Source organism: Canis lupus, chromosome 6 (assembly GCF_011100685.1).
Source record: "Canis lupus familiaris isolate Mischka breed German Shepherd chromosome 6, alternate assembly UU_Cfam_GSD_1.0, whole genome shotgun sequence".
In the NCBI taxonomy this organism is placed as follows: Eukaryota; Metazoa; Chordata; class Mammalia; order Carnivora; family Canidae; genus Canis; species Canis lupus.
In genome coordinates, this window is record NC_049227.1 from 22,679,478 (window position 1) to 22,750,861 (window position 71,384).

At 50.8% G+C, this 71,384-nt stretch overlaps 1 protein-coding gene and 1 long non-coding RNA gene across 2 annotated transcripts; one reads left to right on the forward strand and one right to left on the reverse strand.

The window, feature by feature from the left end:
• Nucleotides 1–2,352: 2,352 nt before the first annotated feature.
• Nucleotides 2,353–44,067, reverse strand: SCNN1B (sodium channel epithelial 1 subunit beta). Its single transcript, NM_001313864.1, is given in 13 exon segments — nt 2,353–3,270; nt 3,507–3,582; nt 4,606–4,667; nt 5,296–5,353; nt 5,713–5,788; nt 6,760–6,877; nt 8,979–9,086; nt 9,346–9,509; nt 11,788–11,891; nt 19,871–20,061; nt 22,580–22,856; nt 25,542–25,860; nt 44,049–44,067. Coding segments are annotated over 12 exon segments (1,926 nt in total). The 5' UTR covers nt 25,853–25,860; nt 44,049–44,067; the 3' UTR covers nt 2,353–2,889.
• LOC102152642 lies at nt 25,529–28,075 on the forward strand. Its single transcript, XR_005360802.1, has 3 exons — nt 25,529–25,883; nt 26,387–26,540; nt 27,498–28,075. It is a non-coding gene; the product is annotated as an uncharacterized LOC102152642 (long non-coding RNA).
• Nucleotides 44,068–71,384: the final 27,317 nt, after the last annotated feature.

Sequence of the window (71,384 nt, forward strand, 5' to 3'; positions counted from 1 at the left end):
GATGGCCCTACGGTCGGAACAGGACAGAGCTCTTCTCCATATCTGTCTGACTCAGAGCCTGCTTTCAGAGAGCTTCACATGCTCTGAAATGTTCCCCTGAGAGCAGGGAGGGCAGCCGATGCCTACTGTTGGCCTGGAACCGGTCTCACACATCCACACACAGCTCTGGCAGCAGGGAGCACCCTTCCCACTCCTGCTTCAAAATGTCTCTGACCAGAAGCTCTCAGAGCTCAGGATGACTATGTGGCCCAGGCTGATTCAGTGACCCTCATTCTCGGGGCTGATTCAGTGACCCTCATTCTCGGGGCTCCCCTCATTCGCGGGGACACTATGAGGGAGGAGCTTCCTTCCTGCTATTTAGTTGCTGAGCTGAGGAGATAGAGCCTGGAACGGTGCAGGGAAGAGCAGCACAGGAGAGAACTTATTTGAGGGGGACAGCAACGTGGAAGAAAAGAAAGCCGGGGAGATGGAGAAATCACCATATCTAGGTGAACCCCTGGATAAAGCCATACATGAAATCCTTTGACTCTTATTACAAGGACCAATGGATTCCCTTTTCTTAGTTTAAGTCAGCTTGAATTAGTGTGACCGAAGAGCTGGTAAAGGGAGCTCAATAATAATCATTGCTTTGCCTGCCCCACAGCGTCAGATGAGACTGCAAATACGAAAGCTCTGGGCTCCTATAAGGGACTAGTGTTCTCATGACTACTGGCCGCGAGGGGCTGAGGCTGGAATTTTGCCTTCGCCTCTTACTGGAAGAGCGATCTGGGGCATCCGACTTCACCCCTCGGAGTCTCCATCTACGTATGCATACGATGGGATGGCAATACTTCTCAGTCATGAGAATTAATTGGAAAAAGACCTACTAAGTACTTGGCCTGGCGCCTTGCCTGTGGTAAGTGTCTGATACAATGTTGCCATTGTTTGATAACGACAACAAATAATAGTGTGATGACAACTATCACTCATATAAAAGTAGTAGTCATGGGAGTCAGCGTGGTAACCACCAAGAGCTGGCCTCCAGCCTGCAGACCCGCCTGGCCCCAAGCTGGGAAACACTCTTCCTCCAGGCCCTCCCCACACCGTCGCTCACAGCGCTGCCTTTGGCTGGAGTGGCTCCAAGTCTGTGGCACCACCTTCCCCCACAGGTGCCACTGTGGGCACTTAATGGGAGGCCTGCCTGTTTGCCTTCCCTGCCAAGGACACAGGTGTTTGGGACCAGCAGGGTTGGGCCCTCTGATGCCCAGGCTCTAAAGCCAGAGCTCCTCATTACTGGGGCTGGCACTGGTCAGCTGTGCCAGACCCCGTTCTTCTTTGGCAATGGCTCCCTGATCTCTCTTTGGAGAGCCATCCGGGTTCCCTTCTTGAACAGTTAAAAATACAGGACACTCAGTTAAATCTGAATTTCAGAAAAACAACAAATGATTTTATTTGATTTTTAATATGTCCGAAATATCTTTTTTTTTTAATTTTTAAAACATTTTTATTAAAACAGCAAGAAAGCAAGTGTGTGTGCACATGCACGAGTGGGGGAGGGGCAGATGGAGGAGAGAGAATCTGAAGCAGGCCCCACACTGAGCACAGAGCCTCACATGGGGCTCTATCTCACCACCCTGAGATCATGACCTAAGCAGAAATCGAGTCAGAGGCCAAACCTACTGACTTCCCAGGCACCCCTGTCCCAAATATTACATGGATGTATTTATACTAAGAAATCAATTCGTTGTTTATCTGAAATTCAGATTTACCTTGGGGGTCTGTATTTTATCTGGCAATCCTTGGAGCCATGTCCCCACCATCCGGGACCACATTATTCTGCTGGGGACCACCTGGCCTCAGGTATGGGCAGGGTCTGCCCACCCCAAGCAGCCTATCCAGCCAGTCACACAGATTGTTCAGAGATGAGCATGTGACCCAGTCAGTTACCAACGACAGTCAGCCTGAGACCTTGCTGAGACAATTGAGAACGAGGTATTCTCCTAGCTGTTGGCTGAGCTGGAGAGAGGGTGAGTTTGGACTTGCCCATGGGCTTTCAATGTGAGGGGAGCCCGCCTGGGACAGACTGGGTGACCGGGAGACATCATTTGAGCTGGTTGAGGTTCTTTCACTTGAAAGAATCTTGGGTATTACTCTCTTTCTCTCTTTCCTTGCAACCCAAAGAAGTATGGTGGATGGCATTAAGTCCTAAGACCACTGCTTTGGGGACAACTCGAAAGGGACTTTAAAAATCACCTGCTTGGGAGCCTTTCCTTGGCCAGGCCCTGGCTTTCAAGCCAGTAGGAATGCTGTCCCACCCCTGGAGATGCATCAGGGCACTCCAGCTGCCCAGTCCGACAAAGAACAAAGCTCAGCTGCATGTTTTCTACTTTTATTTTCTAGAACAAAATATATGCCACCTGGTAGCAGCCCCCTCCTCCACCCCACCCCTGGGCCTCATGCTCTTTCTGCTTTCCACAATTGCTGCCCTTACCAAACCCATTCACAGAGGTCAGCCAAGGCCAGGACAGAAAAGATTCTGGGGACAGGCAGCACAGCATGTCTGCCTGTTTGTCCCTGGAGCAGATGGTGGTGGCACTGGGAAGAAACTAGCCAGCCTGCAGGTGAGGGTATTCTAGGGTCTCTGGAGCCTGGCTGCGGACATCCCGGCCAAGGATTGGGTCAGGTTGGAGGTGTGGGCAGGAAACCAAAGGAGTATGCACTTCCCACATCTATACCAGCACCATGACCCTACTGAGCCCTCTACCTGGGACTGGCCAGGAGCTGCTGGTCTCTCTGTAGAGGGAAACAAGACTCTGGCCTCAGATCCTGGCTGTTTGGAGAGAGCACCCAGAAGGGAAGCCTTCGGGCAATGATCTCAGCTTCTCGGGTTTGAGTTCTGAGCTCCCTCGTCTAGATGGCATCGCCCTCACTGTCAGACTCGATGACATCCAGTGGCTGCAGACGGAGGGAGTCATAGTTGGGGGGTGGGGTGCCTGGGATGGGCAGGGTCTGCTCATCAGGGTAGGTCCCAGGATCGGGGCCAGGCCTGGCCACATCAGGCTGGAAGCCAAAGTTGGTGTGAGCCTCCACCAGCTCAGCCACGGTGGGCGGTGGGCCAGCATAGCGAGCCTGGGCTTGCTTCTGCCGCAGACTCTTGGCGAAGGCCACCAGCTTGATGATGGTGATCCACACAAAGTCGATGAGAATCTCTCCAAATTCAATGAGGCACAGCACTGAGCCTCCCATCCAGAAGCCAAACTGGCCACCCAGGTTTGAGAGCAACCAAACGATCTGTAGGGAGCAGGGGTTTGACAGCCTGGTGGGGTTAGGGGTCAGGCTGCACATTCCTGCCCTAAGCCTCCCCTTACAGCTTCCTGTGAGGTGGGCTATTGGCCAGGAAGGGGGATGGGGTGACCATCTCGGCACAGGGAAACCAGTTGGGACTCCTTTAGGGACTCCCCACCCTCAGGATGCAGGGGGGAGGGGCAGCAGAACAGGGTTGAAGCGTTGGGAGCCCCCAGACTCACATTATTGGCTGCCGACTCCTCAATGGTGCGATAGTTGAATTCTTGGAAGTAGATGTTGAGCTTGACAACTCCCTTCCTGTAGGGGCAGCAAGAAGGGCTGGTGCCCCCTCTCCAAGACACACAAACACACATATACAAGCACCCACACTCACAGGAAAGGCAGCCAAGGGGCTGCCCCAGTCCTCTGGCTGGGCTTCTTGCATGTCCACAACCAGGGGCGGTGAGGTCCAAGCAAGAACCCAAAGTGCTGCCCCTCCTGGGCCCTCTGGACCTTGGAGGGCCACAAAGAGCATCTCTGCCCAGCATCCTTCCTGTGGGCCCCAAGGAACAGCTCTGAGCTCCCCTCTCCCACCTCAGAGGGCCCCAGCCTGTACTCAGTAGGCTCTGCATAGAGTCCTAAGCCTTGCTCTTTATCAGGGGACAAATAGCTCCTTCCCTGCTGTGCTCCCCAAGGAAGGGTCTTCTGCAGACTCTCATCACTGCTGGCATACTCCTGTCCTCTACACTGGAGCTTCCCGAGGGAATGAACCTGTGTCTTTCCTGTGCTCAATTTGTGTTTGTGTTTGATGGATGAAAAGATGGAGAAATGGGTGAAGGATAAGTGGGTGGATGGATGAGTGGAAGAATGGATGACTGGATGATGGGGGGATGAATGGCTGGATAGATGAATGGGAGAAAGATTAGATGGATGAATGAGTGATGGATGGGTGGAAGACTGGAAGGATAGGTGGATGGGGGAATGAGTAGGATAGATAGGTGGGTAGAGGAGCAAATGGATAGATGGATGGATGGATAATGGAGGGATGAATGGATGGGTGGGTGGATGGATGTATGAGTGGGTGGATGGATGGATGGATGGATGGGTGGATGAACAGGTGACCTAAGGAGGAACAGCCTCTCCTTTGGGAGGTGGTAGACCCTGAATTCCATTGGCTGGCTTCTCTCTCATTCCCCAGTCCTCCTCCTCCAGGGTTCCTCCTGGATCTGACCAGTTTGAGAAGGTGTCTGAGTAGCTGCCCTATATCCCAACCCCTCCCCTGAGGCTCAGGTTCCTCCCATTTTCTGCATTTCCCCAGCCCCACCCAGACTCTAGGCTCACCTGCTCAAGGTGATATTGGTGCTTTGGTCCCGCTCCTGAGACAGGACGTGGAAAATCCAATCCTGGGATCCAAGAGGGCAGCTGAAAACTATGGCACCTGCAGCATCCCCTCCCAACCAGGGGCCCTGCTGTGGGTCAGGGGCCTGTAGACCACAGCCCCGAAGCTTCCGAAGGCCCCCTGGGACCATGTGTTGGCACCAAGAGGAGGAAGGTAAGAATGCACGCTGGCTGCTGTTACAGGGAGGAAGCTCTCTGGGTTCCAGAAGCTTTCCCCAGAGGCCTTGCCATCCTGCACCGGCTCTTTCCCACCTGGGGCCCTGGCATGGGCTGTTCCTCTGCCCAGGCTGCCTCAGCCCCTCTAGCTTTAACTCAAATGCCACCTTTGCAGGGAGGTCTTCCCCGACCCCTCTGTCTAAAGCGCTTTCCCCTGGTTACTCCGCACGCATCCTCTTTACCTGCTCCCATGATCACACTTGGAAATGGTCTGATTTCCGTACGTTGTCTATCTCCCCCACTAGAACGCAAGCTCCCTAAGAGCAAAGGACTGTGCCCTTCTCGTTCAGTGCTGTGTCCCCGGCACAGTGCCTTGGGGGACCCTGGTGGAAGGACCAATAGCCTACAGACCTAGGCCCAGACCTGTCCCCAGCCCAAAGATGGGTGGCCAGGAGCCGGGCCACCCCAGTGCCTCACCTCAGAGGCCTCAGAAGGCCAGTCGGCCATGGAGATGGTCATCTTGTACTGGGTGTCACTGGAAGAGAGAAGGCAGCTCCGTGGCTGTCGCTGTCCCTGCCAGCACCACCCCTCCCCCAGGCTCCCCAATCTCCGTGCCCCCACCCCTAGCCCCTGGTCTCTGTGCCCCCCACCCCCGCCCCCCTAGTCTCTGTACCCCTATCCCTGTCCCCCAGTCTTTGCACCCCCATCCCTGCCCCCCGAGTCTCTGTGTCCTCCCCCTGGTCTCCATGCCTCCCACCCCTGCCTGCCCTGGTCTCTATACCCCCAACCCTGCCCTCCAAGTCTCCACGGCGCCTATCGCTGCCCCCTGAGTCTCTGCACCCCTCACCCTTGCCCCGCCATGCCTTCCCCTCAGGTCTCTGCACCCACACTTACTTGCAGGACTCCTTGCACATGTTGATGCACGTCTCCCTCTGGGCCACGCTCATGCGCAGGTGTGAGTAACAATAGGCTGAGCAGGACGGGGTGGGGGGTGAGAGACTTAGAGGAGGGTTTCTAGAGGTCTTCCTCTCTCCCTTTGAGCCTCTGGTTCCCCCTGCCCTCCTGGCCATGGCCCCCAAGGCCCATGATTTGGTGGTGGGGGGGAGCTGTCTGTCCAAGTTCTCCTGCCATAGAGGGTCAGCCCTTCCCTCCCTGTCTCCATGTCCAGCTGTTTCACCCCAGTCTGGCCTGGAGGAGCCTCTCCCCAAACATCCCAGACTCAGCCCAGCAGGGTGTGAGCAGCTTCCCCTCTGCCGGGGGGCTGGATGCTGGGGTCCTGCACCTTGTGCATGAAGAGATGGGAGGTTGAAACGGAGAGGCTCCCCCTCTTGGCTGCATATTTCATTGGTTTTAAGCGGGGCTGGGCCTCTCTCTGCCTCTGACAACATCCATTATATTTGGACAACACCAGGGCTCCTGCTTCTGTGGCTTAGGGCCTCAAACTCTTGGGGGCCACTTCAGTCTCCCTTCCCACCCAGCACCCCACGGAGAGACCCGGTGAGCCCACAAAGACACAGACAGCATGCTGTGGCCATGTGGGTGCATGCACGCACACATCTATGTGGGCACACGAACCAGCATACACAGATGCAAACGCTGGAAACAATCCATACACGAGCATGAACACACGTACAAATGCATTGCAGTCCTGAGTGCTCCTGTGCATTAAGACTCAAACATACAGATGCCCTCTCCTGTGTGCATGAGGAAATGTCAACACACACACGTGCCCTCGCCAGCAGCTGCACACCCATCTCACGTGTGTGTAGGCATTTACGTGGCACACATAAAGCAGGAGGGAGGGGGGCTGCGGGCCATGGAGGCTCAGGCCTGGCCACACCCCTGGCCCCGCTGAGGACACACAGCTCTGTCCCCTGCTCTGTGGTCACAGCCCAGGCAAGCAGGGGCACAGCTGGCCAGCTGCCCTGGCCCCCAACTCACCCCAGTCTGGAAACTCCCGGTTGTTGCAGTATCTCTCCCCACGGGGCAGCGGGTATAGGTAGTGGGCACAGCTGCAGTTCTGGATCATGTGGTCTTGGAAGCAGGAGCGAATACAGGCCTGTGGTGGGAGGGCGGGAGAGCACGGATGTGACTGTGATGTCCCCAACCTAGCCCCAGGGGGAGGGCGTCCCTGGAGCCAAGGAGCCAGGGGAGGGGTCCCTCTGGCTGAGGAGCTGCACCACCTGACCCTCCCACCCTCAGGATGTCGCTGTCCCTCTCATTCCCTGGTCCCCGCAGAGGGACTCAGGCCAGACCCAGCTCTCAGAGGATGGCCCCGCCACCTTTCAGAGCTGGGGTCTGCACGTGACATGGAGAGGGGCAGCTTGTTCCAAATCCTACAGCCAACACTCTGATGGTTCTTATTAACAGGGCTGCCAGCCTTGATGGGAGAGGAAGTGAGCAGAATGTCCCCTGGTGGGGATAGGGGGAGGAAGAGTGGGGATGGCACCCTGGGGACTTTGTGGGCCGAGTCTCTACTCGTGCTGGGATTTCAGGTCACCCCGACCTGGTTCCAGTGCACTCAGAGCCCAACTATGTGTCCTGCGGTCCCTTGTGGGTGGAGCAGGGTGACAGTTGCACCTGTGGGCTAAGCCAGAGGGTCCTGGCGCCGCCTGGGGATGGAAGTGGCTGTTACTCATGTGTCTCTGCTTGTCCAGTTTCCCAGGTCCTGCATGTGGTGGATCCCTCGCCCCAACCCTTGATATCTCCTGCTCCTGGCTCTGCTTCGGGCTTTTCCCCTCGCAGCCCAGCACATCTGCTGCGGGCTTCTTCCTTCGCAGCCCAGAACAGCCCACAGGTCTGTTCTCCCCAACAGACCTGTGGCCTCCCTGCGGGCACAGCCAGGAGGAACAGAGCTGGGGCGAGGGGGCCAGTGGGGTCGGACAGGGAGCTCTGACTTTGGGCAAGGGTCTTGCATTCTTCCAGACTTCACTGTCTCGCCTGGAAAGGAGGAGTCCTCTCCAGGCCCCATGACAGAGGCTGGTGGAGGGGCTGGGGGTAGGGGTGAGGGATGCAAGCAGAGCACGTGACCAGGGTCTGGGTCTTTCCCAAGGTCTCTGGCCAGAGGGGTGGCTGCCCTGGATAAAGCAAGAGCTGAGCTTTTTCTGGAATGAGGTCTCTATAAGGCTGGGCCTGCTTGATGCCTCTGTGGCCTCCCTCTGTGCTGCCTGTCTGTCTATCCCTTCATTATCCCTTGGAAGCTTCCCCCAAGTTCCCCATTGCAGGCAGAAGCCCCTCCAGATAGAAGGCTGCCACACTGGCTGGGTCAGGGTGTGGGGCGCACAGGTCAGCTGGACAGGGTGGGCAGGAGGGTAGGCGGGTGGGGGGCGCGTGGATTTCCAGGGCCCACTGGCAGAGAGGCAGGCCTCAGTTTTCTTATCTGCAAAGGCAGCCTGGGCTGGGAGAGAAGTATACACCAGTGATCGCATTCATCACCTGTGCAGAGATTTTAGATTGTCCTTTCCACTGGGGTTGGGTCTTGGGACAGGCCTCTCGGTGGAAGGAGAAGGGATGGAGGCCGGATACCAAGAGGGACTTCCCAGGTAAGTTGATGAGGCCTTTGTACTGGAGCCTATACACCCTAATTTCCTCATTCCTAATAATATTATCTACATCTTAGCATCATTGTGAGGATTAAGTAAATCTATGTATGTAAAGCACCCAGAACAGTGCCCGCCTAGCACATGATGAGCCTGCTACTCTCTGTATATTAATACTTACATCAAATAAATTATATATATATATAAAATAAATGCCATTACTAGTATGTTAATAAATGCTATTACTCCCCTGTGGGGCAGAGAAAGGACCAAAGGATGACATAACACATGTGAGCCCCTTAGCACAGCATCTCTCCCACACCAGAGTTCTTCCAGGGAGACCCCAGAGTGAGATCCCTGTGTTCTGGGCATCCCCAAGGGCACAGAGGGGTGGGGACGAGCAGTGGCCAGCAGCCCTGGGCCCTGGTGAGCACCCAGGGATGGGACTGGTTCCATAACCCCAAAGGCCACAATACCCGCCAAACCACCCTGTGGTCACCAACAAAAATCTAGTAGAGCCAGCCCTGCCAGGACCAGCTCCCCCAGAGCCCTGAGGCCTCGGGCCTGGTCGATGTGGACGACCATGGTCCCAGGGTCCTGAGGCCTGCCCTGTCTTCCCACCTGGATTGAGTAGGTCGTGTTGTAGTCACTGTAGAGGTTTCGCACAGGGACGTCGGAGCCGTTCACGGTGCACTGGCTGTAGGGCTCCCCTTTGCGCTCCAGCCTGTCCTGTGTCCAGAGAGGTTGCCTGGAGGTCTCAGTCACCCCTAGGAAGCCCCCATTGTACCTCCCTCCCATCAAGCATGGGGGTCAGTGGGGATGCCAAAAGGGGATGGAGAGCCACAGGCCCTGGGAGGTGCCAGAGGATGCCCATCTTCCCCCCAGCATGGCTGCCCTGGCAGGGGGGCTCCAGCCAGAAGACAAGGCAAGAACAGACCCCAAGGGAGGTGGGCTTCCACCCTTAGCTCCCCTAGGGCTGCGGCCATACCACCAGCACTCCGATGGATGTCTCTGTCCCCGACATGGCATAGATGCCCTCATCTTTGATGAAGGGGTACGATCTCTGCTCATGGAGCATCAGCCGGGCACCGGCCGTGGACGTGAGGAAGGGCACATAGTCTTCCTGGCCTATGTCCAGGATCAGCTTCAGGCCTGTGGGAAGGGGCTACTGAATTCGCATCCCAAGGCTGAAGGGAGACCCACCATCCACCTGTCCAGGTCCCCTCCCCACCCAGCCAAGGCGACCTCCAGGGTCCACCTAGGAAGCTAGCTCTATCTTGAGAAATTGAGACTTCTTGCCTTCTCCGAGGCCCCCATCCTAGCTCAAGCTACTATGTCTCTTCCCAGCCCCATAATCTCTTTTCCATATGGCAGGTAAGTCTGGGGGTGCAGCACTGTACCACCCTACCTCAGATCACATGGGTCCTTGCTCTCCTCCCTCAATCTCTATTGGCTTCCAAGCTCCTTCTTGCTGCTGGGACTTCACAAATGCTGTTCCCTCAAGAATGCTCTTCCCTTACTCTGGAATTATGTCCCTGCCTTCACCCTTCACCCTTCACCTAGAAACCCCTGCTCTTCCTTTGGATCTCAGCCGAAGTGTCACTTCCTCCAGAAGCCTTCCCTGATTACTAAGACTAGATCTCCTAGCTCTGGAAATTTCCTCCCAAGTACGTGCCTCAATTATATGATTCTTTTACTGTTTGTTTTCCCCACTGGATGGTTCCCTTCTTGAGGGCAAAGATTAGACTGCATATTTGATGCACCACAGGGCTGTGTTGAGTGGGTAGGACAACAGGCTAGCATGTATCGAGCACTTGCTAGGTGCTGAGTGCTGGGCCAAGTGATTTACCATACATCACTGGTGCTCACAAGAGCAAAGGTATTATCATAATCCCGATTTTACGGGGAGCAAATGGAGACACAGAGAGGTGAAAGGACTTGTCCCGGGTCACCCAGCAAGGAAGGGGAGTGGTTGGGGCTCTAACATAGGCAGCTGAGCTCCTTGGTCTTAATCATCTGCCCCCATGAAGTGAGTTGACCGATGTTTCTGATACATGGTGATCTTAGGGACATGCGGCTGGATGAAGGGAGGTCAGCACCCCCACCCACGTGCCCTCTTGACCAACAGCCTTGATCCTGAGAATAACAACCTGCCTCCTGGAAGCCCGAGAAGTTAGAAGCTGATGGGGTAGGGGAGGGAGGATCACTCCCACTTGTGCTTCGCTCACAGCCAGGCTGCCAAAGCCATCCTGAGGCCACCGTGAGTCTTTTCCCAGAGACAGGCCAACGGTGTGGCCTCTGTCATCAGCCATTTCCTGCTTCCCTGCTTCTCTTTACTCCGTCACCCTTTCTCTGTCTCACTTAAGAACCACGTAGCAATGAGGCTAAGAGTGTGGGCTCTGCCAAGTGTCCACTGTGTGCTGCTGGGCAAGTTCCTTAAGCCTTCAAAGAATATCCTGCATGTACTGAGCACTTCCTACTTTGCCAGGCACCGTGCGAGGCGAGTGACTGCCTTATGCCGCAATGACACAGGGAGGTGTATGTGATAGGCTTTCCTGTGCTACCTGTCTTTGAATGGGGAAACCAAGACTTCAAGATGTTCAGTCCTGAGCTCAGGATCACCTGGGGGGGTGGGGAATCAGTGGTGGAACCGCAGTTCCCCCCAGGTACAGGAGCTTGAGCTCTGATCCCTGAGCTATACTGCTTCTGAATCCTCACCTTCCTCATCAGCAAAATGGGAGCACTGGTCCCTACCCCGGACGTTTAGAGGAGTTCTGTGAGGCTGATAAAGAAAATTTGCAACTTTTAATATTTGTGAGCCCTGCTCCTAGGCTCCCAGGGAAACTATAACATTTACCAAGGTCAACTGACTTCGTCAAAACCTCAAAGCATGGGCCCTATTTCTGCCCCCAACAGCACACATTGTATATCTACTTTGTTAAAACAACCAAAAAGGAGCATTCCAAACATAAAAAGAAAAAGAAAAAAGCCCTGGTTCCCATAAGGTAAAAGCCATACAGCCTCGCACATACTAGATATAAGATAAAGTCTGTAACTTTCTAGAATGTCCTGATTATGATTATTTGCAACCCTTTAGGTAAAAAACATATGTAATGCTGCTCCAAACGTTCCCTTCCCAGGCACTCTCCTCCTTGTGAAGACTGTATCCTAGGCAGCTCTCCTAACTTGGGCTCAATTTAAACCCTTCCTTTGTTTTTTAAATTTGTAAAACGTTTTGTTCATTTTGCATGGACAAGGGAACGGCTCCCTGCACACAGAAGAGGCCCAACCATGACCACTTCCCCTTGTGCCGCCTCCTGCCTGACCCAGGCCCTCCCCCTCCGCAGCTTGTGGTCACTTGGTCTTTTAGGCCCACTTGGTGGGGATGCCAAGCCCCACGGCTCCGGCTCCAGGATGAACCAAGACTCACCGAACTCAGCTCCAGGGTTGGCCGAAGGGAGCGCCTTTTCCGTCATGCCCCAGTTGAAGATGTAACAGTTGCCATAATCAGGGTGGAAGATGGACGTGAAGTTCCTAAAAGAAACACCATCAGCCAGAGAGCGGGGCTCACCCTAGCAGGTGTCTCCTTGATGGTCTGCTGCTCAGGACTCACGACCTGCAGGGAGCCACAGCATCCAGCCAGATGCGATGGGCAAACTGGAAACTCTCGCACGGAGGGAAGTGCTGACGTGGTGGGTCAGAGAGGGGATGAATCAGGAGAGGGCCCAACAGAGCTCAGGAAAGACTGAGCTTTACCACGAGGTGTGCGGGACCCTATACAGGGTCCTCTCCTATGTCCCAGGAATGTTTCCTCAGGAAATAAGTCAACAGCAACAAGAAATGTTTCCATAAATTAGCTCACGGCAGTAGCAATGGTATAACATGTTTCAAAGAATTCAGTTTAAAAAAGACTTTTTGGGATACGGAACATTTCAAACACAAAAAAGTCTAGACCGTGAAGACCAGCTTCAAGAATCATCACAGCATAGCTACTAATGCTTCATCTCCACCCCCATCACCCTTCCATATTATTTTCAAGCAAATCTCAGACAGCATGATTTTATTTGTAAACATTTCCAGATGTATCTTGGAAAGTAAGAACTCTTTAAATTTTTAAAAAATATTTTTAAAATTTATTTGACAGAGAGAAAGAGAGCACAAGCAGGGGGAGCTGCACCCAAAGGGAGAGGAAGAAGCAGCCTCCCCACAGAGCAGGGAGCCTGATGCGGGTCTTTTTTTTTTTTTTAAGATTTTATTTATTTATTCATGAGAGATAGGAAGAGAGAGGCAGAGACACAGGCAGAGGGAGGAGCAGGCTCCACGCAGGGAGCCCAATGTGGGACTCGATCCCAGGTCCCCAGGATCACGCCCAGAAGGCAGCGCTAAACCGCTAAACCGCCAAGCCACCCAAGCTGCCCCTGATGCGGGTCTTAACCCCAGGACTTTGGGATCATGACCTCAGTTGAAGGCAGATGCTTAACCCACTGAGCCACATAGGTGTCCCAGTAAGAACTCTTATAAAAATACTGCTATTACCAATGTTAAACGTAACTAACAAAAAGTCCTTAATATTATTAAATATTTAGTTCAAACTTCTAATCATCTCATACATGTTGATTTTGTTTTTACAATTTATTTGTTTAAACTGGGATCTAAATGAAGCTAATATGTGATTGGTTGATGTCTTTCAAGTTTCTTCTAATCTAAAGCTCCTTCCATCTGACTTTTTTTTTTTTCTTTTAATATAGCTATTAAAACAGTTCTGGTTTGACCCAGCTAATGCTTGGAGAGGCAGTGAATTGATCACTGTTTCACAGCCCGGATAAATCCCGGATAAATGAATGGCCTTGGGGAATGCACACTGGTGGTGGCCAGTGCTGCCCGTCTCCTGATGGAAGTGCAAAGGCTGCCAAAGAGTTGGTATTGCTAGTAAAACATAAAAATCTTCCCCGGACAGGACCGAGCATCTGTCTTGAACCACCATTTACAGGAAGTACTGGAGACAGAGGAACACGTTCAAAGACACCAAAGAAAGTCAACCTGCAAAATCCAGACCTTGGGGAATGCAACAGGAGAAATAACCCAATTGTGAGGGAAGAAAAGAGAGACAACCTACTAAAGAATAGAAACTTTAAAGATCTGGGTCGCAATCACAATGTGCTGTCTTTAATTGGATCCTGATTCGCACACACCAACAAGCAAAAAGATATGACATTTGTGAGTGAACATGACCGGATAGCTAAGGGTACTGAGGAATTATTGTTTTCTTTTCAGGTGGGATAATGGCTTGGCGGTTTGGTTGGGGGGAAAACAGTCTTTCTCTTTGGCAGATATGTTCTGAGCTCTTTACAGGTGAAAAGACCCTGGAGTCTGGGCTTTGCTGCAGAACGGACAGGAGGGGAAGTGAGTCGTGGCTGTGGGATGTGGATGGCGCATCGCGCTCTCTGCTGTCTGTAGGTGTGTCCTCGAGGCTCTGTAAGGAAGAGCTTTAAAAAGTCTTTGCATATTTTTTTTTCTTGCAGAAATAGCCACTGAAATGTGATATTGTCTTCTAAGCCCCATATTTTGAAATACTGCCTGCCACTTTTAGGAGCCAGCCCCATCCGTGCTGCACAGTTCTGCATACATCCTCTCATTCAATCCTCAGAGTAACCCTGTGAGGTCAGCTGTTATTTGCTGCATGCTGAGATTAGGAAGCCATGCCCTGCACCTTTGGCGCCCCTGCCCCCCCTTCGCTGGCAGAACAAGATGGGTCCCACGCCGGCTGGGACATCTAAGCCGCGAACTGACCCTGGGCAGGTATGAGCAGCTTACTCCACCTCTGGGCTCCGGTGTCCTCAGGAGTGAAAGGGAAATCAGGAAGAAACCACATTTCTCCATTCAGCAAGTGTTTCCTGAGGCAGGTGCTGGGTTGGGGACAGCTGAGGTGAACCAGAGAGTCCTGCCCTGGAAGTTCACCGTGTGGCCAGAGGGGAGGGGACCCAGCAGGGCGGGGGACTCGAGCAGGTTCTGTCAATGCTCCCCTTCCAGAATGTGCCTCTGGCTTGTCCTCCTCTCTCCATCGCAGGCTCCCTCTGCAACCACAAGCCACCAGCACCCGGTCCTGTGTTCCTCCTGCAGGAGCCTCTGCTTCCCCTCTTGTTCTCAATGTTCCTCTGCGCAGTGGTCAGGGCGGTTGTTTGAACTGTGAATTGGACCAGGGTGCACCCCTGCTTGGGACCCTCTGGAGGCCCCTTGTTGCTCGCAGAAGGAAATGCAAACGCCCTACGTTGGTTCTTCTCTCCCTTGTGTGTTACACTTCAGCAAGATTCTGAGATATTTCCAAATTCAGGGTCCCTGTGGCCACTGCCCCATGTGCCCAGAATATTCTCTGGCCAGCTGGCCAAATAAGCGGCTTCTCCTTATCCTTCAGGATTCAGCTGCTCTGAGCGAGACACCCCCACCCCCACCCTCCTGCCAGCTCCTGCAATCCCCATGCAAAGCCACTTCCCTACCCAGTTACTTGATCATTTCTACCTGCTTATTCCCTGATGGCATGTGTCAAAATGTCAGAACTGGAAATTATGTTCTTTAGTTAACTGCTTGCTTGTCAGCTGCCTCATGCTTTGGAAGGTAGGCCCAGGGAGGCCAGTTGTCTTGTCTTGAGGGAGGAAGCATTTAGAGGCCAAGATCCCAGGCCTGGGGGCCTCCCTGCCAGGATTCAAATTTTGGCTTTGTCACTGAGTAGCTGGTGAGCTTGGGCTCTCTGAGCCTCGCCTGCCCCACCTGTAACGCCGCCAGGACAGTAATAGTATGTACCCGAAAGGACGAAGGCGAGGGTTGGATGGCGAGTACGCTGAAATGCTCAGCGAGCGCTGGCTGCCGCTCCCCGCTCTGTCTGCAGAGCCTGGCCCACGGTAGACCGACGCTCAGTAAATATTTGTTGGGTAAATTATAATATGTGATAAGTGGATCGCCAGAGATAAGCACGGAGGAGTGATACTCATTCTCCCTGGGGTGTGTGGGGAGTGTGTGGGTCATGGAAGGGTTCTTGGGGGAGGGGAGGCCTGAGCTGAGACTTTTAAGGATGGGGAAGAGGTAGCCGAGCCACCCAGGGAGCACAGGGGAGAAAGGGCACATCAGGCAAAGGCCCAGAGGGAAGCAATAGCTTTGGGAGGGTGGAGCACACATCTGTGTGGGATCAGGGCTGTGGCCACAGGAGGAACAGAGCAGGGCAAACCAGCTGAAGCCGGGCACTGTTCTGGAGGGAGAGCCCCCGCCCCAGGGGCGTGAGGACACAGTGTTCCCGAGAAACCGTCTCAGACATCTGCAGCCCAAGAGCAGGAGGCCGCTCCGGGTGTGGCCGGATCCCCTCCTGCCCAGGCTGTGCTCTCCATCCCCGATGCTGTCTGTGCCAACTATTTGCTTGTTGATAATGCTCTTTGCCTGGAGAGGCTGCTCCCAGCACCGGGCGACTCTTGTTCCAGGGCCGGGCACGTTCCCAAAAACACCTTGCCCGGGCCAGGCGTAAGGCGTGCAGATCCAGACGGGTGCAAACCTCCAGAAAAGTCTGGAAGCAGTGGAACAGCAGTGGTACCATGTGGTGGGCATCAGGAAAGGCTTCCCAGGGCAGAAGCCAGGGAGCCGATCCCTGAAGCAGAATAATAAGCTGCTGCTGCTGCTTCTCTATGCCTAGATCTTGGCTTCTAAATACCATCCTCCAATGAAAGGAAGCAGAGCTCCCCGGAGCAATGGTTGAGTCTCGAGCTGGGGTGTCTTGCAGTGCCAGAATGTAGGGAAGCACCCACCAAATAAAAGAGAGATGGGGACGTGTCAGAGAGACACAGGAGCCCAACACGAGGAGCTGCTACTGGTCAGAGCTGGAAGGATTTGAGTAGAATAAAGAATGTGGTATGGATCACAACGCAAATACACACGAAGTCCCTCCTGGTATAAATGACGGGATGACATGAACGAGCGGTGGAGAGGGAAACCTTCCCCACGGAGGAATTCCAAATAGTCTATATTCCCATCTCCAGGAGGCCAGGAGCTGAGACCCCCCTGTCTCCCTGCCACGCTGTCCCCCTCTCAGAGTGTGGGCTCAACTTAGTGACTAGTTGCACATGGACATGGAAGGGAAAGTGGTCACCTGGGGCCCTGTCCATGCTTTGACCACATGAGGAAGGTCAACATCCTAGGCGGTGTCATGTGGCCAATGTGTCCCTCCCGGCGCATGATGTGATGAGGGGGGCACTTTACTCTGTGCTCTTCTTCCCCCAAAGCCATATTTTTTAAATATTTTATTTATTTATTTGAGACAGACAGAGAGAGAGAGAGAGAGAGCAAGTCCAAGCAGAGGGAGGGGCAGAGGGAGAAGCAGACTGAACAGGGAGCCCGATGTGGGACTTGATCCCAGGACCCCGGGATCATGACCTGAGCCGATGGCAGGTGCTTAACCAACTGAGCCACCCAGGGACCCTTGACCAAACCTGTCTTATCTGTATAAACCCAGGTCAAGGACCTGCTGTAATGCAGCTGACCAGTACTTTGAAACAGTCCTGGTCACCCGAAACAAGGAAGTCTGAGCAATTGTCACAGTTTCTAAACGAAATGTGGTCTCCTAGATGGAATTCTGGAATCCCAGAGCAGGAAAAGGTCACCGGGAAGCACTGTGGGAATCTCAGTAATGTGTTACATTTAGTTAATAGCAACAGGCTGATTATTGGTTTCTTAGTTTTGACAAATTACCGTGATGACACAGGATGTTAACAACGGGGGTTACAAGGGAATTGTGTGTGATGTCTTTGCAACATTTCTGTATATCTAAGGCTATTCCACAATAAAAAGTTTATTTAAAAAAATGCTCAGTGGCAGCCCGGGTGGCTCAGCGGTTTAGCACCTGCCTTCGGCCCAGGGCGTGGTCCTAGAGACCCAGGATCGAGTCCCACATCGGGCTCCCTGTGTGGAGCCTGTTTCTCCCTCTGCCTGTGTCTCTGCCTCTCTCTCTCTATGTCTCTCATGAATGGGTAAGATCTTTAAAAAAATAAAATAAAATAATGCTCATATAGGGGCGCCTAGCACACAGGCTAGCATTCACATCCAGGCAGTTTGGCATCAGAGTCGACCTGGATGCGAACGTGGCTCCTTTTGTCCTAATTACAGCTGCTGCTTCTTGAGCATTTGCCACGTTCGAGGGAGAGAGGTCGGAGTCAGAAGGACAGTGAGGCAGCAGGGACATAGCGTTTGGAGCCCAGCGTCGGGAGGACAGAGAGAGGCACGTGTCCTCTGGCACCGCGTCTGAGGCTGACTCAGGAAGGCAGGTGACAAAGCACAGGCTTGGGAGAGGTGGGTGGGGAGGGAAGATGATGCTCTGGTTTTCTGATGGGCGAGTACGGTGATGCGGGGCGGCCCAGGCTGCCAGCTCTGCCACTCACCGGCTGTGTGACCTCGGAGACGTTGCTTAACCTCTCTGGGCCATGGTTGCATCATACAAAATGGGGTGACATAATAGCACCTTTCTCATGGGCTTGTGGCCAGGGTTAAAATAAGTTTATACCTGTGAAGTGCTAAGAATAGCATCTGGCACATCAGAAGTGCTCCATGAACTTTAGCATCATTACTGAATAATGAGTTCTTTGTCAAATGTGGGTTTAATGACAATAATAACTATTACGTATCGGGGCCAGCCCTACTGTCGGCATATTAACTTTAATGCTCAAAATAACCCCCCAGAGTAGGCATGTTATTACCCCACGTTACGGAAGAGGAAAACTGAGGCCCATCACGGTGAACCTTGTTTAAGCTTGTAAGATGGAGCGAGGATGTGAACCCAGGGCTCTGACCGCCCAGCCCGGCCTTGACCCCTTCACCAGAGTCCCTCCCCAGCCGCAGCCACACCACACAAGTTGCGTGGCCGATGCTGGCTGCTTTGCCTGCCCCGAAGCTATCCGTTCCTCCGTCTCTGGGAACAGCTCAGCTTCTCTTTGGGGGACCACCTGTTGCTCAGTCTCAGTCCCCGTAACCCAATGGGACCTGCTTTGCTTTTTGGAGGGTGCCACGTTGGCAGCAAGTGTGCATCCCCAGTGCTGGGGCTGCCCGCAACGGAGCCATGCCGTAGGCACAATGGGTATCTTCCCACACCGAGACCCCCCGGTGGCAGGGGTGCACACTCCAGGCATCGGGGACCTGAGAGTAGATCCCTGGAGACCCTAGCGGACCCACTTCCGCACCTCGCCCCCAGGCCAGGGCCACTCTCCCTGGGCAGGTGGGCCATATACTTGGAGTCAGAGCCTGACATCTCTCACTCACTGAGAGGGCAAAGGTGACCGTGCGGATGTGACACACCAGTCCACTCAGGACTGCCGCCCGATGGGAGGGTTGCCAGGAGCCGCCGGGCAGGGGTGCGCTGAGCAAAGGCCACCGGCTGAGAGCGAGGGGTTGGAACCCAGCCAGCGAGGAGCCAGCCAAGCTGCCGCCGTGGGCACGCCACGTCCTGTCGGCAGGGACAGTGTGCCATACTTTTCCGCCCGCCGGTCACACCTTTCCAGTTCACACCATGCGGCCAGGGCTGCAGCTCTGCGGGCTCCACAGCCCTGGGGTCCTTGGCACTGCCTGCACAATGCCTGCTCCTGTGCGCTTGCGGGAACCGAGGGTCCCCCAGCGATCAGCAGACGCTCATTAGAGCTTCCTGGGGGCTGGTGGGTGGAGAGAGCTGGGCTCAGGCACAGTCCCTGGAGGGTGACACCAGAAGTGGCAGGACTCTGTGGACTTCTCCAGAGGCCTGGAGCGCGAGACCATGAAGCCCCAGACCACCTGGGCCCCGCACACCTGGGCCCCACACACCTGGAGGTCTGGCCTGAGGCCTGGGGGGCCCTGCGGCCACAGCAGCTGTGCCCGGGCCCAGGCTCCAGGCCTGATCCTGCTCTGGAGATGCCGGGGCGCAGGGGAGGCAAAGGACGCGGGGGCCTGGGGACCCACTCTACGAGCCGCAGGCTTTTGGGGTGAATGCTGTTTTCACTCTGCCATCCTCTCAACCTTGGGGGCTGCCAGGGATGACCGCGAAGGCTCCCAGGGCCCTGTTCTAATGCTGACCTGGGCCCACTCCGCTGTCCTCCTGGGGGGCTTCAGAGGTGGACGGTCAGGGATGGGACTCAGGGCTGTAGGTGCCAGGGGGCCCACCCAGACCCCTCAGCCGCCGGGTGCTGGAGGCTAGGCCCCTACAGCTGCCCCCTCTGCAGCCCTCCAGCCTGGGAATTTAGGGGGCCCCACCCCATCCTCCTGGGGTGGCACATGGCCCGTGAGGGACCGACGCAAGGGGGACAAAAGGCTGGCCCCTCAGGAGTTCAATCCCGTGGTGCAGCTCATGCTCCAGATGCCCCACGGATGGAGCCGACGGCCCCTGAGCCCATGGCCGCACTTAGCTCTTTCCCCCTTCCTCCTCCTTTCCTTCCAGATGTGTCCTGAAGCGATTCCCTCGTCCTCACGGGCCTCCCCCGTCCCCGCCTCATCGCCCGGGCTGTGGGGGCAGCTCTCACCTGTAGCTGCAGGGCTCGGCCCCGAACAGGCAGGCCAGGATCAGCCGCTCGGCGGGGTAGCTCATCTCCACCAGCTCGCGCTGTGGCACCTGCGAGAAGATGTTGGTGGCCTGCAGGAGGTACCACTCCGTCACGGCCTGGGTGGCGCTGGTGAAGTTCCGGAAGGTGCACACAGTCCCGTTGAGGCTGCACTGCAGAAGTCAACGGGGGTCCTTGTGGGTGCAGGGTCCCCCCCACCCTGGCTCTGCCCCTAAGGCCAGGTCCCCCAGCTGTCCTTCCCCAGGCTGCACAGCTGTGAGCCGGTGGGCAGTGTGCTCACACTCACGCTCGCAGTGCTTGGGGCTGTCCCCTCCCGCGGGGTCGCCGGGGACCCCCACACGTAGCTGTATGCATGAGCGATGACACGCATGCACACATGCACATGCGCACACATGTACACGCAGACAGATGCCCATGTCCTGATAACCACAGCCACGTGATCTCATGGCCACAGCTACACATGCCCATATCCAAACTTTCTCCCGGCCCACACCTAGATGATCCCCATTCATGCTCCTGTGGGCACAGAGACAGACGCACCCGGGCCCTCCTCCTTCCCTGACTCCTTTCCTGGCCTCCTCGAGACTTCCAGAGGCAGCTCTCTGGAGGCCGTGTGGCCCATGAAGGACTCGAGGCTCCAGGCTCCCTCTCTCTCACTGGGGGAAGGACATGGGTCTTGTGCAGGACCCCCCCTCCCTGTCACCACAGCTGGCCCACCATGATGCCCAGGTCGCTGTGCAGATGCAGCACGGACACAGGCCCAGGACTCTGGCCTCAACTACTCTGCCTCTATCTGCCCTCACAGTAGGCCTTCCTTCTGGAACCCAGGAGGCTGGGAGGAGCTTCTCAATGTTCTGAGATGACTGCCCTCCCCAGGGCCAGCCAGGGTCACCACCCTCAGGCCCGCTCTTGGAGGTCTCCTTGTCTCTCCTTAGGGAGATGACCATAATACTTTTAAATTTTTTTAAAATTGTTATTTATTTATGATAGTCAGAGAGAGAGAGCAAGAGAGAGAGGCAGAGACACAGGCAGAGGGAGAAGCAGGCTCCATGCACCGTGAGCCCGATGTGGGATTCGATCCCGGGTCTCCAGGATTGCGCCCTGGGCCAAAGGCAGGTGCCAAACCGCTGCGCCACCCAGGGATCCCTGACCATAATACTTAGTACTCACTATCCCAGGCTCTGTGCTGAGGGCTTGCTTGTTTTTTTGTTTTTTTTTCTTAGATTTATTTATTTATTTATTTATTTATTTATTTATTTATTTATGACAGAGAGAGAGAGAGAGAGAGAGAGAGAGAGAGAGAGGCAGAGACATAGGCAGAGGGAGAAGCAGGGATCCCGATGCAGGACTCAAACCCAGGACCCCAGGACCATGACCTGAGCCAAAGGCAGATGCTCAACCACTGAGCCACCCAGGTGCCCCTGCTGAGAGCTTTCTATTACCGCATTTGATTTGTACAGCAACCCTACTCCATCATCATGAGGGAACAAGGCCAGCAGACCCCCCTCCCCGCTACACATGCATACGCATGCACACACCGCATGCACCCCGCGTGCACACACACAGAGCCTGACCCTGACAGCTGGTGCGGCCAGCGGGAACAAGCCTGCTTCACAGGTGAGGAGCCAGACACAGAAAGCCAAGTAACTGCACCAAAAAAATAGCAGAATGCTGGGTCAGAGCTGGCATGGGGACTCTGGAGTCTTGCACTGTCTGCTGGTTTTAGGGGGACGCAGGTGGAGTCCCATCCCAGTGGAGGTCAGGAGCCTCCTTCTGGGGAGTGTATGGTCACAGCCTGGGTCCCCAACCAAGGGGACCATCAGAATCACCAGGGAGTCTGTTAACAATACAGATTCCTAGCCCCGTTCAGATTCTCCGGGAGTGGGGACCAGGGGTCTGTACAGTTAGGGAGCTCCATAGACCTAGAGGCACAGACAAGGAACCTTCTCACTTGCGGGCTTGCAGGCATCCCTGCATCAGACTGTACTGCGTGGCTGTGGGTTTTTACCTGCCCCACATGTATGTCCCTGTCTTTTGATAGTTAAGACTTAATTCCTTCTTCTGTGAAGCTCCCTTTCCCCCTCACTGGGTCCATGGGGTCGAGGCTGACATCACCTCAGCCCCAGGACACAGACCTGTGACTGGCAGATCAGGAAAGCCCATTCTCCGGCCCACGGGGACTGGTTGAGGAGTGAACATGTGACCCGATGAGACAGTCCCAGGACTTTTGCTGGCACAGTAGGGGAAGAGGAGTTCTGTTTCTGGGGTGAGTGCTGAGCCGATGGGGTGTATGTCTGGCGTTGCCAAGACCCCCCACATGGAGAGAGCCTGCCAGGGAGTGGGGTCAACTGGGAGAAACCTGAACAAAAATGGAGAGGTAGAGTCCTGATGGCAGCATGTGAATGCCTGGATCCAGCCAGACCTGAACCCAACTTCTCAGCATATGAGCCAGTGAATTCTCTGTTTTGCTTGAACTAGTTAGACCTGGGTTACTGGCATCCAATAGGATCTTGACTAACATACTAGCTACTTCTATTAAAAAAAAAGAATAAGAGCTTTGTAAACATACAAAATAGGCCCTGGCTTCCAGCCTGCCTTACCCCCCGCAAGACCCAGATTACAAAAGGAAAGACACTCCCACCCGCCCCCCTGGGTCCAGGGCCCACTTACTAGTCTCATGGCCACTTTGCACCCGTGCACAGTGCAGGACCTTGCTGGTGCTGGGCTGCTGCTCGCTGAGCCATTGTGGATGTCCCCAAAGAGGTCAAGGACCACCGGGCGGTGGGGGTTCTGCTCGTTGATAAGAACCAGCGGCGTGTAGTTCCACATGGTGACGTTCAGGGTCCTAGTGGCATTGGCATCGCTGTGCTCGGGAGCCAGGATCCTTTCCAGGACAGCTTCCATGAGTTCATCCAGATCCCTCAGCAAATGCTTGACTTTGGAATACCTGGGTGGGGAGGGGGCCGGTCAGGGGGCAGGGGCCTCTGGGACTCCCCCCTCGCTCCAGCCTGGCTGCCCCCGAGCCCCTGCCTCTCTGCCCACCCGCCGGCCCAGGCGTCCATGTCTCCTTCCACCCACCTGCTCACCTAGTCATTCACCGAGTACGCACTGAGCACCTACTATGTGCCGGGCACCGTGCAGAGCACAGAGATACAACAGTGAACAAGACACATGGGGTCCCTTTCCTTATGTGTGTGTGTGTTTTTTTTTAAAGATTTTATTTATTTACTCATGAGAGGCAGAGAGAGAGAGGCAGAGACATAGGGAGCCCGATGTGGGACTCGATCCCCAGACCTGGGATCACGCCCTGAGCCGAAGGCAGGTGCTCAACCGCTGAGCCACCCAGGTGTCCCGGTCCCCTTCCTTCCGAAGGTCACATTCTAATGAGAACAACTCGAAACAGCCCATGGTCAGCGATTGCTTGCCGTGTGCCAGCGCTAGGTGCTTCGGACGCTTTATTTGATCTTCCCCACAATTCTGTGATGCTCCCCAGGGAAGGATCAGGAAACCCTGCAAGTCGCTGTGATCTCCCGAGCCCACCCCGCTGTAGAGCGGTAGAGCTGAGGAGGGAACCTGGGTTTGGAGCAGCAGGCGTGCTGCTGTTCCTGCCCAGAGGTTCTCGAGCTCCCTCCCAGGAGGACACAAAAAAATGTAGGGAGGAGGGACAGGTCTGTGATCCCGAGGTCCCAATTCTCCAGCAGTGACTTTGGGAAGAGGATCCAGTTTCAGGAGGCAGGAGGTGGTTGGGAGCGTGGGGCTGGGCTCCCCCCATGTTGCAAAGGGTGACCGGTCAGTCTGGAAGAAATGTGTCCACGCCAGGGAGTGACCCCTCCGGATCTATCCCAGCCTCTGCCACACAGTGTGGTCACCAGGGCAGTGTGAAGACATTAGCAGGAGTGAGTGTTAGACCCGGGCCACAGGCTCACGTCCTGGTACAAAGGGGCAGAGCACCCCGAGCTGGCATCAGCTTCAGCTGTGGACACCTCCTGTCCCCTGATCATTAAACCAGCCTCCTGTGTATGCACAGGACGAGGAGGACTGGGGAGGGTGGCGGGCGGTGGGGATGCGGCTGCTATTAGGGCCTGGATGTCCACAGCTGCTGTCAAGCGTGGTGGGGCCTGGCAGGAGGTCTGGGTTCGAATCCTGACATGCCACTCAATATCTCTGTGACCTTGGGCAAGTTAGCACCTCTGAGGCTCCGATCTCTGTCTACAGAATGAGGGGGATTAGAGAGTATTTACCCTGGAGGGCTGTTAGGAGGATTCAGTGAGGTGATGCTTATAAAGCGTCCAGAACAGGCGCTGGACAGGGTGGGGTTGGTACTATGATTACTCCGGGTTCTCTTGAGCAGCCCCAGGGATCCACCCCAGTAGGCAGGAGCCCGATTACTAGAAAGAAGGGACTTGCTGATAACTAGAGACAGAATCAGGAAGTATGAATTCGCTTCCAGGACCTTCTTTTGGACAAGAATGTTCTCTCTGACTCAGCCATGCTGGCCCTTCCTTCGGTTCCTTGAAAGCACCAACTCTGTCCCATTCCAGGGCCTCTGCAGGTGTCCTTCGCGTGGGGCCCTCTTCATTCCACCTTGCTAACTGCTACTCATCCCTTGGGGGGTGTTCTCTGACTGACCCCCTGCCTCTCCTCAACCCTGGCCAGGTTGGGCCGCTCCGTGTGTCCCTTTCAGAGGCCTTGCCATCAAGTGCTTGAACAGTGGCACCTCTGCAGTCACATCAGGCCTGGGCTCCAATTCCACAGTTGTTCGTTGTGTGTCCCTGGGCAAGTTCCCTCACCTCTCTGAATCTCCATTTTGCGGACCTCTAAGCTGGGGCTATCACGGTAGCGCCCACCCCCTAGGTGGTTGTGTGGGTGAGAATTCCACAAATCAACCAAAAAACACTCAGCACGCTGCCTGACAACTCATAAGCCCTTGATGTAGCGTTGCTATATATTGTTTATCATCATAATTGGAATTAATTCAATATTTATGGGGCAAAAAACATTAATGTCCTTTTGCTCTGGGAGGCTGGGAAGAGGGTGGGAACCTCGTTTTATCCATTGCTGCGGTCCTCCTGCCCTGGCACAGCCTGGGGCACGCAGCAGGTGCTCAGAAATCCACACTGGTTGATTCAGTCCCGGGCACCGGTGAGCCTGACGGCAGAGGCCACCAGGTATATTTTTAGGTTCCCTTTAAAGACTTTATGTTTAAGTCACCTTTACACTCAACATGCGGCTCCAACTCACAACCCCCAGATCAAGAGTCTGCACGCTCTACCCACTGAGCCGGCCAGACGCCCCTAGGTTCTCTTAAAGCCCAGGACGAGCAGGGATTTTGCAGGGATTTTGCGAGGTGCTTGCTGCAAAGGGCTGAAGCAAAGAGGGAGAGAGAGAGAGAAAGAGCACAAGGAGGGGAAGGGGAGGGAGGACGGAAAGAAAAGGAATCTGGAGGGAAGAGAAGGAAGGAGAGGGAAGGGCGGGAGAAGAGAGGGGATGGAGACAGGGAGGTGGATGAGGAGGGCCAGAGGGAGGGGGAGAGAAAGGAAGGGGGGCAAGGAAAGAGAGAGGGAGGGAGGGGGAGGAGGTGGGGGGAGAAGGGGGGAGGGAGGGAGGCGGAGAGCTCCCCGGGAGCACCTACTGGAAGGGGCTGGCGTTGCAGATGGTGACGGCGGGGAAGTCCATGGTCTTGAAGCCGAGGGAGAGGGACACGCTGACCTCCCAGCTCAGGTAGGTCCTGATGAAGACGCCCCACTGCCAGCAGACCAGGGAGGTGAAGAGCAGCGTGATCAGGAACCACATGGCCTTCTTCTTGGGCCCCTCGCAGATGATGCGCTTGGGGCCGTGGGTGTTGGTGTTGTTACAGTACCACACCAGCAGCTCCTTGTACGAGTAGCCCGGGCCCTTCTGCAGCCGGTGCAGGCCCTTCAGCAGGTACTTCTTCAGGTGCATCGTGGCCCCTGCACGGAGACACCAAGGCCAGGTGTGTGTGGGGGGTGCTGCGCAGGGGCAGCCACATCCCAGCCCTCCGTCCCCCCTTCCTCCCTGCCCCCTCTCCATCCCGCCCCTCCCCTCCCTCCACTCCTTCCCTCTCTCCTTCCCGGCCATCTTTCCTCCACGCATCCAACCAAAAAAAAAAAAAAAAAAAAAAAAAGAGCATGTATTGAATGCCTGCTGTATGCCAGATACTGAATTAGTCCCTCTGGATTCAACGATGGGCAAAACAAGCAAGGTTTCTGCCTCCTGGGAATTTTCAGCCTAGTGGACAAGTTACTTAAACTCTCAACTCCTTAGGAACCCTGTCTGTAAAATGGGGTGATTGTACCTAATGTACAGAATTGCTGACAGGGTGAAACGAGGTGATGCATAAAATGGGCTAATACAGTGCCCGGCTCAGACTAAGTGCCCAATGTGCTGGCTACCTTTATTTATGTATGTATGTATTTAATTTATTCAATTCGTTTTATTATTTATTTATTTCTTTAGAGAGAGTATGGGAGAGTGGGGGCAGAGTGTGGGTCGTGGGGCTCGATCTCACGACCCTGCCATCATGACCTGAGCTGAAATCAGGAGTCCGAAGCTTAATCGACAGAGCCACCCAGGCACCCCATCAGCTACCTTTATTACAAGCTGTAAGCAGGTGGGTGAGACAGATGTTCGTCAAATAATCCATCCAAAGTGTGTAGCTATGAAATATGGTAGGAAGGCTTGGGACCCTGTGCTCTGAGGTCCCAGAGGCAGTAAGGGGTGGTGGTGAAGAACCAGCTGAAATGTGTGCTTTGAATCTCAGCTCCACCACTTTCTAGCTGGGTGACTTGGGGCCAATCACTTTCCCAGTGCCTCTGGGTCCTCATCTGTAAATGCGGATAATAATGCCTCTCCTGGGACCCTGGGTGGCTCAGTGGTTGAGCGTCTGCCTTTGGCTCAGGGCATGATCCTGGGGTCCTGGGATGGAGTCCCAGGTCGGGCTCCCTGCAGGGAGCCTGCTTCTCCCTCTGCCTGTGTCTCTGCCTCTCTCTCTGCATCTCTCATGAATAAATAAATAAAAATCATTAAAAAAAATGCCTCTCCCTCATGGGTTGTTGTGAAGATTGAATGAAAATATGTAGCGTGTGGATGGCTACCTGGCACCCATCAGCTATCCTTCTTACAGAAGCACCCTCCACCCCAACCCGTCAGCTGAGAGTCCCCCGAGAAGCTGAGTTAACTAGGTGAAGAGGAGTGGAGGGGGTCACTCAGGTGGCAGGGACGGCAGGAGCAAAGGCTCTGAGGCGGAGGGAGCCTGGAGAGGTGAGCAGGACCTTGTGGGCCACGTTTAGGATTTGGAGGCGTGGAGGCGTGATGCCCTCAAACCCGCCATCTGGAAAGACACGGACAGGAAGGTGGGGGTGTGTGTGAGAGGGTGGGCCCAGGAGCAGCATCAGGGCTAGCTGTGGGTTGTTGAGAAGGATCTACTCTTTCTTTCTGAGACTCTGATCCTCACCTGCATGAGGAGACAGCGTTCTTGTGAAGATGAACCAAGATACTTGTCACAGAGCCTTGCACCTGATGGCTTCTCAGGTAGTTTTAACCTGTTTCCTCCCTCCTTCTCCCGCAGACAAAGAAGGAACCTGCTTCTGGAGCACCCCAGCTCTATCCCTGGAGCCCCAATTGGTCAAAGGCCACCTCCTGCCTGCAGCTGTCCTGACTCCCTGGCTGGAGTGACTCTCTCCCTCTTCTCAGAGCTGCTGCCTCGGGGGGGGGGGGGGGGCACTGTGGTGGGCGGTGCAGTGTCTGCTGGTCCAGCGTCCTTTCCCCCTGGCTCTGTGTGTCCTCAGGGGAACCGCCCCTCCCCCAGCCTCAGCTGCTGTGAGCTGCCAGGTTGACTCCGCCCCTAATCTGAGGGTACTCATATTAACCCGTTTGGATGCTTGAGACTCAATTTTATTACTTTATGCCATTATAACTGAGGCAGAGACTCCTTTTATGCTATCTCTCTTTTTTTTTTAAAGCTATTTGGTACCACAAACAGGGAGACTGCCTGAGAATACAGCCAACACAGGGGAAAACAGAGCCACACGATGGAGAGAGTGATTTCTGACATTTGAACACCTGGATCCAGCCACTCCTGAAACCATTTATTTTTAGACTCAGCAGATACAAGAACCAATACATTTTCTTTCTTACTTATGCTGATGCAGACTGGGTGTCTATCATTTGTAACCACTAAAATCTTAACAAAGAAAGAACTTCACCTCATTCTACCCTGTATCATACTTCTGCCTGTGGCATCTCATTCCTATGAGATAATAAGTCCTGTGAGAATAGCAGCTCTGTATTCCTGATAAGCCCAGCACGGTCCCTGGAACTTCACCAAACAGCAAATGGGTAATGCCAGACCTTCATATCTAAACAGAGATCTTAAACTTGCTCAAGCATGTTCACTGCTGACCTACCTTTCTGACACATTAATATCCCCCACTTTCCTGGCCAAAGCATTAAAGGCTTTCCCCTCCAATGCCTCTGCTCTCTGATGGAAATCAAGCTCCGTGTGCCTGCTCAGGCCATCATGGCTCTAACAGGGACGTTCGCAGATTAACCCACCCCCCATCTTTCCCTAGAGGGCCCATTCCCTGCTCTGGGAAAATGAAGTTATAGTGATCACAGTAGTAACAACTCCAAGGGCCCTGTCAAGTACACGTGTTTATAATGACCCGGGTACTGCAAGATGGTGCGTGCATTATTTAATTCTTAGACATTATTATCCACAACTATAAATTTGGGAAGAACTGGAGCTTTGTCTGTCTTCATAGTCTGGCACCCCAAGGGCTAATAGGTGAATAGCACGTGAGGCTCCAATAAACTGCCATGGGAGAACCAGACAAAGGGCCTCTCTGATGTCTCCCTTTGCCATTCTCAGTTAATCATTCTGGTTCATCCAAGGAGAAAGTCGGTTTGGTATGAACAGGCCCTTAGCATCTATTTAACCCCCAATAATCTCCCGGATTAACAATGAGGCCTCAGGCTCAGAACTTTACAGGTGACAGTATCTAGTTGGAATTAACATCATTCTGTTTTCACCAGGTTTCTTTTTAAGAGAGGGATCTCCTATTCATGGCAAGATCTCTTGTCACAAGAACACTTCAGTTAAAAAAAAAAAGTGGGGCGGGGGGAATGTGTTTAAAGAAAAATAATCAGGGGGGGATCCCTGGGTGGCGCAGCGGTTTGGCGCCTGCCTTTGGCCCAGGGCACGATCCTGGAGGCCCAGGATCGAATCCCACGTCAGGCTCCTGGTGCATGGAGCCTGCATGGAGCCTGCTTCTCCTTCTGCCTATGTCTCTGCCTCTCTCTCTCTCTGTGACTATCATAAATAAATAAAAATTAAAAAAAAAAAAAAAGAAAAATAATCAGGGGGTGCCTGGGTGGCTCAGTCGGTTAAGTCTGTGCCTTCAGCTCAGGTCATGATCCTGGGGTCCTGGGATCAAGCCCCAGGTCAGGCTCCCCACTCAGTGGAGAGCCTGCTTCTCCCTCTCCCTCCCCACCTGTGCTCTCTCTCACTATCTCTCTCTCAGATAAATAAATAAAATCTTCGGAAAAAATACAGAAAAATATTCAGTAAACAATTGCATGCCATGTAGCAAAAGCTGTGGCAGTGGTAGAGGAATAACAGAGGTTTGTGGAGTGCCGGCTTCTCTCCTACCTCGTTTGGTCCCGTGGGCCATCAACTAAGTAAAAATCAATGAATGCTACAAACAGCTTTATGTTGTTCCCATCAGATTTACCCCCAAGGGAGGAGATGGTCTGTGTTTGGAATGTATACACAGCTTGTGTAGGAAGGTTTAAATCAGCTTACAGCTGAAACCAACCCAAACAAGCCAAGGGGAGACTGCGTCCACTTATGGACTCGGGCACAGTGGACACGGTCACACTTCAGAGAATCCCAGACTGGGTTAGCATCTTGGCCCCAAACTGGGTTAGCATCTTGCTCAACGTTCCTGGCCACAAATACAACAGTAAGTGTTGTGTGCCCCGAATTCTTGTAAGAGGAAACACACACTTGCTTTCAGAGACAAATCTGTCCTGAGGTTTTTTTTTTTTTTTTTTTTTTTTTTTTAAAGATTTTATTTATTTACTCATGAGAGACACAGAGAGAGAGAGGCAGAGACACAGGCAGAGGGAGAAGCAGGCTCCCTGTGGGGAACCCGATGTGGGACTCGATCCCAGGACCTCGGGATCACGTCCTGAGCCAAAGGCAGATGCTCAACCACTGAACCACCCAGGTGCCCCTGTCCTGAGATTTGACTCAGTGTCCTGGTGGCAGGACAACGGGGAACACAGTGCATATCTCTACCCATTACCTTGACAAGGGACACGGGAATGCTCGTCCTACGGTCAGTTCTTCCAAACCTTCTGAATGAGAGGTTGCAGATCGTGACCTAGGAGCTGTACTGGGTTTGCAAAAGTGGTTTCTGTTGTTGGCACGGTATTCATTTTTATAATTCTCATTTAAAAATAATGGCTTGGGGACGCCTGGGTGGTTCAGCAGTTGAGTGTCTGCCTTCGGCCCCAGGGTGTGATCCTGGGGTCCTGGGATCGAGTCCTGCATCGGGCTCTCTGCATGGAGCCTGCTTCTCCTTCTCCCTGTGTTTCTGCCTCTCTCTGTCTCCCTCTGTCTCTCATGAATAAATAAATAAAATCTTTAAATTAAAAATAACAGCTTTATCCACATATAATTCCAGTACCACATAACTCATCCATTTAAAGTGTAGAATTCAGTGGGGTTTAGTATATTCACAGAGTTGCTCAACCATCCAAATAAATTTTCAAACATTTTCATCTCCCCTCACAGAAACTCTGTATCCACTAGGGTCTCTCCTCATTTCTCCCTCCACCCTTCAGCCCCAGGGTCTGTCTCTATAGATTTGCCTATCTTGGACATTTCATATAAAGGGAACCATACCTAATGTGGTCTTTTATGACTTTTTTTTTTTCATTTAGCATAATGTCTTCAGGGTTCCTCCATGTAGCATGGATCAGTATTTCATTTTTTTTATTGCCAAATAATATTCCATATTATGGATGGTGAATGGATAAATAAAATGTGCCTCTCTCTCGGTGTCTCTCATGAATGAATAAATAAAATCTTAAAAAAATAATAAAGTGGCTGTACTATTTTAAAATTCCACTAGCAGTGCATGAGGATTCCATTTGCCCACATCCTCTTCCAACGCTTGTTATTATTCAATAAAAAAATTATTCTAGCCATCCTAATGGGGGTTTCATTTTTATTTGCATTTTCCTAAGAGCTAGTGATACTGTCCGTCTTTTCATGTACTTTTGGCCAATATATCCCACTATACGGTCAACATATCTTTGGAAAAATGTCTTTTCAGGTCCTTTGCTCATATTTTAATTGGGTTGTCTTTTTATTATTAGGTTGTAAGAGTTATTTATGTATTCTGTGTAAGTCCTTTGTCAGATATAAGATTTGCAAAAATATTCTGTTCTGGGGTTATGAAAAACTTTTGATGATGCCCAATTTGTCTATGTTTCTTTGGTTGCTTGTGCTTTGGTGTCACAGCTAAGAATCCATTGCATAATCCAAGGTCATAAAAATTTATTCCTTTGATTTATTTATTTTTTTTAAATATTTTATTTATTTATTCATGATAGTCACACACACAGAGAGAGAGAGAGAGAGAGAGAGGCAGAGACACAGGCAGAGGGAGAAGCAGGCTCCATGTACCGGGAGCCCGACATGGGATTCGATCCCAGATCTCCAGGATCGCGCCCTGGGCCAAAGGCAGGCGCCAAACCACTGCGCCACCCAGGGATCCCTATTCCTTTGATTTATTCTAAGGGCTTCATAATTTTATCTCATATTTAGATCTTTGGATCCAATTTGAGTTAATTTTTTAAAGACTTATTTAAGTAATCTCTACACCCAATGTGGGGCTCAAACTCACAACCCCCCCAAAAAAAAACCAAACTCACAACCCCGAGATCAAGAGTCACACACTCCTCGGACTGAGTCAGCCATGTGACTCTAATTTGCATTAGTTTTTTGTCTGTGGAGTGAGGTAGGGGTTCAAATTCGTTTTTTTGCATGTGGATACCCGCTCATTCCATCACCAAGACTGTTCTTTGCCCATTTAATTGTCTTGGCACCCTTAGTGGTTTTTTAAAAAAATATTACTCAAATTAAGGGCACCTGAGGGGCTCAGTTGGTTGAGTGTCTGACTCTTGATTTCTGCTCAGGTCATGATCTCAGGGTTGTGAGATCAAGCCCCATGTCAGGCTCCGAGCTGAGTATGGAGAATGCTTAAGATTCTCTTTCTCTCCCTCTGCTCCTCCCCACCACCTCTCTAAAAACAAAAGAAAAAAAGAAAAAATTTAAGGAAAGCCTAGTGAAAAGATATGCCACACTCATGGGTCATAAGACTCAATATTGTTAAGACCTCCATTAACCCTAAATTTACCTCTGGAGTTGATTTAATTCTAATCACTAAAATAGAAAAAAACAACAACTATCCAGTTTTGAAAAGGAAGAACAATCTATAGGGTACCAAGGCGATTCAGTGCAGAAAAGATTGTCTTTTCAAGAAGAGATGCTGACATGAATGCATATCCATGTAAGAAAAAATGAATCTAAACTCCTACTTCACACTACATACAAAAATTAACTTGAATTAGAGACTTAAACATGAGAGCTAAAACTATAAAACATTCAGAAGAAGCGTAGGAGAAAATCTGTGCAATCTTAGGTAGGCAAATGTCTTTTAGATAGGACACTAAAATCATGAATCATGAAAGGAAAAACAACCCCTATAAATTATACTTTATTAAAATACTAAAATTAAAACCTGCTCTTCAAAACACACTGTTAAGAAAGAGCAGGACACTAGGAGAAAATACTTGCAATAATATGTCTGAAAAAGCATTTGTATGCAGAATAAAGAATTCTTACAACTGAGGAAGGAGACAACCTAACAAAATAATGGGCAAAAAATTAGAAAAGATGCCTCATACAAGAAGATATATGAATGGCCCATAAGCACATGAAAAGATGCTTAACATCATTAGTCATTGGGGGAAATGCAAATCAAAACCGCAGTGGGACACCATTTCCCACCCCCTAGAAGGATGGACAATACTCAATGTCAGCGAGGATGTGGAGCAATTAGAACTCTCCCGCCCACCCCTGTTGGCTGGGATGCAAAATGGCACAGTTGGGCAGTTCCTCAGAAAGCTAAGTGGACACTTATGACGTACCAATTGCACTTTTAATTATCCAAGAGAATGGAAACATGTTCACGCAAAGACTTGTATAAATTCACAGCAGGCTTATTCATTAATAACCCCAAATTGGAAACAAGCCAAGTATCCACCAGCAGGTGAATAAATAAATTGTGGCACATTCATACAATGGGATACTATTCAGCAATAGAAAGGAACCAACTATTGAAAAATAGAACAAAATAGGTGGGTAGGAGAAAAAGGAAACATGCTAGTTTTAAAAGCTAGATGTAGAAGAGTACATAGTACCTGATTCCATTATACGAAGCCCTAGAAAAGACATACTAATCTATAGGAACAGAAAGCAGATCAGTGATTCCCTGACCCTGGATTGACTAAAAGAGCATACAAGAGAATTTTTGGGAGGTGATCTTGGCTGAGACGGTGGCTAACTGGATGTATACATTTGTCAAAACTCATCAAATGCTATTATTTATTTATTTTCAAACACAATATTTAAAATGGAAGTAATGTATGTAACTTATATTTAAAGTTCTAGGGCCAGCCCAGTGGCTCAGTGGGTTAGTGCTGCCTTTGGCCCAGGGCGTGATTCTGGAGACCCAGGTTTGAATCCCACATCGGCTCCCTGCATGGAGCCTGCTTCTCTCTCTGCCTGTGTCTCTGCCTCTCTCTGTGTGTCTCTCATGAATAACTGAATAAAATCTTTAAAAAAAACCCCATAAAATTACAAGAGTTCACATCTTAAAAATCTAGACTTTTATGTTTTGAAAACTAACAAATATCTGACAGTTGTCTCCATGTGGCAACTTTCTGCCAGAAATGAAAAGTGGCAGCGCCCTCATTAAGATGGAACGTGTGCTCCCCCCACCCCAAATCCCCTGGGTCCCTATTTTCTTATACTCAGCTCATCTTACTCCCTTTTTTAAATTCTCTGCTTTGGCTCCTATGGACATCTGACTTTGTGAATCCTGTAAATTGTAGGTCAGATGCTTTCATTAAAATCCCCTGTACTTATTTTTGCAGTAAAACCTCAATTATCTAAGGTTATGAGGGAATAAGAGTTCTGGGTAGCGGGATTTTTATGGTTAATTGAAGGTTAGCCTGAAAATGGATTGGACTCTGGTTATTGGAAAATCTCTCATGTTTCTGCCTCTGCCAGGGCAGGCAGCATCAGAACATGACTGACTCACTGTTTCCAAGCCAGGCTGAGATTCCTGGCCAGGATCCGAGTCATGGATGGGGATCAGCACGGCAGGCTGGAGATGGTGAAGAGGGATTTTTTAGAGGGGGGGTCGGAATCTCTCCAGGGACCAGGACATACCCTGGGCATCATTTCTATTTATATGTGCAAATATTACATGCATTCTAGGCACCTAGATTTTGGTCTCTAAATATCATTCCCAACTAAAAGGAACCAGGGCTTCTTGGAAAAATGGCTGATAACAGTTTTTTTTTTTAAGATTTTATTTATTTATTCATGATAGTCACAGAGAGAGAGAGAGAGAGAGAGAGGCAGAAACACAGGCAGAGGGAGAAGCAGGCTCCATGCACCGGGAGCCCGACGTGGGATTCGATCCTGGGTCTCCAGGATCGTGCCCTGGGCCAAAGGCAGGCGCCAAACTGCTGCGCCACCCAGGGATCCCCTGATATCAGTTTTGGTGCAGGAAATGTAGAGGCTAAGCCTGGGATATCGTGTCATACCCAAAGCAAAGGAAGGCATCAAAGACTGGGGTCAGTTGAGGACTCTTGAAGGGGTCCTCACTGGCAATGATGGGAGAATTTGAGCATCTTTAAAAAACTATGCAATTAATTGAAACATATTAAATGCATAAAAATCCATGAGTTCATTACAACACTGGAAAGGCAGGGAAATAAGTAGAACATTAACGTTATTAATAGATAAAGGTCTGGGTGCCTGGTTGGCTCAGTTGGTTAAGCGTCTGACTTTGGCTCAGGTCATGATCTCAGGTTCCTGGGATGGAGCCCCAGGGTCACGCTCTGTGCTCAGCAGGGAGTCTGCTTGGCCCTCTGCCCCTCCCCTCGCTCATGTTCTCTCTCTCAAATAAATAAATAAAATCCTAAAATAAATAAATAAGGGGTGTCTGGGTGGCTCAGATGGTTAAGCCTCTGCCTTTGGCTTAGGTCATGATCTCAGGGTCCTGGGATCCAGCCCTGCATCGGACTCCTGACTCAGCAAGGAGTCTGCTTCTCCCTTTCCCTCTGCATCTCCCCCCTGCTCATGCTCTCTCTCTCTCTCTCTGCCTCAAATGAATAAATTTAAAAATTTTAAATAAATAAATAAGAATCATTAATACATGGATCCCATTCAGGTTGTTTTACCTGTATTGGGGGCACTAGCAGCTACTATGTTCCATAAGCTCCTTAATTTACTACAAGAACCTACAAATCTCAGCTCAAAATCTAGCCCAAGGCCTGTTTTTGTGTGAAACCAGAGGCTAAGAAAGATTTTTACATTTTTAAAGAATTGTTAAAAAAAAAAAAAGGAATATGCTGCAAATGGGGCCAGTAAAACCTAAACTATTAATAAAGTTTATTGACATCTGATTGAAGACATCCTTAAAATGGGTTTCAGATAAGTATTTTTTTACAGGATTTTCTTTATTTGTTCATGAGAGATACACAGAGAGAAAAGAGGCAGAGACACAGGCAGAGGGAGAAGCAGGCTTCTCACAGGGAGCCCGATGAGGGACTCGATCCCCAGACCCCAGGATCACACCCTGAGCTGCTGAAGGCAGAGGCTCAACCGCTGAGCCACCCAGGCATCCCTCAGATAAGTATTTGTAAGTTTGATTTTACTTTCCTCCCACTTGTTAATTCAATGTTTCCCAAACACCAGTCCTTTGCATAATCACAATTTTCACTGACTTGCTGGAGCACCTGTATCATTATTCATTTAATGTATAACACCACCGAACTCCCTTTTTTTTTCCTTAAAAACATTCAGCTTTGTCCTAAGCAATACTATGAGCCCTCAGCAACACCATATCTGTGAAATATGGTTGATGTGTTAGCCATATTTTCCTAATGCCTAGTAAAATAATTTAATTATTTAAAAAAGAGTATTTATTTATTTATTTATTTATTTATTTATTTATTTATTTATCCCTCTTTAAAAAAGGAACTTAAAATCATCTTGCTTTGGGGAATCCCGGGGTGGCTCAGTGGTTTAGCGCTTGCCTTCGGCCCAGGGCATGATCCTAGGGTCCCAGGATTGAGTCCCACATTGGGCTCCTTGCATGGAACCTGTGTCTCCCTCTGTCTATGTCTCTGTGCCTCTTTCTCTCTCTCTCTTTCATGAATAAATAAATAAAATATTTTTAAAAAATCATCTTGCTTATCACCCTTTAGAAAATTCTCTGTAGGTTTCTTACCTAGCTGAACCATTTTGTCATGTATCCTCATGCCCTCCTTTTAAGTAGGTTGGGGTAGTTGTAATTATGCCCATTTCACAGAGAGGGCTTAACTAGAGCCAGAGGGACTTATCCACCGTCAGAGTGAGTCAGAGGCAGATCTGGATATAGAAACCAGGTCGCCTGGCTTCCAGCCACTTCTACCAACAGACTTGATGGGACACCTGACTTCTTGACCCCACTCTGGTGGGTGTTGGGGAAGTTTGCAGTGTAGCAATCAATGGGCACAGCCGCCTCCTCCACGAGTACACACACACCTCATTTGCCCAAGGCTACGGCACACCAACATCTAGGGGTCCTCCCATAAAGTTACACTCAGTGTGACTAATGGAGAGGATAAGTAAGTGGCTCCTCCAGGAGGGGAGACACGGTCGTCTTATTTGAGATCACTGAATAGTCTGATCAGAGACAGAGAATGCTCCCAAGGTATACCAGTTAGAGAAAATAGAGGGAATTAGAGTATATAACGCCCATGCGCATTTGTGTAAAAAAAAAAAAAAAAAAAAGAGGAAATAGAAGTATAAAGGCATTTACTTGTGGGCACAGAGCCTATCCTGGAGAGGCTGCCTAGGAAAGCAGTAACATGAATTGCCTTCGAGAAGGAGACCTGGGTGGCTGGGGGCACAGGCAGGGAAGGAGGCTTTTGAAATGTGTTACTCCTTCTGTACCTTCTGTATTTGGGATCGTGTCAATGTTTCATCTATTCACTTATAAATATTTACTAAACCCCTACTGTATGCTCAGCACTGTTTAGGCACCGAGCATGCCGCAATAAACAAAGAGTAAAGAAATAAATCAAGCCCAGCCTTTATATAGATAGCCTACATGCCCACAGGAGACAGAAGCAAAAAGTTAAAAAGAGCCATTAGATTTGAGAATTTATGCAGGTGGGAGTTTGATCAAAAAACTCTGTATGGCAGCCATTAGATGCACAGGGATTAAAATGTTTTGTAACACCAGGCATACTGGCCAAGCTTTGGGAAAAAGCAAAGCTTTGTGGTGGGGCCATGGAGGGGGTCACTCCCCTCTCCCTCTATGCATCTATCCCTCTATCCCAACTCCTGCACTGTGTGGAGATGTCCTTGGGGGTCACTGCTCCACATTGAGGGGTGGCATCTGGGGGTGGCATGGGGTATGTGGGTAGGTGTCCCAAAGCTTCACTCTGTGGTGGGGTGATGGTGGATTCCATGGGGCACGGAGCACCCTCAAAGGGCAGTCAGGAATTCCCATCCGTGGCACAGATAAGCGCATCCCATAGCCCTGGCTAGGTCAGCAAATGCTGGATGTTTCCATCAGGGGGTGGATGGCATAGGGTTTGGCCTATGTTAGGGCAGTCAGACCCCCAGTTAGGGCCTGGCTCTGCTGTCTCCCCAGGGGAGGGCCCCCATTCTTGACAACAATATGTTGGCCTTCCAAGTCTTAATTTTCTCTTCTGTCAAATGGGACTAACAGTACCTATGCCCCCTAGGTTGTTGGCAGGATTCAATGAGATAATGTGTGGGAAGCACTTTGCACAGTGCCCGTCACATAGTAGGTCTTGAAACATGGTAGCTGCGATTACTATCACCGTCATTATTATTTTAAGGAGCAGAATTATTCAAAATGACCCTGGGTATTCACCCTAGGTTACTGGGATTGTCATTCGTGGAGAAATGACCCACTGGAAAAGTGGCACCCCGACTACTTCTTGTGGGACTGGGTCCTTCCCTGGCAGGGAAATCCCATGGTCTCCATCAGCTGGCAACTGGCTTTCCAGACTTCTATAAATAGCTGCACCTAAACCCAGCCTGGTGGGCACCAGCAGCCATGTACACAGCCACTGAGAAGGTCACTTGCCACACTTGTCCCATATGAAGGAAGACCCAGGGGGTTGGGGGTCCCTCCTCTGGAATGGAGCCCTCACCACTTCAGCAGGTGCCCTGGCCCCAGCATGCCTCCCTGCAGGATGATGGGGAGCCTCAGAGATCAAAAACATCTCTGTGCTGCTGACTCTGGCCTTTGGGTTTTCCTATAAAGCTCTTCGCTTATCCCAGATCTTGTGGTGGTGGATTCATCCCAACCCTCACGCAGCCAGTGGCATCATCCAGTCAAGGATGTAGGTGGAGAGGCCAAACCCAGACCTGCAATACGGAATCCCTTCCTGCTGTGCTAATTCTAAGCCATCTTGGGAAAGCACAGCTGTGAGCTCCCTGCGGAAGGCTGGCTGCGTCCGGCTGCGGGACTGGGGACCCCAGCCCAGCCCATGCACTCTTCTCCCCACACCTCCTGGGACATCCTGCAGATGACTCACGTGCCAGCACTCTCCCTTTGTCCCCAAGCAAGATGAAACCAGCTTTCCTGAAGAGGCCAATTAGAACATGAACCTTGTGATCTGGGGTGTTGGGAAGAGCAGAGCCCACTGGAGCCAACGTTGCAGGCACTGAACAGAGCCCAGGAGGGCGCAGAACAGAGCAGTGACCCCCAGAGAAGCCGGCGTGGGGGTGGGCAAAGCATGTGGGGCCAGGGCCCGCCGCCACCTCCACCCTAACCTGGTGCCAGGCTCCATCCTGTCCACCTGGCAGCTCCAAGCGGCCTTGCTGTGCCAGTCTGGCTGGTCCTGGGATGAAAGATGAGTAATGGTGTCAGATAAGTGCTCAGAGCTGCTGCTGCTGCTGCTGCTGGAAAGAACCCCGGCCACACCTTGCAGGGACCGTGCACTGGAGTCCTTGGAAAACCCGGTCTGGTCTCCAGATGTGATGCCGTAACTGGGGTCCTCCTCACCCCACCCCGCCACCCCCAGCCAGCTCCATGGAGGCCTGGGGCCCTGCAGACCCCTCTGCTCAGAGCTCTCACACCACATGCCCTTGCCTCTCAGCACCGCAGAAAAGCAATCACAGCATCCGAAAGAGAGAGGCATTTGGGAGGGAACGCTTCGTGCACACTCATGGTGAACTGCGGCTCTTGGTGCTAACAAGGCATCCATGGCCCCAAGAACGGCTGCTTACACCTGCTTTCCTCCCTCCCCACCCGCAATAATGGTCAGGAGAGCCCTGGGGCCCCTTCGTATGCTAACGTGACAATGCAGAGGCTAAAGAAAATCTCAGATACACAGATCTATTTAAAAATCTCACTTCAGGGGCACGTGGGCGGCTCAGTGGTTGAGCATCTGCCTTTGGCTCAGGGTGTGATCCCGGGGTCCCAGGATCGAGTCCCGCATCAGGCTACCAGTGGCGAGGCTGCTTCTCCCTCGCCTATGTCTCTGCCTCTCTCTCTGGGTCTCTAATGAATAAATTTAAAAAATCTTTTTTAAAAAATCTAAAAAAATTAAAAAATCTTACTTCAAAAATAGATGCCTGACTTAGGGTGCAGGTGCAAAGCCATCAGAGGCATTTACCGTGTTGCAGGACAGGACTCCCATGTTCAAAGGTGACCAGACCAGAGCAGCTTGCAGGTTTTAGGAACTCAGATGATGCACCTGTGCTGACTGTTTGTTTCCAGTACCTTCTAGGTTCTCCATCCAGCTTACGCTGCAGGAATGAAGAAGGTCTGAAAAGCCGTCTCTGGAGACAGAAGCCTCTGGTAGCAAAGGCAGGTCAAGAACTGGACCTGAGGATGGCCGGCTGGCTTTCGTTCCCGGGGATGAACTGCTCACTGCCCAAGGGCCCACGTTGAGTGGTGCCTTCACGGTGTGGGCTGTATCTGGGTACCCATCTTTCTTTCTGTTGACTCACTCTTGTTTTTACTTAAACACCTACTTTAGCTTTGTCCTAAGCCAGAGTGTCCCCAAAATCACAGGTTCGATGTCACCAATTATATGTGTTCTAATACACCTCAACATAAACAATTACTGATGAGATGAAAGATGTTTGTTTGCACAACATCTAAAAACCATCTCCACACGCCACACTGCACAGGGAGACAGACTCAGCGAGGCAAGACTCCCTTGCCTCAGAAACTCACCAGATTAGATAAAACACCTCACCATCTGCAACCCAAAGACAGCCCCCCAGCAATGTGCATGGCGTGCATGGCACGTGGCGGTGGGTGTTCTTACCAAACCTGTTCTGTCCGTCGGTTCCTTCACTACCAGACCTAGGTCTCTACCCCAGGAGAAGCTTACCCCTTGTCCTGCCATCCCAGCCCGAAAGCCCACGAGCCCCAAGACCGTAGACGTGGCTACAGCTGCAGAAAAACCCGCTTTCTTTTTGAATGGCCTTTTAAAGGAGAAACAAGCATTCATCTGGCCTTTGGCCAATATGCTGAACCTTGGAGGACCTGAGTGCTCCTGGTTTGTCATTTCCTTGCTCACCTGGGGATCTAGTACCACAGGTGGGCTTGAAAGGGGACCACCCTTTATAGCAACAAAACCCTCACTGCCTGGCTTCTCTGCACGGACACAGATGCCCACAGCAAGAAAACCTAAATGTACAACAGGCCAGAAGCATGGGACAGACCACCATACAGGCACACAATAAAAGGCTGCAGAGCTGTTAAGAAGGATGGTGAATTATTTCTGTTTAAAACAAACTATGGGGATCCCTGGGTGGCGCAGCGGTTTGGCGCCTGCCTTTGGCCCAGGGCGCGATCCTGGAGACCCGGGATCGAATCCCACGTCGGGCTTCCGGTGCATGGAGCCTGCTTCTCCCTCTGCCTGTGTCTCTGCCTCTCTCTCTCTCTCTCTCTGTGACTATCATAAATAAAAAAAACAAAAACAAAACAAAAAACAAAAAACAAACTATGGATGTATAGGTAACCATGTGCATAGAAAAAAAGTTTGGATAAGATTAACCAAAGTATTTAAAGTGATTATGTTTGGGTGGAAGGATCTTGGGGCATTAAAAAAACATTTTTAGTTTAAACTGTATATTGTAATGTTTTTGCAAGGAACAGATACTGCTTGTATAACAAATGAGGAAATGATTTTTTATGGCAACATGGAAAAAAGAGGATTTTTTTATGAGAGAATATTACTCAATAAAAGCAATATCATACCTACAGATCTTTCTCAACTTACAGTGGGTTACGTCCTGATAACCCCGTGGTAAGTTGAAAATATTCTTTTTTTTTTAACTTTATTTATTCACGAGAGACAGAGAGAGAGGCAGAGACACAGGCAGAGGGAGAAGCAGGCTCCATGCAGGGAGCCCGACGTGGGACTCGATCCCGGGTCTCCAGGATCAGGCCCTGGGTCAAAGGCAGACGCTCAAGCACTGAGCCACCCAGGTGTCCCAGTTGAAAATATTCTAAGTCAAAAATGCATTGAATACAGCTAACCTCCTGAATATCACAGCCTCTCCTAACCTGCCTTAAAGGTATTCAGAACACTGACATTAGCCTACAATTTAGCAAAATCGTTTAACACAGAGCATGTTTTATAAAAAAAGTGTTGAATATGTCATGTAACTGATGAGGTACTATACTGAAATCGAGAACAGACTGTCGTACGGGTATAGAATGGTTTGAGCGTATTGACTGTTGACTCTCAAGATGCCACTGCCCAGCATCATGAGAGAGGATCATACTATGTGTCACCAGCCTGGGAAAAGATCCAAATTCAAAATTCCAAGTATGGTTTCTACTGAACATGTATCACCTTTGCACCATGGTAAAGGCAAATAATCATAAGCCGGACCCCATGTGTATGTGGAAAAATCGATTGTCAGGAAAAATGCTAATTAGGGCATTGGCTAATGCTAATTAGGGCAGCCCTGGTGGCTCAGCGGTTTAGCGCCGCCTTCAGCCCAGGATGTGATCCTGGAGACCCGGGATCGAGTCCCACATCAGGCTCCCGGCATGGAGCCTGCTTCTCCCTCTGCCTGTGTCTCTGCCTCTCTTTCTATGTCTCTCATGAATAAATAAATAAAATCTTTTTTTAAAAAAATTAGGGCATTGGGAATTATGGAATAATTTTTTTTAAAGATTTTATCCATTCATTCATGAAAGACACACACACACAGAGACTGAGGCAGAGACACAGGGAGAGACAGAAGCAGGAGAAAGCCTGATGCAGGACTCGTGATCCCAGGATCACACCCTGGGCTGAAGGCAGATGTTCAACCGCTGAGCCACCCAGGCGTCCCTGGAAAAAAAATGTAAATAAGATTTTATTTATTCATTAGAAAGAGAGAGAGAGAGAGAGAGAGAGCATGAGCAGGGGGAGGGGCAGAGGGAGAGGGAGAAGCAGACTCCTGGCTGAGCTGGAAGCCTGACATGGGCTTGATCCCAGGACCTGGAGATCATGACCTGAGCTGAAGGTCATGCTTAACCAACTGAGCCACCCAAGTGCCCCAGAATTTTTTTTTTATGTAGGCTTCCTAGAATGTAGATGGACCTCTGGGGGGTGGGTGGATTCTGGACTGGTTGGGATGAGTGTAGGCTTGAGAGAAGTACACTTGCTGGATGCACACTTCAGCTTGTGCTCTAATATTTGTAACTGCTTTCCAAAAATTTCTGTTATTTAGAGTTTGTTGTTGTTATTGTTTTTTGTAAATTCAGAATGTTGAATGAACCCCCAAAGGGAAGGCTATTCTATCCACTAGGCAAATTTGCCTGGGGTTTCTGGCATCTTGACAATTCCTGCCACAGTGTCTGCAGGAGGACCTTTCCTTTCCTCTCGGGGAGGGGGTGAGCCGAAGATGGGTTTCAGAGGGGGTGGCAGGCTCAGAACTTGTATGCCCTGGATGGCTCCTACCTTCCAAACCCTTGTTGACAGAGTCTTAATGCTATGTTTGCTTTCCTTCTTGCTGAGGACTTGGCTACACCAGGCTTTATCTCGTACGATCAGAGTTACATGAGAAAACACCTCACCCACCAGGCCCGCTGCCAGGAGCTGTGTCACCTCGTCCGAAGGGGCAGATGACTTGGGGGTGCCAATGGTGAGGACACGGGCCCTCAGCCCCGCCCCTCCGCAGCCCCGCAGGTGGCCACTTGCCCAGGGTGGATGATGTGTGTTGACAGCCGGCAGGGAAGAATGTGGTCAGCTTCATGTGCTCCCTACTTCTCTCCCTGCCAAGGCTGGAGGTGACTAGGAGTGGGGAGCTCAGCCCAGCCCTGGACGATGCCAGGGGTGCTGGGGGTGGAGGTGGAGGTGGGGGTTTGTTATTCCACTAGGAATAAAATGCTGTGCTCCTGTACAGTCCGAAAGGTAATGTCAACCTGAAAATATTTTGAGGATCCCATAGCAGGTCCAGCTCTACAGCCTCTCTCTCTGTTTCCTGCTGGGACACACAAATTATTCTATTATTATCAGAATGGTGCACTTTGGAATGAGCCCACTTTGGACTTGGGTGGCACCTGGACCCATCCTATTACCTCTCTGAACCTCTATTGTCTCATCTGTGAATGGGGTCAGCAGTAGGGCTGCCCTCACTGGGCTTTTATTTTCAGGGGGGATTACAATGAGATAATGCTCATAAAGCCCTTGGTACAGCGTTGACTGACTGCTGGCTATCATTAGGGGAAAGAGGAAAACATGGGGGTGGCTGCTAAGGTTACATTCTTACCTGCGAGGCTGCTTTAGGAAGGACAGGTGCTGCAAGGGGAGTTTCCCGGCTTGGTAAAGGAATGATTCCGTTTTGGGGACTGTACTTCCCAGAGGCTCAGCTGCCTGTGTCACATTCCTTTCAGACACTTTCAATGGCTCCAGATGTCTGCAGAATGAAGGCCAAACCCTCCGCTGGCTTTGAAGACGCCTTACATTCGGCCCCAACCTACATGTCTCCTTTTATTCCCCTCACTTCCCTTCAACGTGGGGTAGTGGCTAAGAGCCTGAGTTCGAATCACAGCTCTGTCACTTTCTCGCTGTGTGACCCTGCAGAATTGACTTATCCTCTCTGTGCACCTGATTTTCCCATCTGTGAAACAAGTGGAGAATATTGCCTACATCATTGTAGGTTGGTGTGGAGATTAAATTGCAAATATGAAGCCTCTTGCGAAGTGTCTGGCACATGTAGAGGGGGATGTGTGTCTGTGAGCAACTTCTCTTGTGCTTCTCATACCCGTGTCCAATAGGACCACTTGCTGAATGCCAGGGATACTCCGGATATTCCCATCAGCACACGTTTACTCATGCTGCTTCTCCCCTGGGGTGCCTTTCCCCCAGGCCCTGCTCTGATGCCATGTCTTTTTTTTTTTTTTAACATTTTATTCTATTTATTCATGAGAGACATGCAGAGAGATGCAGAAACACAGGCAGAGGGAGAAGCAGGCTCCCTGCGGGGAGCCGAAGCGGGACTCGATCCCAGGACTCTGGGATCATGACCCAAGCCTAGGGGAGATGCTCAACCAGTGAGCCACCCAGGTGTCTCTCTAATGCATGTCTTCAAAGAAATGGCCAGCTCCCCACTGAATGGAAGTGATCTTCCTGCCTCCATAACCCAGTATATTCTGTGAACCAACCCCCCTCCTATTTTATTTGGTCCCATCTGCTTTGTATCATGGCTCTATACATCATTCTCTAATCTATCCTACTGGGTATGGAGGTCCCTGGACAGATTTCCCCAAGAACTTGGAACTTTGCCTACAGTAGGTGCTCAATAAATATGCCTGGACTTCAGGGCTGGGGGACAGGGTTGACAATCAGCTGCTATGCCTTGGTTGGTTTGCAAGGGTTGTTTATGGCTGAAGACCTTTCCAACTGGAAGGTAGCTTTCACCTAAACATTCCAAATATCACCATTGCTTGTAGCCAAAAGGTGAGGTGGGAAGCACCTGGTCCCCCTCTGTCCACCTGCCACTTTGAGCTATGTTATAGGTTGACTTGTGTTCTCACAAAATTCCTATGTGGAAGCCCCGATCCCCAGTAGCTCAGCATGGGACTGTATTTGGAGATATGGTCTCTAAGGAAGTGATTAAGTTAAAATGAAGCCAGGAGGGCGGACCCTAAGCCAATCTGACCGGCCTCCTTATCTGGACACCTCAAAAAACACCAGGGATGTGTATACTCCCAGAGGAAAGACCACATGAGGACACAGCGAGAAGGCGATCATCTGCCAGCCAAGGCTTCGGGGAAACCAACCTTGATTTTGGACTTCCTGCTTCCAAAAACCATGAGAAAATAATTTTTTTGTTAAGCCACAAAAATCTGTGGTATTTCGTCATAGCAGCCCTAGAAGCCCAATATATGTCATAAGAGGAGAAGTAAGCAGTAGGCATGAGGGTGAGTAGGGGTGAGGAGTGAGCATACTGGGAGACCCCCTCCTGAATCTGGGCCTGGGGATGACCAGGTCTGTAAGTTCACCCTGCTGCCCCCAAGTAGGAATGGTTTATGCTTATGCATGAAGCTAATCTTTTCCTCCCCAACCAAGGGATGCTTTAGAAATCCTTCTTTCCAGGTGAAGGGCAAAAGGTGGTACTGTGGTACCTTAAACTTTTTTTTTTTTTTTTAATAAGGCAGAGAAAAAAGTGAGCGTTCAGCACTTTTGGCAAAAAGACCTTCTAGTTTTCCTTCTACCAGCCTAGCAATGGCTTCCTGTCACATTTAGAATAAAACCCAGGGGCACCTGGGTGGCTCAGTGGTTGAGCGTCTGCCTTTGGCTCAGGTCATGATCCTGGGGTCCTGGGATCGCATCCCACATCGGGCTCCCCGCAGGAAGGCTGCCTCTCCCTCTACCTATGTCTCTTCCTTTCTCTGTGTGTGTCTCTCATGAATAAAGAAATAAAATTTAAAAAAGAATAAAACCCAAAGTTCTAGCATGGGCTCAAGGGCCTGTGAACCTGGCCCCTGCCCCCTCCAGATTCACCCCCTACTCCTTTCTCCTGTCCTCATTTCTGTTCTTCCAATATGCTGGGGTCATTCCACCTCAGGGCCTTTGCACTTGCTGCTCCTGCTGAGTGGAACAGGAAAGCTGGCCATGCATCAGGTCATTCGCCAAGCACTTAGAAGACATAATGCCAGGGCCTTATGCACAGTGCCTATGGCTCTGCAGGTGGAGGCAGGGCCTGGCATCTGTACATTTAAAATTTTTTTTTAATTTAAAATTTCTGCACAGAGTCTGATACACAGGCAGAGTTGAGGACTATCACCCTGGATCTGTCTTCATGGGGCTAGCTTCTTCTTTGAAGCTTCAGCTCCAACACCACCTATCAGAGGTGACCTGACCCCCCAACCCCTCCAGAATGCTCCAGCCCACGGCCCTATTTACTTTCTCCATAGAACCTAATGCCCTGGGAGACTATCTAATCTATTCATTCATTTCATTCATTTGCTGTCTCTGACCACTGGAGTTTTAAACTCCCTGTGGGTACACACTACACTTCTCTTGTTTCCAGTTTCACCCCAGTAATGGAGCTGGTCTGTCCAGTACAGAAGCCACTACCACGCTCGGCAACTAGTGAGTGCTGGAAACTCCACTAGTCCAGCTGAGAACACAATTCGGATTTCAAAGAAACCATACGAAAAGTAGAGACATAACATATTAAAATTGTGCAGGATGAAAAGAGTTCTCGAGACTGGGTGCGCAATGTGAGTGTCCTTAATGCTGCTGTAACACACACTTAGACATGGAGAAGGGGGTAAGCTTCGTGGTCTATGTTTTTAGCACAATTAAACATTTTTAAATGATGTGTGGAATACTTAAAAAATCTCATTAGTAATTCTAAACGCAGATAATGTTGATAATACTTTGAATGTGTGGGTTTGGTGAAATATATTATTAAATGAATTTCCCCTGTGTCTTATTTCGTTTTCAAAAAAAAAAAAATAATACGGCTATCAGAAAATTTTAAGTTGCTTAGGTGGCTCATATTTGTGGCTTGTTCTATTTATACTGGGCCGCATTGACCTAGAATCATGGCTGGCACACAGGAGGCACTTAAATATGAATTGAAAAAAAAAAAAAGAAAAAAAAGAAAAAAAAAGAAAAAAAAAGAAAAAAAAAAAAAAAAAAAAAGAAAGAAAAAAAAGAAAAAAAAAAGAAAAAAAATATGAACTGAATATAAAAATGAATACAGCTGCTGCCAAATACGTGCTTTTTTTTTTGAGCATAAGCAAGGTTCTGTCTGCCAGTCTGCAGGAAAATGGGAGGGAGACTGCGGCAGAACAGTTTACATAACTAAATAATCATAACTAATATCTACTGTTACGCTGATAACAGCGGCTACCGTCTGCTGAGCACCTAACATGTGCTGGGAATGGTCACGGCACTTTACCCACACCTTCTCGTTTCACCCTCGAGTCAATCCTGCGAGGAGTCACGGCAGCCAGAGCACAGCTGACTGCCCAAGGTCGCCCAGCTGGTGAGAGGAGAGTTAGAGTTTGCACAAGGGTTGTCCGAGGCTCCCCAATGCACCTGCCCGCTGGGGGGCCACTGGGGGGCCATCCTGATGAGTTGGACATGAAGGCTGTGCTGGACTGGCTGCAGGCAGGGGTTTCTGGCTTCTGGATGCAAAGAGCTTCTGAAATCGGTGAGTCCCTGCTCTCCAGGGTCCAGGAAGCGAGTTAAATAATTCATAATCTCTGATCTGCCTAAGCTCACCCATCCAGATCTGGCTGCCAGCCCTCTCAAGTTCAAGGACTTCAGGGAACTGGCCCTGGCCTGGGTGGTCATTCTTGTTCGAGGCAGTTGTGGTGGATGGCGCAGGGCCCGGCCTGATCAGAGAGAGGGCCCTGCCCATGTCCCTGAAGCTACAGCAGCCACAGCCTGGGGCTGGAAGCCGGGAGCTGAGGGCCCAGGCCCACCCAATACCCTACATCTGGGGCCCGGATCTGCTTGAGCAGGGCCCCCCTGCAGTATCTAATGCAAGACCTCCCTGCAGGTGGCCTGTGTTGTGAGATGCACAGATCAGAACTCCTTGGAATGGGGAAGAGGTTTGCAACACAAGGACAGAACGTTCTCCAGGCCTCCCGCTACGTCTTTAAGTAGTGGGTTTGAACTTGGGTCTGCTCAAAGAGACAATTGCCCCAAGAAGTCAACAAAAAACTTTATTCCCTTGGCAACAGCTGAGTGTCAAGGAGTCTGACCTCAGAGGGAAAAAACATCCGGCCATCTGGGGGACCTCGGAGCACCCTCACCCCAGGTGAGGGCCAATGGGTCAAGTGCACAGCACATAGTTGAGAACAATGGCTCCTGGAGTCTGCTCCCAGCCCCATGGCAGCCAAAACACCTGGGAACTGGTCAGAAAGGCAAATCCTCGGGCCCTACCCCAGACCTCCTGAATTGGAAACTCTGGGTTTGAACAGCACCCCCAGGAGACTCTGGGCCACGCAAAAGTTTGAGAATGGAGGCCTTCGGCTTACTACTCAAAGTACAGCACCAAGGACCCCCCAGATCAGCATCCTCTCGCAGCCTCTTAGAGACACAACATTCAGGCCCCACTTGCGCTACTGGATCAGAATCTGCACTTGCCAAGACTCCAGGGCATGCGTGTGCATGTTAAAATTCAAGATGCCCTGGCCTGGACTCCCCTACCATCACGTCAAGGAGTCTCATACTCAAATGCTTTCAGGGGCCAAGCAGGTGATGCACCAAAAAATGAAGCCACATCAGATCCAGCTGATTATTGCCATTGGGAAATGTGAGCTCAGGAGGGCCAGATCTTCCCATTTTCCAAGAGAATCTGGAAACCCGGATGCCAAAATGAAATTTCCTAATTTAAACATGACTCTGTGGGTAAGACCCGTGGTGCGCCAGCCTGCAAACGTGCTCAGAGGCCTCGGGGCAGGAGAAGTGCCTTAAGCTCTGGGCAAGCTTTCTGAGCTTGGGCACAGCCCTCCCAGACATGGCCATAGGCACACAGTAGGGACCCAAGAATGGCTGACAAAGGTTCTCAAACTCGGTTGCATAACAGAATCATCTGTAGATCTTTAAAAAATACTGACACCCGACTCCTACCCCCAGACAGCCTGATATCCTTGGTCTGGGGAATGAGCCCAGCGCTTTGGGAAAGCTCCCCAGGAAAGTCCAATGTGCAGTAGAGTTTGGGAACCTTCAGGCTACAGCAGGAGTCTGCAAACTTTCTCAGTAAAGGGCCAGACGGTCCTAGCTTAAACTCTGCGGGTCACACAGTCTGTCGCAGCTCCCCAGTGCTCCGTGGTACTGCAAAAGCAGCCCCAGCTAAGGGGAAATGGTTGAGCGTGGCAGTGTTTCAACAGCAATTTGTGAATGCTACATTTTCAATTTCATTTAATTTGCATGTTAATAGAATATTACTTTTCTCTTGATTTTTTTCTTTTTTTAAAGATTTTATTTATTTATTCATGAGAGACACACAGAGAGGGGCAGAGATATAGGCAGAGGGAGAAGCAGGCTCCATGCAGGGAGCCCGATGCCGGACTCGATCCCGAGACCCTAGGATCATGATCTGAGCCAAAGGCTCAACCACTGAGCCACTCAGGTGCTCCTGATTTTTTCTTTTTTAAAGATATTATTTCTTTGCTTTTGAGAGAGAGACAGCGTGCGAGCAAGTGAGGAAGAGAGAGAGAGAGAGAGAGAGAGAGCTGACTCCCTGCTGAGTGCAGAGCCCACTGCAGGGTTCAATCCCAGGACTCTGAGTTCATGAACTGAGTCAAGATCAAGGGTCAGCCACTTAACCAACTGAGCCAGCCTGGGAGCCCCTCTTGATTTTTTTCAATCATGATAAAACCATTTTTAGCTCATGGGCTGTGGTGGGCCGAGCTTGGTCCTGGAGCCATAGGGTGCTGACCCCTGGGCTACAGGACTGAATGGAGGGCATGAAGGCTGGGAATGCAGGCCTTTCTCCTTCCTGGTATTTGCCCACACAACCTCCCCTACACAATCCCCGAAACCTTAGTAGCACTTGATTCTGAAAAGGTGGTGTTGACAAGGCCTGGTCAAGTATTGGCTTGATCTGGCTCTGGGCCACAGACTTTCAGATTGGGCCCCCAATCCTTCATCACCCAGGCAGGATTTCAGGGAGCTGCCTTCCAATGGGCGACTCCAAGCCCCACCCTCCGGGCTGGTGCCATCACTGAGCTTTAGCATGTAGTGACCATTTTAACTGCATGGCAGGTCCTGTGCTTAAAGCTTACCCTGCATCGTCTCATGACCTCACAGCAGCTCTGCGAGAGAGTAGATACATAGTACATACCCATGTATGTTATTAGATACCTGTTTTTAAATTTTTTACATACCCATTTTTTAGATGAGGAGACTGAGAGACAGATGTCAGATGACTTGCCCAAAGTCACACAGCAAGAGTAGTAGAGCAGAACTGAATGCATGTCTGTCTGACTGTAGAGCCTGCTTTGTCTATGTTAAGGACAATCAATAATCCATCACAATCTTCTCAAGGACAAGCCTTAGGCAGCATGCCTGGTCTCTCCGTATCTCAGATGGCATCTAGACACCACTCAATCTTTTCTGCCTTGAGTTGCAGCCAGACCTGACTCACCCAAGATAGATTCTGCACCCTTTCCAGGAAGGAGGCTCAGAGAGCTGCCCTATACAGCTGTGAAGGTTGTGTACTGCACAACTCTAGGTGGCATCATTCACAGTGTAGTCTATGTGAATGACACCCGTGGAGTTGTGGAGCACACAGCCCACACAGCTGCTCACAGCAGCCTCAGAGGCTGGCAGTGAAATGTTCACAGTTGCTTGGATGCTCGCTATTACTGCTGCTTGGGACTATATTATCAAAGGGGGAGAAGGGCCCAGCAGGATCTGCCACCATGGATGGTAGGGAAGCCTGTGAGTCAGAAACAGAAGTGGCTGGTGCCTCCTAGGACCTCCTTCCTCCACCCTCCTCCAGTCCTGTCTCCAACTTGCCCCGAGGTGGCCCTCCAGTGCCGTTCTCACACTGGGCAGCTCCTGCCCCTCAGCAGCCCAGGGGTGCTGGGAACTCCTAACCAAACACTCTCCCCTTACCAAAGTGTGACCCTATGTTTGCTTTGCTGTTATGACCTGATCCAGGCCCTGTGCCAAGGCTTATCTGCACCACTCATGTGACCTACATCACAACCCCATGAGGCAGGAACTGTGCTCACCCCCATTTTACAGACAAGGACTCTGAGGCTCAGGGAGGTTAGATTACTTGCTCAAAGTCACACGACTAGAAAGTGTCAGAACTAGGAACCAATTTTGGGTCTGTCAGACTTTAGAGCCCAAACTCTTAACCATCTTCCTAGGGGATGGATGGGTCATGTCTTCTGGGTCTGTTTCCCCATCTGCAATGTTGGGTCTTGGGTCTGGGAAGCCATACGGGTGGCCATGATGTTGCTGCTGGTGATGACAGGGATGATGGCGATGATGATGATGGAATAACATGAGGATGATGGTGATGAAGGTGTTGAAGGTGTTGAAAGTGATGATGGACATGATGGGGATGATGATGATGGAGATGAAGGTGTTGAGAGTGTTGAAGGTGATGATGGAGATGATGGGGATGCTGATAGTGTCGAAGGTGATGATGATGATGGGGGCAGGGATGACAACGAAGGAGGTGATGACGGTGATGAGAATGGTTGTGATGGTGGAGAGGGTTACTGTGCAGATTAAATGAGCTAAGTCAGGCCAAACATGGCTCACTATGCTGGTCCTATGTCAGTGCTCTGTAAGTGCTGGGGCAGCTGGGCTTCCCGGGCCCTGGATCCACAAAGTGAGTTCCACTGGAATTTATGAAGTAAACACCTTCTTCCTCAAACACTAGGTGAAAGGCATGAATCAAAGACAAGAATGGGGGAAAGTGGGCAGCCTGGGTGGCTCAGCGGTTTGGCGCCCGCCTTCAGCCCAGGGCGTGATCCTGGAGTCCCAGGATTGAGTCCCACATTGGGCTCCCTGCATGGAGCCTGCTTCTCCCTCTGCCTGTGTCTCTGCCTCTTTCTGTGTCTCTCATTAATAAATAAAAATCGTAAAAAAAAAAAAAAAAAAAGAATGGGGGAAAGTGGCCCTCTTCTTCCACCTATGTCTTCATTTCCTGCCAACCTCTAAAATCTAGTATGGTGTTCTGGGCCTTGAGCCCAAATTTGGGAACTGAGTTGGTGGGAGGCAGACCCAGCCCCTGTGGGCTTCCTGGATCCCTGGGTGGCCGACTGGCAGGAGGAAGTCAGGCTTCCAGGGAAATTCAGAGGCTGCGAATCAGGTGCCCAGGAAGGTGAGGGGCTGCTGCCCCAAGAGTCAGAGCCACACGCAGGCTGGGCTCTGGGCTGCCCCTCTCTGTTGGGGGCTTCTGGAATCGTTACCCACACAGTGACCCAGGGTAGTTCCTGGGAAGCAAACAGCTGAAACCTTATACTTGGCTGCAGGTGAGCCAAGGGCTTCAAGAACCATGTCATGGAGTAAAAATTTCCACTCTTCCTCCGCACCCACTTCTCAAATAACACCTGGAAGCCAAGGAGAGGCAGGATGGGGAGAGCAAAGTGGGCTCTGTGGTCAGAACGGTTGCTTGGGTTTGAACCCCAGCCGCACCACTTGCTCGTTCTGTGTGACCTTGGGCAAGTGACTCAACTTCTCTGAGCCCATTTTCTTATCTGCAAAACAATTACACCTCCTGTTTCACTGGATTGTTGGAAAGCTGCAATGAGATCATGCAGTGAGTGAGAGAGCTGGGCTTCTCCAGGGGTCAAATGGGAAGAATATTTGTACCAACCCTTTATGGTTGCTGAAAGATCTCTGTGAAATAATGCGCGAGCCTGGCATGTAATGTAGGCTTAAAACACACTGTTTTTATCATTATTACTGTAGAGGAGAAAGCCACGCGGGCCTCAACAGCGTTTACTTGACAACCCATCCCACAGGTTGAAAGAGAAACAGTTCGTGTCCCTGCGTGTAAGGTGAGCAAAGCAACATGGTTCCCTTTTGGAGGGGTCACACCTCCTGGAGGGAATGACAAGCTTCGGGGAACTGTCCCCCTTCGGGGAGCAGTCTCTAGCCTGGGGTCCTTAGCCAACTAGATCATAAGGTCCAGCAAGAGGTCAGCCCCACCCGTCCAGACGGAGGAGGGCCCCAGTGGGAGTTCAGGAGTGGGAATGAGGCTGGAGAGGGGGTCTCAGGGCAGGGACCGCAGAGTTTCCTGGGGGCCCGGAGACGTGGCTTGCTCCCTGCTGCATCTCCAGTACCTGGCCCCTTGCTGCAGGGGCAAAGCAGCCAACAAAACACCTTTAAATCCCTGTGGACTAGCATCGTCCCATTCAGGAAACACCCCCTAAATGCTGGAAAATGTCATCCCCTGGCCCCCAACCCCCACCCTACTCCTCAAGGTTCTGTCTTCTGTATGTGTGTTGGGGGGCCAGTGATGGGGGGAGAGGTCTGCTCACTGGGCCCATCATCCCGTGGCTGGGCTGTCACTCGTGTCATCTCCTGTTAGAGGCGTCAGACCAGCTCCTGTTCCAACAGCCTGAGAGGTTGCAGCCAGCCAGGGTGCTCTCCAGCGGAACACCACCCCTCCCTGGACACACACAGAGCCAGGCCCAGATTCTGATCGTTCAACTTTCGCTGAGTTCTACAGGGGGAGGTGTTCTGGGCCTTTCTACACAGGCCTCTCCTCCCATGGCCCCGCCCTCCTCCCTTCTCGAAGCCCGGCAAGAACATTTCTGGAGTTAACCGGGGCAGTGAGAAGGATGGGGCCAGTGACTGGGGGGCCTGAGCAGGCCCTGAGCAGGGAGCGGGGGTTGCTACTGACCCCAGTCCTCAGGCTAGTACTGGGGCTCCGAGGCTAAGTATCAAGGCCAAGGTCACACAGAGCTGAGCTCCAACACCAGACTGTCTGACCCCCAAACTCAACCATTAGACAAACTGCCTCTCGAGGACTCCGGGTAAACCTGGGTGCTTCCAGGTCCTCTGAGGACAGGTCTCCCGGAGCAGCCTGCCTCGAACCGGGACTCCCCTGGTCCAGTACATGGCCCCTCCTTCCAGGAGGGAGCACCTCCCATGGGCCAAGCACACTTCTAAACATTTTACACGCTCCCCCCTCCTCCCTGCACCGCTAAAGCTTTCAAAGGCAGCCGCCCCAAGGCCACAGCCACAGACCCCCTTGTGGTCTCTCTCACCAAACTCAGCATAAGCCCCCACGCAGCCCCTCATTGCAGCACAAACCCCATAGGAAGGACAAAGGTGATCCTCCCTGGGGTGGGAGGTGGTGACTTTCAACCAGGAAAATCAACAAACTCCACACAGAGACAGAGGTGAGGGACCCACAGTGGAATTTCAGGAATCAGCCTGCAGAGGGCGGGGGAGCTTGTCTGGGGAGGTTGCCTTGCAGCACCCCACCCACACACACACCCCGAGTCATCTTCTGTAGGGGCCAGACCTCCAGCAGCTCCTGAAAGAGGGTGCACCAGACTTCCCAGATCTTAGTCTTCCTTCCAGATCTGGGCTCGAGAATGAGCTCCCTGGTACCTCGAGAGGGAGCAAGGCTGTCTGGGCTGTTCTAGAAGTCTGCAAGGCAAGGGCTCTGTTTGTCGTAGGGACACCAGTGCCTCACACACACCCCTCCCCCATGCCCTCCGCCCCCACAATCCTCAAGACTCTCCCTGCCAGGGATGCACAGTGGAGGAGGAGCAAGTTGGAGCTGAGTTCAAATTCTGCTGTTATCACTGTGTGGCCTCTTGTGCAAATTCTTGAACCTCTCTGAGCCTGTCTCCACCCCTCATCTGCTGGGCAACGTCCCCCCCCCCCCCCCGCCCCTGCCATCTCCCAGCAAACCCACGAGGTTTGCTTCAGGTTCAGCTCAGCTCCATGACTGTAGCTTGGCCAGGACCCCATTTCCTTAGTGTAAAAAAAGAAATTCTTCATTTCAAAACAGAAGTGCTAACGACTTCCAGGCTTCTTTCAAGTTACTCATTTAACAAGCGTTTATTTAGGACTTCCTGCGTGCCAGGGACCGTTCTAAGCACTTGACACGTTTAATCTTCATAATATCCCTACTGAGGTGAGACTTCTTATCATCTCCAGTTTACAGATGAGAAAACTGAAGCACAGAGAGGTTAAGTAACTTGCCCGAAGTCACACAGTGGGTAAGCGCAGAGCCAGGATTCTGATCTTTGGAGCTTAGCAGGCCCGGGTTAAGAATCACTGTATCTTTTGGATATTCCTACCAGCTAGGAATATTTCTTCTGAATTTATATCTTGTAATTCAGATGATGGAAACATAATTTTTTTTAACTTTGCAAATACAAAGCAAAATAAAAATACAGATGATGCTTTTGAAAACTCCTTAGGCCCTGTCCCCATCTGAACCTGCTGGTCTTGATATTTGGTCCAGGGGCTGATTCTAGCTCCTTATTCTCCTCATCCTGACCTTTTAGAATAGTCCCAGAGATTCAGAGCAACAAGCACTTTGTGTGGACAAAGTCATTTAAGCCTTGCAGGATTCCTGTGAGCCAGGTACTCTTGGGCAGCCCCATGTACAGGTAGGAAAACAGAGGCTCAGAGAAGAATACACACTTGATCAAGCAGTCACAGCTCAGAAGTGGTGGAACCAAGGACTGGAACCCAAGCAGTCTGATATCAGAGCCCCGACGTTTTTGTGTTTTTTGTATTTGAATTGTCTAGAAATTGTTTTATCGTGGCGAACTGTACAACCTAAAGTTTACCACTTTAATCATTTTCTCTTAAGTGTTTATTTAAGTCATCTCTACACCCAGCACGGGGCTTGAACTCAAGATCCCGAGAACCAGAGTCACACACTCTTCCAACTGAACCAGTCAGGCGCCCCTGCCATTTTAATCATTTTTAAGTGTACGTTCCGGTGGCATTAAGTGGGTTGACGCTGTCATGCAACCATCACCACCATCCATCGCCAGAACTTTTGCATCCTCCCAGAGAGAAGGAAACTGTGAACACTAGCGCCCACTCCCCCAACCACCACGCTCCCACCCCTCAGCCCCTGGTAAGCTCTATTCTACTTGGTCTCCATGAATTTGCCTATTCTAGGTATCGCATGTAAGTGCAATCATACAATATTTGCTCTTTTGTGATCAAAGGCTCTATTTTTAAAAACAGTAACTCATTTTTATTTGGAAACATATAATTTGAATAGTGGTCAAAAAGGGAGTTCACCTTCTCTCTCACGCTATGCTTGTTTCAAATAAGGAAGATGTGTGTGGCTGGAATTTATCACTGTACTGTAATGAATGTACGGGGCGGGGGGACTTCTAAAGAATACCAAATGTGTGCAGTGAAAAGTTAGGTCTTTCTTCCCTCCCCAAAGCCATCCACTAGCACAGGCTTCCCGAGTGTGCCCCAGGGTTTTTTATTTTTTATTTATTTTTTATTTTTATTTTTTTTTGCCCCAGGGTTTAATGTGCATATACAAATATCTACATATATATGCTTATCTTGTCCTTTTTTAAAATTTTAAAAATATTTTATTTATTTATTTATTTATGAGAGAGAGAGAGAGAGAGAGAGACTCAGGCAGAGGGAGAAGCAGGCTCCATGCAGGGAACCCGATGTGGGACTCTAACCCGGGTTTCTAGGATCAGGCCCTGGGCTGAAGGCGGCGCTAAACCACTGAGCCACCCGGGCTGCCCTCTTGTCCTTTTTTTTAAAGGGGCTCTAGGCACACAGATGGTTAGACTACTGTATACTGTTCCATAGCATTTTTCTTTTAACAATACATCTGGGAAAGGGTCCCCCCTCCATTCATAAAGAGCTACTGCTTTCTTCTGAATGGCTACATCATATTCTCGTGTGTGGCTGTTCCCACACGTCCAGTACTTGCACCTTTCTGATGGGTGTTTACTCTGCAATTGTTTGCTCTTATGCACAAGGCTGACTATCTTTGCTCTAACACGCTGTGCCCAAGGCAGAGATACCCACAGGGTAAACTCCTGCAGGTGAGATTGCAGAGCCCTGGGGTATGGGCCTCATAAATATTGACAATTTTCCCGACTCCCCAATTTGTGCTCCCACCAGTAGAGCTGGAGCGTGCTGGTTTCCCCAGCCCCCACTTCCGACACTGAGTGTTACCCCGGGATCTGGGAGGTGGAAAGCAGAATTCACTGGGGTTTCGCAATGCAATTCTTTTTTTTTTTTGAAGAGTGGTTGAGCATCTTTTCGTCTGTTTGAATTTATGCTTCCTTTTATGTACTTCTTTTTATGCGAACAGCTAAATCATATCCTTTACTCTTTTCTTTTTTCCTTTTTTGGAGGGGGTGCTTGGTCTTTGATTTGCAAGAGCTCTTTGCCCATGAAATTAACTCTTTGTCACAGAAGTGACAAATATTTTTATGAGTTTGATATGCAGGTTCATGGGTGCTTTTGGTTTTGGCCATACAGGAAATATTAATTTTTATGTAGGCAGACCTAGCAACTTCGATATTTTTTTTTAATTTTTTATTTATTTATGACAGTCACACACACACACAGAGAGAGAGAGAGAGGCAGAGACACAGGCAGAGGGAGAAGCAGGCTCCATGCACCGGGAGCCCGACGTGGGATTCGATCCCGGGTCTCCAGGATCGTGCCCTGGGCCAAAGGCAGGCGCCAAACCGCTGCACCACCCAGGGATCCGCAACTTCGATATTTAAAGCAAGGCCATGCTTCCACCCATTAGGCTGTACTGCCTCCCACTCTTTCTCCTTTTTTAAAAAAGATTTTGTTTACTTGAGAAAGAGTATGCATGAGTGAGGGGAGAGGCAGAGGGAGAGGGAGAAGCAGACTTCCCCGCTGAGCAGAGAGCCTGCCATGGGGCTCTTTCACAGGACCCCGGGATCATGACCTGAGCCGAAAGCAGATACTTAACCAACTGTGCCACCCAGGCGCCCCTGTACTGCTTCCCACTCTTGATCAGTGCTTCAAAGAGGACACATGGAGGGGACCTACGTCTCCACTTGGAGGTCCTCTGCAGTTAGGTTATTATCTCCAGCCTGTACTTAACTCCTTGTCACTTGACCTGAGACCTCCTTAATGGTTTTTCCTGCAGAGTCTTGAGATCATTCCCCACTGCTCAGGACTCATGGCTGGACATATGTTCTCATGGGGGTCCAGGGGGGAAGGCACAACCCACCAAGGCCCCTAGGCACAGAAGGGTCTCTAATAACAGCTTCTTATGGGGAGGAGGTGGGTCCTCAGCTGCCTGGGGCATCCCTCGCTTTCAGCATCTCTGAAAGTCAAATCTTGCCCAGACCTTTCAGGTGGGCAGACTAGAGGCTGCAAGTTCTCTAGGCCAGTGATCCTGAAATTTTTCAGCACACTTAGAACCACTTGCAGGGCTTGTTAAAACAAAGGTTGCTGGGCCCCATCCCCAGTCTCTGACTCAGTAGGTCTAGGGTGGGTGTGAGAATCTGCACTTCTAACCAGCTCCAGGTGAGGCTGCTTCCGTGCTGCTGGTCCACAGACCACACTTTGAGATCCGCTGGCCCAGCTCATTCATTCACTCCCTGGGCTCCCCCATCTGGTGTGAGTGAGGCTGAGAGGTCTGGAGAAATACGGGCTTTGTTCCAATGAAAATAACAGAGCAACTGCTCTGTGCCAGGTCCCGTGCTGTGAGATCTGTGCAAGAATTTTCTCATCTAATCCTTGCCACAAACTTGTGCAGTAGGTTTTGGAAGTACTATCTCCACTTTACGAGGAGAAACCAGGCTCAGAGAGGGTGCACGGGCTTTAGAATCTGGGGCCTGACCCCAGCTCTGCCACTGACCCACTGTGCAAGCTCTTGGGCAAGTGCTCATCCGCCCTGAGCCTCTGACTCATCAGTAAATGGGGATCACAGACCTGGTTTTCAGGGGGCATTATGAAGCCCACAGGGGAGGCGATTATAAGGGCACCTGCACCTAGTAGGTATGCAAAAAATGTTCATCCCCTTTCCTGCCATAAGCCCCATCATGATCTCAGGGCCCTTTTGTCTCCTCTCTGTAGGGCAATGCCTTTTCACTTTAGTGATCCAGAGAAACTCCTATCTATCCTTCAAAACCCAGCTTAGAATCCCCTCCTCTTTGTATCTTTCCCTGAAAAGTGGTCCTCTTCTGTCTTTGGGAAATAAAAATACCTCGGATGGCAGCATCTTATCTGAAAAAAAATGGCTCAAAGCATTCCTTTCCGTTCTTTCTTCCTCCCTCACTTGTGTTTCCACAGCTTTTATATCAAGTACAATTTGCACACTGTGCTACCACGGGGACCAAGCGGCTAACATCAACATTGTCAGCATCAGCACCAGCATCATCAACACTGAGTGTGTATCACACACCAGACGCTGTTTTAAGAGGCTTAAGTTGCTGACTCCTTTAATGCCTAAAATAACCTTTTGAGGCAAGTGCTGCTTATTATCCCCATTTTCCTTTTGAGGAAATTGAGTCACAAAAATGCTAAATACTTTGCCTGAGATCACATAACTCATCTGTGGCCAAGCAGAGATATAGAAGCTGCTGGTGAGTCTAGGTTATTAAGTTTTGTGTTCTGCTGTTCTTTATGAATGAGGGGTGGCCCAGGTGGGGGCTGTGGCACCCCGGAGGGTGCCCGTCCCATCTAAGGGGACAGCCAAATGTTAGGGCCAAAGGTGTCTGATTTTCTGATTTCTCAAGAGGATCCAGAGATAAAGAGTTTTATGTGACATCTCCCGTTTTTTAAAATCAGAGAGTAATCTAGGGCGTCTGAGTGGCTCCTTTGGTTAAGCATCTGCCTTTGGCTCAGGTCCTGATTTCAGGGCCCTGGGATGGAACCCTCCCTCCTCATCCCGGGAGTCTGCCTCTCCCTCTCCTCTGCTTTGCAACCCCCTCTGTCGCCCACGTGTGTTCATTCTCTTTCTGAAATAAATACATAAAATCTTTTAAAAAATTTTTTGAGAGTAATCTGAAATGTAAAAAAAAAGCTCACAAAAGCTGCCCATGGGCCTCCTCAACTTTTGCTGCCTCTCAGATCTCAAAGCTGGGGACCTCAACTCACTTCATGACTGCACCTTCAATTATGGCCAGGAGCACAGGTCACTTGTTGCAGATGCTGTGAAGCTTCTGAACTCCTCTGAGCTGAGCCTGGCCCTCAACAACCAGGAAACTCATCCTCCAGCCCACTCAGCACTCAGGATTCTCCAGCCTGGATATAGGGTGTGCACAAGAAATGATGGGCCAAGTGGTGACTCTGAGCGTCACCTCCACCCAGGGGCCACCTCTAGGTCTCCCCAGTTCAGGACAAGACTTCCTGTTCACCAAGGGCTGACAATGCTCTGAGTGAGTGTTTTGTTTCATCACCCCATCGATGCACTCCACAGTTTGGGGAGGCTGCCACAGGCCTCACCCCCGTGGTGCAGATGAGAAAGCTGTGGCCCACACAGGGGAAGGGAACTACCCCAGTTAGGAAGTGGAGGACCTGAGACGGTAATGCAAGCGCCACCTGATTCCGGATTCTCCCCACTGGCTGTTTTCAGGCATTCCACCAAAGTCTTGATGGTCTTGGCCCACGTTCCAGCACACACACACACTCTCATCCCCCAGCCTGGACCCGGGGAGTGTGTGGAACACATAGGACCCAGGACACTCCCATCTGCCAGCCATGCTTTCTAATGACCCTGTCTCCTATTAGAAGGTGGGGGCGGCACTAGGGGCATCCAGAGAGGACCCCTGGATGCTGTCCCTTTTGGGAACTCTGCCCACCGGTGCCTGGACAGGCAGAGAGTGTGCCCTGGCTCAGGCCCAAGCCTTTGGGCTCAGTGGAGAGTGAAGCTAGAGGGGGCACCATGTTTGTCCTTGCCCACAGACAGAAGTGTGCAAGGCACACAGACACACCTGTGCATGTGTGTATGTATATGTGTGTGCTTGTGTCTGTAGCGCACACATTTGTGCACACGTACATGCGTATATATGCAGACCTGTACTGAAGCATGTGTACACGCACATGCATGTACATGATGTGTGCACACGTGTGCATACATGCACATGTGCAACAGAGAAGAGAGGACACCTTATCCCACAAATTCAGATCCTGTGAAATTAGTTTAGAACAAAGAACAAAATCTTTAACCCAAAGATGTCAATTTACAGAAGAAGCTGAAATAAAACACAGCCCCCGGAGGCACCTGCGTGGTGCAGTGATTAAGCATCAGACCCTTGTTTTTGGCTGGGGGTGAGATCAGGCCCCCCCGCTTCTGAGCTGCGGCTCAGCGCTGAGTCTGCTACAGTTTCTCCCCTGCGCCTCCCCCTGGCACCCCCACCCTTCTCTCAAATAAATAAATCTTTTAAAAAGCAGCACCCAAATTCCATGACTAAGTCAGTTTTATACGCACAACATGGGTAATTCTAAAAGAAATGATGAGAGGGGGCAAGTTGCAGAATAGGCTGGATTACACCATTTCTGTTAAAATATCTGTCCACAGCGTCATGATGCACTTTACATGTTCTCTTTACATATATATGACTGCATAGGTGAAGGAAAAGTCTAGAAGGAATACCCCAAGTTATGAAAGTGGCTACCTTCTGGGAGCAGGGAGGGAATGGGGAGTGGATGGATCCCTGTGTCCCTCCTGGAATCACACAGTTCAGTGGGCAGGTGGGTGGAGTGAGTCAGCGGTGGAAGCCGGGTGGGGGGCCCAGGGGGGCCCAGGCCTCAGGGGAGCATTTCCAGAAGTCCCCCAGGGACTCTTGGAGGGCTCTGCTGCCAGGAACAAACGCCAGCCCGGGCTGTCCCGACCTGGCTCTGATGAGGGAGCTGCAGGGGTGGGGAAGCTCTGCTGCTTCCTGCCTAAACTTGTCCATGCCTCAGTTTCTCCTTCCACGCTGCGGCCTGGAAGGGCTTGCTCCGGGCCGCCGGACACACCCGCTGTTCCCCACCGTCCCCTGCCCGGGGCCCAGCGAAAAGTTAGGGCTCCGCGAGCTCGGGCCAGCCCCCTCTGTGGAGCAGGGCGCCGGGCCCGGCCTCCCCAGCAGGGGGCCACCCGAGCCGCGGGTTCCCGGTCCCCGGGAGCGCCTGGCAGGAGAGGCCAGGAGACGGGCTCTGGGCTCGGTCACCGTCACCGCGGCGCACGACGCTCCGCCACCCTCTGCCTCTCAGTGTCCCCGTCTGTGAAATGGGAACGGCGCGGAGGCGCCCCGGCGCGGGGGGCGGCGTCGCCCGGGGGGGCCGTGTCACCACCCCCGCCGCCCCCCCCGCACCCCCTGCCGGTCACAGGCCACACACACGCTAACGCTCAGGGCTCTCGCCGGGGTCACCCTTCCCGGCGGCAGCTCACCCCGCCCCCCGCGCCCCGGACTCGCCGGGGGCCCCCCGCCGCCCTCCCCCTGCGCCCCGAGGCCCGGCCCCGCGGGGAAACTGAGGCAGGGCTGCCCCTGCGCTCGCCCGGGGTCGCTGTCCTACCTGTTTCCGCGGCGGCGGGGGCGGCGGGGGCGGCGGCGGGGAGGCTGCGGCGCGGGGCCCGGGAGCGCGCGGCCGCGGGGACGGGGAGGGAGCTCCGACGGGGCGGGAGGCCGGGAGGCCGGGAGGCCGGGAGGCCGGGAGCGCCCGCGGGCGGAGCTGGGCGGCGCCGGGACCGCGGGCCGCCGCACCTCCCCGCCCCGGCCGCCCGGCCCCCGCCCCGCCCCGCCCCGCCCCGCACCCCCGCCGAGGCGCGCCCCGACCCCCACGGCCCCCCGCGTGCCCCCAGGCAGACCACTGTGTCACCCCCCCCAGCACCCCCTGCCTGCCGGACCCCCACGGCCCCCCCCCGTGTCACCCCCCAGCACCCCCTGCCCGTCTGCCCCTCCACGTGCCCCCAGGCAGACCACTGTGTCACCCCCCCAGCACCCCCTGCCTGCCGGACCCCCACGGCCCCCCCGTGTCACCCCCCAGCACCCCCTGCCCGTCTGCTCCCCCCGCGTGCCCCCAGGCAGACCACTGTGTCACCCCCCCCAGCACACCCTGCCTGCCGGACCCCCACGGCCCCCCCCGTGTCACCCCCCAGCACCCCCTGCCCGTCTGCCCCTCCACGTGCCCCCAGGCAGACCACTGTGTCACCCCCCCAGCACCCCCTGCCTGCCGGACCCCCACGGCCCCCCCCGTGTCACCCCCCAGCACCCCCTGCCCGTCTGCCCCTCCACGTGCCCCCAGGCAGACCACTGTGTCCCCCCCCCCAGCACCCCCTGCCTGCCGGACCCCCACGGCCCCCCCCGTGTCACCCCCCAGCACCCCCTGCCCGTCTGCTCCCCCCGCGTGCCCCCAGGCAGACCACTGTGTCACCCCCCAGCACCCCCTGCCCGTCTGCCCCTCCACGTGCCCCCAGGCAGACCACTGTGTCACCCCCCCCAGCACCCCCTGCCTGCCGGACCCCCACGGCCTCCCCGTGTCACCCCCCAGCACCCCCTGCCCGTCTGCCCCTCCACGTGCCCCCAGGCAGACCACTGTGTCACCCTCCTCCCCGCACCCCCTACCCGCCAGACACCCATGGCCCCCCATGTGCTCCCAGGTAGATTACTGTGTCACCACCCCCGCCGCCCCCCCCCCCCCCACACCCCCTGCCGGTCACAGGCCACACACACACACGCTAACCACGCCATCCTACCCCGGGGTGTGCAAAGCAACACACGCGTGCAACACACACATGTGACTGCACCCCTGTCACTTCCACACCCTCTTGGCTGCAGACTGCTGCCTGGGCAAGGTGGGGATTTCAAGCAGTTTGCAGGACAGGCTCCTACAGTAGATTTCCCCCCAAAGGTCTGTGAACCTCAGCTGACCTATGAGATGGAATTAGCTCACCTCTTCTTCTTCTTTGAGATTTTATTTATTTATGTGTGAGAGACACACAGAGAGAGGCAGAGACACAGGCAGAGGGAGAAGCAGCCTCCCTGTGGGGAGCCTAATGGGGGACTCGCTCCCAGGACCCGGGATCACCGCCTGAGCCAAAGGCAGATGCTCAACCCCTGAGCCACCCAGGGGCCCCTAGCTCACCTCTGCTTTCCCAGTGACCTTCTCCCTCTCTGACTCAGCCCCCTCCAAGGTCACTCCTAGGTCCCTGATGGCCCTGCCTCTGCATTAGAAATTCAAAGAGCCTACGGAGCAGGTGGGGCCTGGGGGCTTCCTCAGTGACTCCCACTGCACTCCGGCTTTGCTCACTGCCAGGCCCTCCCCCTGACTCCAGTCCTCACTTCTTTTCCTCTTCTCTTCAGCAGATTGAGGTTCCAAGGACATCATTTCAGCCACTTTCTTGCCAATATCTTCAACACATGGCTTTTCATTTCAGGTGCCCCTGGCAAAGCCCCAGAGTCAGCCTTCTCCATGTCTCTTGAGACACTGGATTCCTTTGCTGTCATTGCTGTAACAAATGACTACAAATGTATTAGCTTAGTAAACACGAATTTATTAACTTACAGTTCTGGAAGTCAGAGATCCAACACCCCTAAAATCAAGAGGTGAGAGGACTGCGTTCCTTCTAGAGGCTCTAGGGGAGAATCTATTTCTTTGCCTTTTCTAGCTTATAAATACTGCCTGCATTCCTTGGCTTGTGGCCCCTTCCTCTATCTTAAGAATTAGCAATATGGGGCCGAGTCTTTCTCCTGTACCATCTATCTAGTTCTCTCTTCTCTTTTTTAAAAATTTTATTTATTTATTTATTTATTTATTTATTTATTTATTTATTTATTTGAGAGAGAGAGAGTACAGAGGGAGAGGGAGAAGCAGACTCCTCATTGAGCAGAGAGCTTGCCACAGGGCTCGGTCCCAAGATCCTGAGATCATGACATGAGCCAAAGGCAGATTCTTAACCAACTGAACCACCCAGGGGCTCCCAGTTCTCTTCTTTCTGTATCCCTTTGCTACTTCTAGAGACCCTTGCGATTGCATTTGGCTTTCCCCCATAACCCAGGATAATCTCTCCATTTCTACACCAGCTGATTGCCAAACCTAATTCTATCTGCAATCTTAATTCCTCTTTGCTCTGTAACTTAACAGATATATAGGTTCTGGAAATGAGGACACAGGCATCTTTGGGAGGGCTTTGTTCTGTCTACCAGAGAGGCTGAGCTTTCTAGAGGCTCCGGCCTCTGCTGGAGAAAATTAGTCAGCCAAGAAGATTTTTGGCACTATAAATCTATGGACCTCTACAAGCAAAAAGAAGTTTTATTATTGTCATTATTTGTAGTAGAAAAATAATAAAATGTGACATGTTTAGTTGATGGAATATTATACAGCACTTAACAAGAACATAGTCTATGTATATGGATGTCCATAGACTTCAAAATCATGAGTGAAAAATAGCAATAAAATTGGAATAACAGGGGATCCCTGAGTGGCTCAGCGGTTTAGCACCTACCTTCGGCCCAGGGCGTGATCCTGGAGTCCCAGGATCGAGTCCCATTAGGCTCCCTGCATGGAGCCTGCTTCTCCCTCTGCCTGGGTCTCTGTCTCTGTCTCTCTCTCTCTCATGATTAAATAAATAAAATATTTAAAAAATAAATAAATAAAATTGGAATAACAGAGAGCAAACACTTTTATAGTGTTAATTCTGTACCAGATACTGTCCAAGCACTTACATTAAAACTCACAACAACCTCATGGGGTACATACGAGTATTATCTCTATTTTTACAGATGAGGAAACTGGCACAGACAGGTAGAAAAATTACTCCAGGTCACACAACCAGGAAATGTCAGAGTTGGGCTTTGAACCCCGGTAGTCCTAATCCAGAGCCTGCCTGCAGACTTAACTGCTGCAGATTAATTTGTACAGTATGAGTTACTTTGAGTAAAATTTTTAAACTGCCATAAGGAATTTACAATTGTATACACTGGAAGGAGATCAAAGTGGTTCCTGCAGAGTTCAGAAATGGGATGGGGACCAAAGGAATTCTAACCTTAGCTGGGAAGTTAAATTAATTAATTAGTAGATTAATTAATTAATTATTTTTAAAAGGCCCAGAGCAAGTAGTACAAAATGTTAACTTTTAGTTATAGGTGGTGAGACCCTGGGATAACTGTTTCATTATTCTTTGTAATTTTCTGTATGAAAAAAAAAAATGAGCTAACAAATACTGTGTGTCTGTGAACCCAGTGTTCTCTCCATGTTTTTATATAATTTTTTTATTGTGCTGATTATTTCCACTTCATATCTTGCATGTTTTTCTGTAAATTATCCTAATATAGGAATTCTCAAAATTTACAGTCTCAAGAATCCTTTGCACTTTTAAAAATTATTTAGACCCCATAGAGCTTTTGATCACAAGGTTTATATCTATTGGTACTTACCACATTAGAAATTAAAACAGATACTTAAAAAATATTTTTAATCAGGGGCGTCTGGGTGACACAGTCGGTTGAGCCACTGACTCTTGGTTTCTGCTCAGATCGTGGTCTCACAGGTCATGGGATTAAGGCCCTCATAGGGCTCTGCACTCAGCAGACAGTCTGATTGAGAGTCTCTCCCTCTCCTTTTCCCTCTTCTCCTCCCCCGGCTCTTTCCCTCAGATAAATAAATGAATCTTAAATAAATATTTTAATCATTAAAATATAAAAATAATAAACCTGCTACATGTTAACATGATTAAAATGCCTTTATGAAAAATAATTTCCATAACAAAAGAAAATATTAATGGGAGGAATGGCATTGGTTAGCAATTCTTTTTTTTTTAAGATTTTATTTATTTATTCATGATAGGCACAGAGAGAGAGAGGCAGAGACACAGGCAGAGGGCGAAGCAGGCTCCACCCAGGTAGCCCGACGTGGGACTCGATCCCGGGACTCCAGGATCAGGCCCTGGGCCGAAGGTGATGCTAAACCGCTGGGCCACCTGGGCTGCCCTGGTTAGCAATTCTTAAAATCTCTTAATATCTAGCTGGATTCTGGCATCTGCTTTTGCATTTGGTCTGTTGCATTATGTTCTCTAGTTGAAATAAATGAAGGAAATATAGTTTCATATCATTTTACTCACTGCTGCTTTTGTCAACCACTGCTTTTGTCAGTGCAAATGTCAACCTGGAGAAAAAGGCAAACAACACCTTAGTATTATTATGAAAATAGTTGTGACCTCTTGATAGGTCTTTGCCCCAACCCCGTAAGCCTGTGGACCACACTTTGAAAACCATTACCATAATATAGTCAGTTGTGACAATCTGAAATTGTTAGCCTTTCACTATCATTGGCCTATAAAATGCAATTTCCTATGGTTCAACCCAATCCATGTTATCTGGGAGGGTTTCCCTTTTGGCTCACACACTGTGTTTTCCTGGCCAGTCTCTAGTGTTGGACATTTTTGGGGTGTCTCTTCTCCAGGACTGTATTTCTCTGAGCAGCTTTGTACAGATGACATGTCTTTCTTTGAGTCATGATGTCCAGTATGGGGGTAGCTAGCATTGGGGGTGTCTAGGAACTATGGACCAGTTGATGTTAGGCTAACACATTTTAAGATATATATGTTAAGCAGTTGGGAATAAAGAGAGTCATGTTCCCTCAGAGTTGGCTTGAGCTGGTGAAGACTGAACTTGCTTTTTTTCCCTTTTTTGATTGGGGCTCTGGTCTCAAGGATGCCAGAGAAATCCATGTGGACTTTCGTCAGGTGTTTAGAACTATGGATCATTTGGCCAAATTAAAAACAACAACAATAACTTTTACTAAACACCTGTGGGCACAGTTAGATGAATTCATGTCTGGAGGGATTCATGACTGGTTTGGGACATCTCTAAGTATCAACCCCATTCCCCCCCAATTATATCAAGTATTTATATACTATTGTGGAAGGACAGTCTTCCTCCTTTCTTTAATCAGGTTCATGCACTTCTAGGAGATGATATGGTGGGAAAGGGGATCCAGGATCAGCCAAACTAGCCCTGGTGATCAATGGGGTGTTAGATACTGCACTTTATAACCACTATTTAAACAGTACTTTGCATAAAAAATAGGGTAAAAAATTTTGTTTTTCTTTTCGGGAGTGAGGTGCTAAGCATCAAGACATTCTACTTCAGGCAACTGTGCCTAATTTGGCTCTAGTGTCATCATCCCTTCCTCATCCCTACTCCATACTTTGAGATATTTTGAGATATTCATTTCATTCATCACAACCCCATTCAGGATTGATATAGCCCCAGCCTAGTGGTCAGCGCAGCATTATATTCCTCTTTGGAAACTGATTGTTTCAAGGGAGGGAACGTGGCCCAAGTCAGATTAACCATAGTCAGTGACACTCTTTATGGAGACTTTCCTTTGGAACACCACTGGCTTCTGAGTTGTTTAGATGCAGAGCTGCAGCAGTGGAGAGGCTGAATAAGAAGTGAATCCCACTGGGTCCTGCTTTCATCATGTGACCCACGTCAAGCATAGTCTGAAGCCAGCACACTACCCTTGGATGTTGCAGGGGCCTGAAGCTGTAAATTCCCTCCCCCCCTTTTTTTTTTCCTCAAGCCATCTTGGGTTGGGGTTTCTGTTGCTTGCAACCAAAGACTCCTGATTCTGGTGAAAATGTTATCCAAATGACAAAAGGAATCAGGAGGGACAGTTAATACATCTGTTTTTTTTTTTTTTTTTAACAGAATCTTGACAGTCTGGAATGTCCAGCCCCAAACTAAGAAGATAAGCTAAAAGAAGGACAGATGTAAAGTCCTACAGTTAGGCTCAGACAGAAAAGTGTGTTTAATGAGGAAGAATGGGAAGTGATGGCTTGGGACCTGGATGGTTGACACTGAGAACTTCTTAAAGATGCAGTGCCACCTGCAGGTCTGGAGGCCCTGAGCGCTGGAGCTCTGGCTTGACTGACCGCATCTTTGAGCAAAGACCTGTCTCTGGATCTCCAGGCTCATTCCCACAGGCCAGAGCACGCCTCCGACCACAACACACAGCTGATGCCATGCTGTCCTTTTTTGTCATTCTTCTTTCTCTCCCCAATATTCCCCAGGCCATCTGTCCCCCCAACCCCAGTTAGTGCTCCTAGCACTGTCGAACTTCGGTACTACTGGCCAGGCACATGTATGCTCCTTCATCCTTCCAAACAATCTTATGAGATAGGTTCTATTTTCATTCCCATTTTACAGATAAACAGACTTGCAGATATTGAAGAATTTGGCCAAACTGTGGAAAAACCAGGCCCCTCTGAAACCCAACTCTGCATTCTCATACCTTTGGCTAAACCATAGAGTTTTAAACTGGTAGTCCTAGAATGGGGTGTGTGGGGAATGGGGGAGATCCAGTTTTCAAACATGTTTTGTCAGACCACATGGCATTAAAACAATTTTGAGCCAATGTTTCAAAGTCAGGAAATAGCACATAAAAATCAACTTCCTGATTCTCTGGAAAAAAGCAGTCAGGAGGATTGGTGACCCAGGCCTTCCATTCCTGCTTGGCCTGGGCCACCTGGGGCTGTTTGGCAGCCGAATGGGCCCTGGTTCCCCATGACCCTCACTCCCGTGGTGCCCCAGTGTTGGCACAGATGGCCTGCCCACTTGTCTCTGCCCTGTGGACATTTGAGTGCCGCTGTCCCTGCTTGGCCTCCCCCTCCAACCAGCCTCAAAACCTCTGGTCACTGCCAAGCCTGGCAGTTTTCACTTTGTTCTCGGAAATCTAACCACAGAGCCCAGATCCCACAGGGCACAGCCAGGCTGGCGCTCAGGGCTCACCTGGTCACTTGGAGCACATACCTTTCCATTTTTCTCGCTGTACCTGCCCAGAGAAAAAATTTAATCAGCTCCTGAGAGGCCTTGACCTAGGCAAGAAGATCTGAGAGCAAACTTCACAACTTCACTATTGAGGTTTTCAGTTGCATCCGGGAATCCTGAGAAAGGTCAGGTCAGGCTTGGAGACTTGAAAATGCTTTAACACTCTTACATTCTCGTGAGGGAAGACGGACTATAAATAAGATAAAGTATTTTCTATGTGGTAATAACTGCTTTGGGGGAAAGAAAAAAATGCAGGCCAAAGGAGACTGGCTGGAGTTTGAATTTTAAATAGGATGGTCTGCCTACAGGAGGTGAAAAAGCTCACCCTGCAGATATCTGGGAGAATGTACCAGGCAGAAGGAACAGCAAGTGCAAAGGCCCTGAGGCAGAGAGCAAGACTGGTGTGTTTGAGGAGCAGTAAGGAGGCCAGCGTGTTTGGAGTAGAAGTGAACTAGGAGAAGAGGGGGCTTCAGGAAGCTGGGGGGAGGAGACAAAACATGCAGGAGGGCCAGTATAAGGACTTTAGTCTTGAGTCCTTGAGGTGGAGGGCTTTGGAGGGCTTGGGGTGATGTAACTTGATTGAAAATTTTTAATGTATTTTTTTCATTGTGATAATATGTATATAACATAAAATTTGCCACTTTAAGCATTTTTTTAAAAGATTTTATTTATTTATTCATGAGAGACAGAGGCAGAGGGAGACGCGGGCTCCACGGGGAACCTAATGCAGGACTCAGTCCTAGGACCCCGGGATCACAACCTGAGCTAAAGGCAGACGCTCAACCACCCAGCCAGCCACCCATGTGCCCCCACTTTAAGCATTTTTAAGTGTACAGTTCAGTGGCACTAAATACATTCACATTGTTGTTTGACCATTATCTCTACCCACCTCCAGAATTTTTTCATCTTCCAAAACTTAAAACTCATTAAACAATAATGTACCCATTAAACAATACCCATTAAACCATAATGAGCCAGGCCCCTCTCCCTCCAGCCCTGGTAACCAATATTCTACTGTCTCTATGAATTGGACTACTCAAAGTACTATGTGTAAGTGGGATTATACACTATTTGTTCTTTATGTCTGACTTGTTTCACATAGCATGTCTTCAGGGTTCATCCATGCTGTAGCACATGACAGAAATTTCTTCTTTTCTTTTTTTAAGATTTTTATTTATTGGGATCCCTGGGTGGCGCAGCGGTTTGGCACCTGCCTTTGGCCCAGGGCGCGATCCTGGAGACCCGGGATCGAATCCCACGTCGGGCTCCCGGTGCATGGAGCCTGCTTCTCCCTCTGCCTGTGTCTCTGCCTCTCTCTCTCTCTCCCTGTGTGACTATCATAGATAAATAAAAATTAAAAAAAAAAAAGATTTTTATTTATTTACCTAAGAGAGAGAGAGTGAGAG